The 64,558-nt window shown below is 40.4% G+C and overlaps 2 protein-coding genes across 2 annotated transcripts; one reads left to right on the top strand and one right to left on the bottom strand.

Annotated features, from left to right (window-relative positions):
- Positions 1-5,394: 5,394 nt before the first annotated feature.
- LOC114080110 (melanoma inhibitory activity protein 2-like) lies at positions 5,395-35,930 on the top strand. The gene is given in 5 exon segments (XM_071604925.1): positions 5,395-5,434; positions 33,608-33,663; positions 33,665-35,081; positions 35,202-35,836; positions 35,838-35,930. Coding segments are annotated over 5 exon segments (2,241 nt in total).
- A 19,595-nt stretch (positions 35,931-55,525) lies between these two features.
- Positions 55,526-56,464, bottom strand: LOC114080052 (vomeronasal type-1 receptor 4-like). Its single transcript, XM_027921583.2, has one exon. The coding sequence runs from the start codon at positions 56,462-56,464 to the stop codon at positions 55,526-55,528; it is 939 nt and encodes a 312-aa protein (XP_027777384.2).
- Between the last annotated feature and the right edge of the window lie 8,094 nt (positions 56,465-64,558).

The following is a 64,558-nucleotide window of genomic DNA, read 5'->3' as shown; positions in this document are numbered from 1 at the left end:
ATATGGAATGATTCTTATTCTGGATTTCTGAAGCCTAAAGTTTTGGGGCACAGGGATCAAAACCATCTGTCCATTCTGACATCCACATGGACACACAGGTCCTGAAGTTTTCACATGTCCAGCACACCCAGTCTGGGGATGAGGCAGTGAGATATCACAGGAAACAGTATCTGGGACATTGTCATTAGAGTGGGACAAGGTTAGAGTTGGCTTTATCATGCAGTCCTGAGGAGGATGTTTTTAAGAAGAGAACTCTCCAGGATACTGGCCATCTATGTTCAGGGTGGAGTGAGCATGGTGTGGTTAATGGAGCCCTTAGATAGCCCATCCCTCACGTCCCTGTGAAGGCTTTATAACTCAGTCTCAGGGCTGTTCTCTGTGTAGGTTCAGGATCTGGGGACTCCTCTGGCACAGCTTTTCCATGGATCTCCAAAACCCTTGATGTGTTGGGAGTTAGGTTTCCCTTTCTGGATTCTCATTTCCCTCTGTACTAAATAAACATGTTTCTATCCTGTGGTTGATGATGTCTTATAATCCAAAGCTCTCTATCAGGATAAATAAGCATAAACAAAACAGCACATCCATCCTCCCAGGGGATATCCACATACATGGAAAGCCCAGAGAGATTTGTCTCAGACCAAGGTCCACTGCCCAGTCCTTACTGTGTTCACTTTTGGTGAATCTTTCCAAGAGCAACCTCTGAAGGAAATGCTTTAATTCCTCAAGTGCTGTGGTAGGACTGATGCATTTAATTGCTTCAGTCCACATTTGATGAAGAGTGAAGTGAGGAGGCTACTGTGAACCAGAGTGAGGCCAGCATGCAGTATTTACCTCCTGCATTTCTAGGCAGGTCCAACAGGCACCGGTTACAACACTTACACGTCTCCCATAGAAGGATCTGTCTTATTCCTACATTTCTGAATTGCCTTTTACAGAATAATGAAAGAGAAGAAAACTGAAATTTATGCAAAAACAGGCAACCTAACTTATCTGATGTAATCATGGTTTGTGTTGCTTGTGCTGACAACGGAGAGCTAGGTGGGAGGAATCTTGGGAAAGTAGAACAAGGGGCTCAGAGTGGGAAAACACACAGAAATGGGGCAGCACATTCAGGATACTATCCCCAGCTGGCCAGGCTGGTGATATGAACAGGGTTCAAAGGAGCTGTCTGTAGGGAAAAAGACACACTCATACATTGCTGGTGGGACTGCAGATTGGTGCAGCCAATATGAAAAACAGTTTGGAGATTTCTTGGAAAACTGAGAATGGAACCACCATTTGACTCAGCTATTCCTCTTCTCAGTCTATACCCAAAGAACTTAAAAACAGCACACTACAGAAACACAGCCATGTTAATGCTTATAGCAGCACAATTCACAATAGCTAAACTGTGGAGCCAACCTAAATGTCCTTCAATAGATTAATGGATCTAAAAAATGTGGCATACATACACAATGGAATGTTACTCAGCAATAAAAGAGAACAAAATCATGGCATTTGCATCTAAATGAATGACATTGGAGAAGATAATGCTAAGTGAAGTTAGCCAATACCTAAAAAAAACAAATGATATTTTTTTCTGATATAAGGTGGCTGACTCACAATGGGGTAGGGAGAGGGAGCGTTGAAGGAATAGACAAACTCTGTATAGAGCAGAGGGTAGGACGGGTAGGGAGGGTGCAGGGGTTAGCAATGATGATTGAATGTGATGGACATCATTATCCAAAACACATATATGAAGACATGAATTTGTGTGAATGTACTTTATATACAAACAAAGATATAAATAGTTGTGTTCTATATGTGTAATAAGAATTGTGATGCATTCTGCTGTCATGTATTTAAAAAATAAAAGCCAAAAGAACAGCATATTAAAAAAATGGGGAAGAAACCATGCAGCATATGAACGTAAGTTTCTAAGTCAGGACAGCTCAGTGACCCAAGGTTCAGAGGCAGCACTGGAAGGAGTAAGAGAACGAGCACCAGATTCTCTTTATTATTATAGGAGACACAGAAAAGGAGGTTTGATGGAATGTTCTCTCCAAATTGGGCAGAAGAATCAGGTTTCAGGGGGTGCCCATCCCCATTAGGTAACTCCCAGGTAGGGATTGAAGCAAGCTTTGTTGCCAAGAAGAGTAAAGGCCCCTTGCCATGCCCAGCTTTTGCTTGTGTGCCAGACCAACATCCCCATTGCTCAAGGGCAGGGGAGCAATCTCAGCCCAGGGGCCACGGGCAGCTCCCCACACCAAACACCACCAGAGACTAAAATGAGCCATAGAAAATTTAAAGAGCTAAAGAGTGGAAACTGATCCAAAGGTGCTCACCAGAACAAGGGTCCTTTGGGTGGCTCTGCACTCAGGGGATGTGGGAGAAACTGTGCTATGAGTGTGTTGGATCCACTAGGTGTCAGGATGGAAATCATAGTAATAAGGATCTCACCTAAATCCTAGAAGGAAAGCAGGCTCACCAAAATCCTCGGAGCTCAGAGGTTAACAACACATGATAATCACTGTCTTTTATGTGCCTCATATATGCAGAGTTAGGTTTTCTAAAACCCTTTATGATTGGGAAATAATCTCACATACATAGTTTCTACATAACATTAGGCCGATCATGTAGTCCCATCCTACTATCTCATAAGAATGAAGGCAAGATAACCATAGCACCCTTCATCCTCTCAAACTTCCCTTCATTCATGGTATTTTATATAAGCAACAGATAAATTTCACTACTACAATCTTAAGCATCTGAAATCTCATTTCACCCTCACTGGAGTGATCAAACATCTCTCCTTGTTAGTGAGAAGTTCGTATTTTTTATAGTGGGATCCCTCAGGGGCTGCTGTAAGGTCTTGGGCCCTCACATCTCTTACTAAATGATCTGATGGATAAGGGATATTTCTCCCCCTGAATCCCTTTTCCAGATGTGAGAACTTGTCACACTGACTTTTCTTACTGACTCTGCCTGTCAGACTAAACTACAAAACAGAGGGAGCACATTTTGCATAAGCCACCCTCACTTCTGACACCAACTGCAAGTTCAAGGATTCCCAAATTACACTCAAGTTCATCACTTCCCTAGTAGGGCTCAGGGAAAGTTGAAGGGTATTGTGCTCCCACTTATGACTTATTACAGGAGAAGGTCACAGGTTGAAATCAGCTGAGGGAAAGAGCAGGCGGGCAGCATCCAGAAAAGGGCCCAAGATGAAGCCTCATTGTCTTCCCTGGAGAGTCACAGACTCATTGTTCTCCTGGCACTGACACAGATAGTACTTGTCAATGACTTGCAAGAAGGAACAGGTCACTCAGGCCTGGTACCTGGGGATTCCAGGTTCTGGTCAGGTATTCTGCCTGGATGGCCATCAGGATCCATCCCTCCCAACAGTTCAGGCTGGAGGGTCTGTAGATGGAAGCCAATGTTGTGTCTGTGTCCTTCTGGTGTTTGAAATCAAAATGAAGTGTCACAAAGCTACTGCCATGGAACAAAATGTCAGAACATTCAAGCCTCCACTTTTAAGAGATGGACCATACCAAGGTCCTGGAGATCACCTGGGATAGGGGTGACAAAGGAGGCCTCAGGGGCACAGATGCCTCTAGGGTCTTTGGAGCTAAAACTATTATTCCCAGGGGGGACAGATTTCTTTGCCCCTGATTTCCCTGGTAAACCTCCCCATCCCCCATATAATATCCTCCAAGAATGCCACATTGGACATAGGATTTCTGTAAATCTAAATCCTCTGGGTAAATTTGAGAAAGCTAGATTTTTTTTCTCTTGGCTTATAAGAAAGTCTAATTTTATAAGAGAAAAATTTTATTTGAGACAGAAGAGATTGAGATATAGAAAACCTTTTAGATATTGTGATAGCTTCCTGGAATAACTGTAGCATTTCAAAGCTATCAAAGTGATGTGGTGAAAAGAACATCATCAAAGAGTGACTCTACATCCAGAAAGTAGCTGAGATCAAGGGGAATAAATAGATTTCCCCCAAAGCATACCTTATATATAATTAGAGAATGGAGAGGAATGAAGGGAGGCCCAGGGAAGAGCAGGTAGGTGGGGCTGCCTGCAGGTTGGGATCCCCTGCACTGGGCAGTGGAGACTCATGTAGTATCCTTCTTTATGCAGGGGTGGAGTCCATCATCCCTGGTGCATTCCTGAACCCACGCATCTAGTGACCCCTAAACACTGTGTTCCTATACATGTACACATACACATGATAAAGTTTAGGCATAAATAAGAGATAGTAATGGACTAATGATGGGCACTTCTAGTAGAGTTCAACAATTATAGTGACAGGTACTAATGAAAGTCAGGTAAACATGCTCTGGTCTCTGGTATTTTCCATTTCATCTGAGGTTGACCACAGGTACCTGAACCTGTAATAGGGCACTGCAGATTTTTTTGTGCTGTCCTGACCTAGTTTGGAGGCCCCAGCTAATAACAATTTAGTTTTCCTTCTAGAGCTGCCCCCCAAGTCCTCATCAGCAGGCTCAAGAGAGACTTCTGCCATTTGAGCTTCATCCACCCCATCTCCTCAGCTCCAAGGCTGCCCTGAAGGTAACCGCTGTGCAGCTATAGCACAGGGAGAGTCAGCACCCAGGAGAGGCTGGGGTCAGAAATGGCCCTGCTGCACCCTGAAAACCACACCCATGGAGAATTTATACTTCTTACTCTCTCTGGTAAAATGTGAATGAACCCATTTCTCAAACTTGACCTGTTTCAGAGTTGATCTGTGAACACTCCAGCTCATGGGCATTTGTCAACAACCACCAGCAGCAATTGTTCAACAGCGGAGCATTCAGGGAGGGACAGTATAAGTCTGTGAAGGAAGAGAGTGGGCAGAGGGCACAAGGACATGCGACTATAGACTTAAGACAGTGGAGCAGAAGGCCTTGGGGGTGGGTGCAAAAAGGCTGGGAAGAGCAGGAGGTGAAGAGTTAAAAGACAGCATTCAAAGTTTTGCTTAGGGAGTCAATGCCAAGCTCAAGGTGACAAAGGGACATTGTGAGCAGGTAAGTCAAGGATATTAACGTGTTGGGTTTTAAGAGGATGAGAACTTTAAGATGTCACAGGAAGAAAGTGTGTAATGGCACCTGATTCATGGTTAAAGAGCAAGGGGGTCAATGGTCAGCGGAAGGCATGGGATGGAAGCTTGCTCTGGGAAAGGAGGCTGCAGGTGGAGGGGGCAGAGCTGGATGATCAGGATCAAGGCAGATGCACAGTGTGGTACAGGAGGAGCCTGGGGAGAAGATAGAGAGAGGAGGAAAAGCAGGTACAGGAAAGGGAAGAGAGCCAAGGGTGGAGGTCAGATGTCTTCAGTGGACTAAAGTACTCAGCAGAGAACAGCAGGCCCTATAGGCCGGTGGGTAGTGGTCAGGGGTACACATTCAGGTCATGGAGGAGCTGAAAGTGTGCTGTCCAATATCTGAAACAAGTAAGTTCTCCTGTGTGTTTCATGGTAGATGATGTGACACCTTAATGTGCTTGGTAAAATGGTTACTAGGTTGAACAAATTCTCTCATAGTTGCCCATATTTCCCACTTTGACAAGTACAGTTATAATCTACTTATTGACAAAAAATAACTAAAATCTACTACCATCATGCCAGGTGCAGTGGTGTCCAGCTGTAATCCCAGCAACTTGGGATGCTGAGGCAGAGGGATTTCAAGTTGGGGGCCAGCCTCAACAACTTAGCATGGCCCTAAACAACTTAGTAAGAACCTGTAACAAAAGTTTTTAAAAAGGAGTGTGGATGTGGCTCAGTGGTTGAGTCCCACAGTTTAATCACCAGTAACCCCACTCCTCAGAAAAAGAGACAAAGCTAAACTATACTATCATCAATGATAACCTATTGGACCTTAGATCTTCTGAACTAGTCATCTTATACATGTGCCCTTTGGCATGATTTTACATACAGGTCTGGACAGGTGAACTTTCATAGAAATCACATGTTCTGGGAGCCCAATTTTATCTCTAAGCATTTGTTAGTTGTAAGTCCCGTCTTCCCCAATGGGCAAGGCCACCTGTCAGCACCAAAACTGCAAATAACAAGAATCTATAGCAAACAAAATGAATCCTCTGATTCACAGCTGGCAAAGAGATTCACACAGAATCTGAATTGAAGGCTACACTGTTAGAAGAGAGCTTATCAGAAAACCCTTGAGGTGGCAGAGCAGAGGGTGGATTCTTTGTCTCATAAATTCAAGGAATGAGATCCACACACATGGAGGTGGGAGCAAAGCAAAAGGGTTTATTAGAGAAACAGAAAGCAAGCATAGCTCCCAAAGGGGAAGGATCCTAAGGAGGGGCCCAGCAGACTGGCTGATGTCCTGGGGCTTATACAGACCCACTTAAGGCAGCTGGCCTCCAACCCCATCCTGGGTAAGGCACACAGTGTCCACAGTTCCTCATGGTCCAATCTGGTTACTGGGCCTTTTTTGTGGGGATGGGTACAAGGCAGTGGATGTCTCACTATCAGGTAGTTCTCTGTGTTTTTCCTCTGTTTTCACAGGAGTTGGCCTGGCCTTGCTGGGGCCTGGCTTGTGTCTGTACTTTCTCAACCCCACTGCACACAGACCTGACCTCCAAAGAGCTCAATGAAAATGTGAGTCTTCACCCACATCACACATACACCAATTGTGAGTGGACTTCCACAGTAAATAATTAAGAAAACATAAACAGTTTTAGAAAAGTCAAATTCAGTGTTCTAAGAAAATATTGCATACAAAACACACTAGCAATGTACAAAATAACAAATTCAATTTTATTAAAATTAAGGATCATTCAAAAGACACACTTACATACAAGGAGAGACACCCAGATAAAAAGAGTCAGACAAAGGCACATAGTAAGAGATAAAAATGATAGGAAACTAGATGTATGCAAATAATAATACCTGGATCCAGAGATCAGATCTTCCTTTTACTACAGAAGTTGGTTGGTTGATCTCTCTCTCTCTCTCTCTCTCTCTCTCTCTCTCTCTCTCTCTCTCTCTCTCTCAGTGTGTGTTGTTGTATTCTCTCTGTATAACAGATGGGGTGGACCTGAGTTGTCCATTTAAGGTCTTTCAACCCCACCTGGGACAGTGCCTTGCTCTGTGCTTGAACAGGGAAGGTCTAAATTCTATGTTATATGCAAGTGCTCTAGAATGACTGAGATACAAATGGAGAATGGGGAAAATAGGATCAGGTAATGAAAAGGAAAAAGAGATACAGTGGCCCTTTGAATTGCAGGTGAGAAAAGAAAGTATATTGTAATGCCTGGGGAGGGTGTGAACTGGCTGCCTGCCTGTCAGCAGCTGGGAGAATAACTTGTCAACCAGCAATGACAGCACAGGTCCCTAGTGGACACACAGGGTTCCCATAGCCCAGCCTGACCTCTACAAAATGAGAGCAGGCTGCGGCAGCAGCCCATACACATGGCTGATGACTCAGGGGTTGGTGGGGATGTGTGGATGTTGCTGTGCCAAGGTTTTTTTAAAAAGTTGAAATTAATTTCTGTGTCCACTCAAGCTGTGTCCTGCAGTTTCAAGGCCTCGGTGTTCTCCAGTTCCTGGAGAATCATCACATCCCACATCTGTGACTGTGCTGTTGTTGTCTGTGGGGAGACAGAGTCCTGGGGCTGCTACCCACAGTCTTCCCAGGATCCTCTCCCACTGAGGACGTTAGACCTCAGGTCTAACCTTGAATGTGTGGTTCCAGGACATTGATAGGACTGAGGGAGTCAGGAGAGGGGGAGGGAGGAGCCTGGACAGGAGTCAGCTCAGAAGGGAAGGGGTGTTATCCTGGGTGAGGCAGTCACAGGTGAGGACACAGCGTTAAATCAACATTCTCAGAACATATTGAAATGATTTGTTTGCTGTATAAAACACTAAATCACTATGAATGTATGTAACAAGTAGAATCAGAATGGATTCCTGGTGTAAACTTTAGAGGTATAAGTTGATGTCTGATTAAAAGAAAGAGAAACCCTTAGAGTCAGGTGTCATGGCAGAAAAAAAATTAAAGAAAACAAGACCACTCAACGTTCTCTTGTTATGCACAGGAACACCTGGCACCCCTCTGAGTTCTGGCCCCTTGGTGGCCATCCTCCCCACCAACAGGTCCAGGGAGTGGCTTCTCCCACATGCTGCAGGCCACATGGTGTCCCCAGCTCCAGGGCTGTTGCATAATTTAGAAGGTCATGGGGAGCAGCCACTGCTGCTCCCCCCTGACTCTCCCTACCACAGGCCCTTCACAGTAGCATCCAGACACTTGATTCCATGTGACAAGGAAGGTGAAGAGTGCCTGTACACACATAGGAAGAGGAGAACCAGCAGGATGTCCATCTTTTCAGAAAACAGGCTGAAGAAGATGCCACTTGGATAGCACTGTTCTATCCCCTGCAGCGTCTGGGAAAGGTGTAGGTGGCCTACAACCAGCATCCAGAGCTTGGCCATGAGCTGGCAGATGTCTCTGGACCTGAAGACCACAGTGCTCACACAGCCTCAGAGCCACATGGGCACTGTACCACTCACAGCTGGCATGGAACCAGAGTTCCTTGGAGAGGAAGTCCAAGCCACCAGGAAGTGGAGAGAGGCTGGAGTGAAGGTGGAGGGCTGCTCTTCAGGGAGTGCAGAGGCACAGGGATATAGAATATGCCATTCCTGACTTCTTGATGCTCATTTGATACCAGGATTAATACAAAGTGCAGAGGAAGCGTTATTTAGAAGGTTGCCCACAACCTTGGATGCTGAGCCGAGGACCTCTCGATTCTGGCAGATGTTACCTGAGAGCCAGGGCTGCAGGGGAAGCAGATGGGCATGTAGCTGTGCTGGGCGGACCTGGTGATGCAGGTTCACAGAAGAGGGGGACCTTTCTATGGCCTTGTGCCATCTGCAGCACAGGCTCCCGCCTCCTTGACATAAAGCTGGGTGTCCAGGGAGGACCATGCTGCACCTCACACGTGTCCCCTCAGTGTCTAGCTTTATTCTACTGGTAAATTAGCTCACCTATTTACACAAACGCTTGCAAGTTCATATATGTGTATGCTTTCATGGGCTCAGAAGTGGAAAAAGTTCTTCAGGTCAGTGAAAACAAAACTTAAAGTTGCTTTATATAAAGAAAAATTTTTTGAGAACATAATTCTCACCCTTATTCACAGAAAAGATTGGTTGATATAAGAAGTTTCTAAAATGAAGATCAAATATCTTGGGTTCATCAAGTTGTATAGGAAAATAGGAAACAGAAAGCTGCTGTTGAGAAATTACACAGAAGAATGTTATTTTAAAAGTTAAAAACTTCACAAACATTCTCCATAATAACTCATTTCCTTGGTTCATTGCAAGTTAAAAGACTTGCAATGGCTGCATTCCATATTTCACCCTGGGTGAAAAAGACATATGAATTTATCTCTGCTTTGGAAATATAAAAATGGGAAAGGAAACTAATTGAATCTTGAGCAATCAAGTATCTGTTACTTCAGGAGAAATGTGCTGATGGTCTGGTGCCCACAGCCAGCCGTGTCTCTCAACGAAAAGGAGCCCTGAGGCAGCAGCAAATGAAAGAGTCCCTTGACTTTCTAACTCTAAAGTGCACTGGGGTCCTCAGCTGCTGACTGTGGGACCCACATGGTCGTGGTGGAGGGAAACAGAGTTGGTGGTCATCGCTCTAGACAGAGCATCCTGTAGACAGCCATCCTAGTTCCTGTTGGGCAAATGGAATGGATGAGTCCCCAGTCCTTCCAGGTCATTTGAATCAAGTGCTGTTCTCCTGGAAAGTTGGCCTGGAGCAAATGCAGTGGAGAAATGAGTGTGGACCTGTGGGAGGATAATTCTCCTTAGCATCGCCAGTAAGTTCATAACTCCCAGAAAAGTTTTGTCCCAAATTGTCTTTGTTGGATTCCTGTGAAAACAGAGCTTGAGAAGACAGATTTAGCATTAGCTATTGGAATAAAGGAGAGAGCCGTTTACTGCATGGTGAATTGTTTATTCTCTGGTGCAAGAAACAAGGCAGGTTTGTTAGCAGTTCTCCTTAAAATATTTGTCTCCCTACATGCAGGGATCATCAAATGTGATGCAAACTCCTTTCCTGTGCAGCTTCCACCTGGGCCACTCCACACACCCAGACTGAAGTTGGAAGGAGAAGGGAAACTGGTGGGAGCACAGTGCTCCTGCTGCCTGCAGTGCCACAAGGAAGGAAGTGCCTGGTTCTCATCTAGGAAGCACACGTCTTCTGCTGGGATCTGTTCAAGGGTTGCAGTGTAATCTCACACTTTCACATTATGTGAAAACACCCACAGCTGTCTTTCAAAACAGGAGGATACATGGGCATGTCTTACCTAGGCTTCGAAAAATAGCACTTACAACTCTCTAAATCAGAATATATTCATCTATTTTCCCTAGGTTGTAGTCTTAGGAGATTCGATTTCTCTATAAACAGTGCAGTCGCTGGTGCAGGCAGGGTTGTGAGAAGTGTCACAGCAGGTTCCACAGCTGGAGACCTGCAAAGGGGAGGGGAAGATACATGAGGCTTCCTGGGTGACAGGATCCTGGAGGGACTTTGTTAAAAAACAATTATTATAAGGACATTTATTTATTTTCACTCCATTGCCCTATTATCTCTGTCCCTGCCTGTCACCCATGTGATATCTTCTGAGAAGGCCACATGAGTCACTGAGGTTTTTCTGTTGAAAACGGACTCTTTGGTGAATGTTTGAAGGAGCTTGAGTTTTAAGGCTTCGCTTATTTAAGGCAAAGTCTAATTTTATGGAAAAGGTGAGTTGGGTACAGAGGAGATTCTGATATGGCAAACCCCTCAGTATTGTGGTAAGTTCTAGGGAAATGTCAACCTTTAGAGGTTGGGGAAGTGGGGTGGTAAATGCTGGGTTTCCAAGGTGTGAAACTAGCCCCAACAGCAGTGGGTTTACCTGTGGAATGAACAGACTCTTTCCAACAAGGACCTTTCATGTGATGAGAACAGAGATGAAATAAAGGGAGGCCCAGAGATGAGGAGAGAGGTGGAGCTGGCCCTGCACATCCTGGGGAATGCTCGCTCTGGAACCTGCCTGGAGGTTGGCTGAGAGGATCAGGCCTCACCTTCCTCCAGTGGCTGCCTCAGCACTCCCTCACCTGTGAGCCCTGGCACTCAAGGGCATTTACTAAAAACACCCAGGGCCACTGTTAACAGTGAAGTGTTGAGGGAGGGACAGAGCACAGCTGTGTGATGGACAAGAGTAAGCACAGGGCACAGGGAAATGGACGACAGACGTGAGATGGTGGAGCAGTGAGCCTGGAGGGCCAGGTCTAAAGATGATGGAGGGGAGAGAGGGGGAAAGGCAGAAGCATGTCACGGGTTGCTCCAAGGTTAAGGCCAATGCCAGGCTATGACTACAAAGGGAAGAGTGGGCCAGGAAGGCCCAGGCATAAACCCATTGAGTTCGGGTGGGTGGATGGCAAGGTGACAGTAACAAGGGTTTGATGGCAATACAAGTCATTGGCAATGGGGGCCAATGGTCAGTGGGAAGCATGTGATGGAGAACTGCTGTGGGCAAAGATCATGAGAGGAGGAGCCCACTGTCTTGGTGGACAGTGACTGAGGCGGATTCAGAGTGTAAGCAAAGTAGGTGGAGCCTGGGGAGGGGACAGACATGGGGAGGGAGGAAGGATGTGCACAGGAAGGGAGGGAGCCTGAGGGAGGGGACCCTGGTTGTGAGTGCACTGAAGCACCCAGGAGCAAGGGGCAGGGCTGCAGGGAGGTGGGTGGTGGTCAGGGGCAGCATGCACTTCACAGAGGAGTGGAGGGTCCTGGAGGTTGAGCACTGTGGATTTGAGGGTGTTGGGCAAAGGGCACAAGGAACGGGCTGGCCCTAGAGTAGATACAGAGAAGGGGAAGAAAGACACAGGTGACAGAGTTTGCAGAAGCCACTGAAGTCAAGGAGGATTGTGGTCAGACTGTGGTCCTTGGAACAGGGAAAAAAGGTTTGCGTTTTTTCTTGGGTTTTGTTGTTGCTGTTGTTTCTTTGTTTGTTTGTTTTTCAAAAAGGTACAGAATGTGGGTCCAGGGAATATATATTAGAAAGGCAGGGAGGAAGTGAAGGACAATGAAGGCTTATGGATTTCTAAAGGTCACAGCAATGGAGGGATGGAGGATGTAGTCAGACGTGTAAGGGAGTGAATCTCAAGGGTCTCCTTTCCTCCCAGAGCCTGACTCTGCAGCACACACTGTTCATTGTGCTTTAGCTTGGCACCTGTTGCATACATTGTGCTCCATCAGACACCCAGGGCGGAGGAGAAGCTTCCAATAGCTCAGGCATCTGGACAGATACCAGAAGATGCTTTCAGGATACTCCAGGCCTGACTCCTGGCTGCAAAAGGCTATTTTAAAAATGGTGCCCTACCTGGGTCTCCGCTCCCTTCCTGGGCTCAATGTAGAGCTGTCAGGATGACCCATGTAAGCCATCTTCTGTCTTCTCAGGCTAGACCTGCACTTCCTCAGATGCATGCACTCAGGCTCACGGGGGATCGTATGACCTTGGAGCTAGTGGATACACCAAACCGGTCAACACACTGCTCAAGGAAGCCCCATAGTACTGATTCCCTCAATGGATTTCTGAGCAGTGATCCCACAACCCATTGCTGTCCCTCCTGTCTACAGAACACCTTCCCTGGAGTTCACAGAAAAAAGAACCCAGGTGCTGGAGGACATTGGCCTGCACATGATACCACTGCTTCCCACAGGGTCCTCTGACCCTAGCCCTCTGGCACTCAGCTAAGTGCACCCACCCAGTCTTGCCACAGATCCACTATGCTGCCTCTGCTACATGTGGACACTATGTCTGGTGTCCACTTCCAGGGTTTAGCATGTCCTCCCAGGGCTACTAGGCACCTGACCAAATTTCCCAAGGGCCAGATCCAGAAAATTATGGAGGGTCCCTCAATGCCAGAGCCCATGGAATTATTTCAACCAGTCATTGCACACAGTGCCTGGGAGCCCTGGCAATCCCACCTCTTTACCCTACTCAAGCCATCCCCACTGGCCATTACTTGGTGTCCAACAGTAACTCCTGTGTGGCCCACCTGACCTCTGCTCTCCTTTGCAGCTATATTTGGGGAAGATTTCTGCAGTTCTTCTGTCCACGTGTCAGTGTGTTTGTCTTTCCTTCAAAATAATCTTAAAATCAAGGAAAACCTATGCATCGCCCACCCCCAGGTCTTGTCAACCCTGTGGACATTAACTGCCTTAGAATTTTTCCTACCTCTGTACTTTGGGAACTTGAGCTCATGGTCTACACCCCCCACTATGTCCTTTGTTCCCAGGGCCATTGCACTCACAGGATCTGAGACCCAAACTATCTCATCCTCTTAATTTCTGTGCATAGTTTGCCCCTTGTGGCCTTAAAGTCCCCAGTGCACTTGAGATGCACCACACCCTGTATCCCATGTGCCCTTTCCCCACTGCCATTTCTCTATTACTTTATGGTGCACAGCCAAAAGCCCCCTGCACCCCATCTAACCCCCAGGATGTTCATGTGCTCACTCATTATCTATTGCACACTCTCAGCCTACCCCAGCACGTCAACTGTCACACCACACCCCCACACCAACAGCAAACACAATAGCCTACTCAAATGCCACATGTGTGCAATGCTGTCCTGGTCGGCTGTGGGGGGCTGGGAAGGAATGTAAAGGGAAAACGTGACCACCCTCTTCCTGGCTTTCTTGGGCCAGGGTATAAGCACAGTTATATATATATATATATATATATATATATATATATATATATATATATATATATATATATGGTACTCCCACACATTGAGAAGAATGTGGAGTGACTATGTGACAGAGAATGGAACAGGACAGTTAGTTTGGTGTCTGCATTATTGGTTTTGCTGGTACCAATCAGTGACCTTACCATTTCTGGTGTTTTTTTGTTTGCTTGTTTCAAATTCACATTTTCGGTGACATAGTAGGAATCAAGTATTTCATTGAAAGCTGTGTATTGTTTGCAGAGTTATTGCTAATTGTTGTGTTCCCTATTCTGTAAGGTGCTGGAACCTGTAGGAACACTACAAGTTCACAGGGTAAAAACTCTGCTGCTTAAGTAACTCAGCCAAAAGAAAGCACCTTGTTTTACACACTAAGTACTGAAACTCTTCAGCTATACCTTAACATAAACACCAGAAGAGGCAAAAGCCCAGACTAATTATGAGGCCCCAAGCAGAAATGACTAAAGTTGGGCCACAGGCCCCACCTACACACATCCATAGCTATAGCAAAAACAGAGAGAAGTAACACAAACTCTCTGGATACCAAATATGAGAGGGTCTCAATAGAGATCACACTTTTCACTAAAATATCTTCTAAGATACAATGTAAGTCTTATCAAATACGTGGCCATGGGACTGATGTTCTTATCACACACTGCAGTAGGAGTTCTGGGAAATTTATCTCTGCTTTATTACTATTTAGTCTGTAAGGCGTGGCTGCCTGTTTCCTCCTCTTGAGGCTGCACATGTGGCTGGGACGGCTCCTGGGGATCAGCCAGGAGGTGGTGCTGTGGGCTGTGACGGAGGAGGCGGACCACCTCAGAATAGGTCCAGGACTCTTCTGCCCTCATGGACAGCTTGTGCCTTCCCTTACAGACTATGGGATGGGTGTACACGTGAACTTGCTCCACCCATCTGACCTTTATTCTGATTGGCTCCTGTGTAGTATATAAGCTGTGTGTACTTCCTTGTTAAACGAGATTCTGCTTTGACTGTTCTCCCTGGCTCCTCTGATTGTCCTCCCAGGAGGGAGGGCTGGGTGTGGGCTGCCAGTTGACCTTTACCCTTCTTGGCTCATCTTGGTCAGGGAGTGCTTTTCCCGCTTTTCCCGCTGGTCAGGAGGAGACGGGGGCTAAAAACCCATACATTAGTCCTTTTCTGCAATGAATGCACATTAAGGTCCACTGATTTGATTCTCAGGCACCTGATGATAGCCAGCTCCTTGGTCATTCTCTCTAAAGGAATTCCCCAGACAGTGACAACTCTTGTGCTGAAACATTACTTCAATGACTATGTGTGCAAACTTCTATTGTACATGCAGCGAGTGGGCAAGAGTGTGTCCATTTTCATCACCTGCCTCTTGAGCATCTTCCAGAACATCAACACCAGCCACATGAACCATGAACCCCTGTTGGAAGGATCTCAAAGGAAAAGTTCCAAAGTTCATTGGCTTCTCCATTTCCTTCTGCTGGATCCTGTACATGGTGATGAATTCCATTTTTCCTCTCTATATATTTAGCAAATGGAATAGCAAAAACCTGACAAAGAAAACAAATTATGGATACTCTTCTTCTGAAGGTGGTGACAAAATCACAGACTCATTATATGCAACATTCTTTGTATTTCCTGAGGTTGTCTTTTCTGTGCTCATGATCTGGTTCAGTGGCTCCATGGTTCTCCTTCTGTACAGGCACAAGCAGAGGGTTCAGCACATTCACAGCATTAAAATTTCCCCCAGATCCTGCCCTGAGTCCAGAGCCACCCAGAGAATCCTTGTCCTGGTGGGAACGTTTGTGAGTTTCTACACCCTCTCCTCCCTATTAAATGTTTGTGTTGCTCTTCATTTTAATGCCTGCTGGTGGTTGGTGAACACCAATTCACTCAGCTCCATGTGTTTTACCACTGTCAGCCCCTTTCTTCTCATGAGCCTTGACTCCATTCTATCCAGGCTCTACTTATGAGGCATAAACCAATTTTAAATTTGATCTCAAGTATATGAATTGTTTGTTTTTTCACAATGTGCAGTTATTTAGTCTTATTATTGCTCAAAACACCAATTAAGACACTTATGAAGAGTCACTTGTCTTTTGTTGTAAACCCCAAAGGACATTGGGATTCTCAGCTCTCTGAATGTGGTGTCAACATGGCTATGGTGCTGGGGAATACAGATGATTGTCCTCATGATGATGCACAGCATCCTGTACATAGTCATTGGAATTTTATAGCTGAAGACAAATCAAATTAATGAGTTCTAGGTCCTTGGAAGTCAGCTTAATCACAATGACTGAACAAGCAGTACACTCCTACAAATATTTTCAAGAAAAAAGAAAACACAGTGGAGAAATGAGTGGTGGATGTCATGGTATAACAATTCTCTATATATTTATCTTATATATTCCTATCTCCTGGAGAGCTTTTATTAAAGGGCCAAACCAGATTCATAAGGTACCTGGGATGTAAGTGGGATTAATAGATATATATTTTTTAAATGTACAATTAGTGTGATTAGAGAATGAAGATGAAATAAACAGAGACCCAGACAAAAGTAGGTAGATGGTGATGGCCCTGCAGGTTGAAATTTGGTTCACTGTACAGTAGAGCATTGTAATGTAGCCATCCTGCCTTTTGCAGGGTAATACAGTCCAAGATCTCGATGATTTTCTGAATCTATGCATACTACTGAGGCCTGCAGTAATGTGGAGGCCCCAATTAAAAGCAAAGTTACCAAGAGCAGCCAATTAAGTCCATATGGGAATGCACAGGAGAGACTCCTGTCCTTTTCACCAGGCTCAATCCTATTTCCAACTCTTCAGCTCCAAGGCTGCCCTGAAAGCAACCACTGTGTCACTACAGTATGCTGAAAATCATCACTTTTATAGAGGCTGGCAAAAACAGATATGACTCTGAAAAACACACACAAAAAATCTACAGATTTCACTCATTAATTTGTCTGATAAACTCACTTCTCATAATTTTTCTCCATTTGACCTGCCTCAGAATTTGATCACTGTACACACACTCCAAATCTTGGGGCACATGTCAACAATAACCAGCAGCAATATTTAACAGAGAAGCATTTAGAAGAGTTAGAGTGTCTGGCTGTGTGACAGCTGAGAGTGACAGAGGACACAGGGAAATGGGATGGCAGAGTTAAGATGGTGGATCAGAGAGCCTGGAGGGTGGGTTTACAAAGTGCTGGGGAAGAGCAGAAGGTGGAGAGTGAGAAGACAGAAGGATACCACATGTTTCTCAGGGGCTCAAGTCAGTGCTGGGCTTAAGCTACAAAGACAGCGTGTGTGTGAGGAAGTTAAGGATATTAGGTACTGGAGGGGAGGAGGATGACAAGGTGTTACATTAACAGAGGGTAAAATGACAAAGCATGGTTCAAAGGCAAAAGGGGATCAAGTTTCCATGGAAATGTGATAAAAAATGCTGTGGGTAAAGATCATTAGAGGAGGATGCAGGTCTTGGTGAGCAATGGACTAAGGCCCATACAGAGTGTAAATAAAGGAAGTGGAGCTTGGGGGACATGATAGACATGGGGAGGGAGAAAAGACCTGCACGGGAAAGGTAGGGAGCCTGAAGGAGGAGGGGATCTTGGCATAAGTGGGCAAAAGCACCCAGGAGCAAAGGGCAGGGGCTTTCAGTTCATGAGCAGTGGGTCAAGCTCATGCCTGCAGTTCATGGAGGAGCTGAGGATGCCTGAAATTTGATCTCTGTGGCTTTTCACATCACACCTGTGCATTCACAGCAAACACCCGAGCCTGTTTAAATGCTGCATGTGGACATGCTGCCCTGGCTGTGTGTGGGAGGTTGAAAGGAATGTAAAGAGGCACCACAGGCACGGCCACCTCTTCATGGCTTTCACAGGCATGTGATGAACACAAATTCACACACACACACACACACACACACACAAGGTCCTTAGGCACACATGAAGATGAATGTGTGATTATGTGACAGAGAGTGGAACATGACAGTTGTGTTGGAGTCTGCATCGTGAGTGTGTTTAAGGTGAAAGTGAGAGTCTGGGAATGACTGTGTGTATGTATGTATATGATTCAGTATGCCTGAGTACGGGGGTGCACACTGTGTGTGGTCATATACACCTGAGATGAAATGTACACATGATGTTGATACCGGGCAAAGCAGATGATTCATGGTAGTGTCAATACTTAAATATTTGCCCAGTGGGAAGCAATTGAGGGAAAGAAGCTCACTAAATAGTGCCTTGCAAAACATAGAGGATGTAATCATCCCTTCACATGTGTAGAAATACAAACAATATGAAAAAGCAAGGGTACAAGCTTCCTTATTAGCCCACAACACTGAAAAACCTGATTCTGTTTTACATCACATTGGAGGAAATATCATAAAAAGAATTTAGAACATTCATACTTTAAAAAGTAAGGAAAGAATTAAGAAATAAAAAACCAAAAATGAAAGATCATTTCAATAAAGATATAGAGATTCTGAAAAACAACCAAATGAAAGATTCAATATATTAAAATTTTATTTAAAGCATCACCAATATGACATCAAAAAGAGAAAATTTTTCTTGTCCTAGAGATAAACTATATAAATTCTGCCTATCCAGTAACACGGGAGATCTCTCCATCTTCTGAGGTTTTCTTCAATTTCTTTCTTTGGTGTTCTATAGTTTTAATTGTAGAGGTCTTTCACCTCTTTTGTTAGATTGATTCCCAGTTATTTTATTTTAATTTTTTGGAGACAATATTGTGAATGGGGTAGTTTTCAAAATTTCTCTTTCAGTGGTTTCATTACTGATGAATCGGAATGTGTTTTATTTATGGATGTTGATTTTATATTCTACTACTTTGCTGAATGCATTTATTAGTTCTAAAAGTTTTCTGGTGGAACTTTTTGGATCTTCTAGATATAGAATCATGTCATCAGCAAATAGTGATAATTTGAGTTCTTCTTTACCTATTTGTATCCCTTTAATTTCTTTTTTCAGTCTAATTGCTTTGGCTAGAATTTCACAGATGATGTTGAATAGAAGTGGTATAACAGGACATCTTGTCTTGTTCCAGAGAAAATGGTTTCAATTTTTCTCCATTTAGAATTATGCTGGCCTCGGGTTTAGCATATATAGCTTTTACAATGTTTAATATGATCCTACTATCCCTAGTTATGAAGGTGTGCTGTATTTTGTCAAATGCTTTTTCTGCATCTATTGAGATGACCATATGCTAGGCAGAATTAATATTTTCAATATAGCCATAGTACCAAAAGCATTATACAGATTTAATGCAATTCCTATTAAAATTCCAGTGGCATTCTTTATAGAAAATAGAAAAAAGCAATTATGAAATTTATTTGGAAAAATAAGAGACCCAGAAAAGGCAAAGCAATCCTTAGCAAAAAAGGAGAAGCAGAAGGCATCACAATACCAGACCTTAAATTATACTACAGAGCTATAGTAACAAAAATGGCATAGTATTGGCACCAAAATAGAGTTGTAGACCAATGGTAGAGAATAGAGGACACAGAGACCAACCGACATAAATGTGGCTATCTCATACTAGACAAGGGTGCCAAAAACATTCACTGGAGAAAAGATAGCCTATTCAACAAATTGTGCTGGCAAAACTGGAAATCCATATGTATCAAAAATGAAATTAAACCTCTATCTCTCACCTTGCATAAAAATCAACTCAAAGTGGATCAATGTCTTAGGCACTAGAATAGAGACCCTGTACCTAATAGAAGAAAAAGTAGGCCCGTGTCAGCCTAGGATCTGACCTCCTTAACAAGAGTTCCAATGCATAAGAAGTAAAATCAAGAATCAATAAATGGGATGGATTCAAATTAAAAAGCTTCTTCTCAGCAAAGGAAACGATTAATAGTGTGAGGAAAGAGCCTACAGATCAGGAGAAAATCTTTACCACATGCACCTCCCATAAAGCATTAATCACTAGGATATATAAAGAACTCAAAAAACTTAACACCAAAAACAAAAGAAAATAATAACAATAACAAAAAAACAATAAGTGGGCTAAGGAACTGAACAGACACTTCACAGAAGAATAAATACAATTTATCAACAAATATATGAAAAAGTGTTCAATATCTCCAGAAATTGGAGAAATGTAAATCAAAACTACACTAATATTTCATCTCACTCCTGTCTAAATGGGAATCATCAAGAACATAGGCAACAATGGGCTGGGATTGTGGCTCAGAGGTAGAGAGCTTGCCTAGCATGTGTGGGACCCTGGGTTCGATCCCCAGCACCACATAAAACTAAATGAATGGAATAAAGACATTGTGGCCAACTGCAACTAAAAAAATAAATATTAAAAAAAAGAATATAGGCAACAATAAATGCTGGCAATGATGTGGGCAAAAATGTACATTAATACATTGCTGGTAGGATTGCAAATTGGTAGAACCACTATGGAAAGCAGTATGGAGATTCCTCAGAAAACCTGGAAAGGATCCACCATTTGAACCAGCTATCCCACTCCTTGGTTTATACCCAAAGGACTTCAAAGCTGCATACTACAGTGATGCAGCCACGTCAATGTTTATCACAGCTCAATTTACAATAGCTAAACTATGGAACCAACTTAGTTGTCTTTCAATAGATGAATAGATAAAGAATATGTGATATATATATATATATTTCCACCCACCAATGGAATGTTACTCAGCTTTAAAAAGAAAGGAATTATGGCATTTGCCAGTAAATGGATGGAGTTGGAGAATACAATGCTAAGCAAAATAAGCCAATCCCCCCACAATAAAGGCCAAATGTTTTCTCTAATACATGGATGTTAATTCACAATGCAGGTGGGCACTAGAGAAGAACACAGTCATCTTAGATTAGGTAGAGCAATGTGAAGGATGGGGAGGGGAGGGGATGTGGGGACAGGAAGGATGGTATAATGAAATATACATTATTACTTTATGTGATTGTAGGACCAATGTAATTCTACAACTGTACACTCAGACAAAAGAAATTATATCTTATCTGTGTATGATATATCAAAGTGTATAAATGCATTTTACTGTCATGCATAACTAATTAAACGAATTTGAAAATTAAATGTAGAAATAAATAAGTAAATAAATGAAACAAAAATAATTTCTATTTTAATGAAAACTAAAAAAGAAGATAAACTATATGATCTAGAAAATAAATGTGAAACTAAAGTAAATATGGTGAAAACCATGACCAGTATATTCAAAAATTATGAGATAATATCAAGAGACCAATCTGAGAACCATTGGCATAGACATAGACACCAAGATACAGACTCTAACACACAATGAGGGTGTGGATGAGAAGTGTAGAAGGTCAGTGTATTAGGCAAAGGGAAAAAAAAGGATGGAAAGAGGGAAAGAAATAGAAAGGACAGTAGAATAAATCTGAGATAAGTTTCCTATGTTCATATATGAATATACAGTAGGTGAATCTCCACTCATGTACAACCACAGAATGAGATTCTAATTAGAATGATTTATACACCATGTATGTATAATATGTAAAAAATACATTCTACTATCACATAAATCTAAAAAAGAGCACATTTTAAAATCTAAAATTTGCATAACATCATTAAAGAAATAGTATAAAGAAAGTTTCCAAATCTTAGGAATGAGAGAAATCCACATACAAGGGGCATTTTAAAACCCAATTGGATAGTATCCACAAAAGGTACTCTCCACAACACATTATAATTAAAATTCCCAACATATTTGTCTCCTACATGCAGGGATCTTGTGATGTGATGCAAACTCCTTTTTAGCAGTGTCCACCTGGACCACTCCACACACCCAGACTGCAGTTGGTGGGAGAAAGGGAAGATGGTGGGAGCAGGGTGCTCCTGCTGCCTGCGGTGCCACAGGAAGAAAGTGCCTGGGTTCTCACCTAGGAAGTGCACATCTTCTGCTGGGATCTGTTCAACCCTTGCAGCATCATCTCACACTTTCACATTTTGTGAATATACCTACAGCTTTCTTTCAAAACAGGTGGATAGATGGGCATGTCCTACCTACAACCTTTCTAAAAGGTGAAAAAGTAGCACTCACCACTCTCCAAATCAGAGTAAATCTGTGTATTGAGGCTAAGGGTTTTATTCTTAGGAGAACCAATTCATCTACAAACAGCGAGGTTGCTGGTGCAGGGAGGGATGTTAGTAAGATCAGAGCAGGTCCCACAGGTGGAGAACTGCAAAGGGGAGGGGAAGATCCATGAGGCTTTCTAGGTGACAGAATCATGGAGAGACATTGAGGACAGTGATTAGTATAAGAGGATATTTGCTTATTTGCCCTATATTGTCCTAGTATCTCTGTCCCTCTTTGTCACCTACATGATATCTTCTGAAAAGGCCACCAATCACTGAGTTTTTCCTGTGATGATGGACTCTTTGGGAAACATTTGAAGGAGATTAAGTTTTAATTTGCTATTTTTTATAATTCTGAAGCAGTGTATTTCTACAATTTTAGTTTAGATAAGACCAATTTGGTAAAATGCTTTCCTAAGCTTTACATTTTAAAAGACTACATACCAGAAGAACATAAATACATCTAATGTACAAAGAAACCAGTAATGATTAGTGTCACAGTTACAGAGATTTCCTTATCTATAGTCCAGGTGTCACTTTCAATTAAAATTCAGGATGCACAATTTATGATAACAATAATTACAAGTCTATTTAGTATACCAATACTGGTAAAAATTAAAGGATAGCTTTAAATCTCTTATACATTTAGAAAAAGTGTTAATTATCAGTATAGAACTAGTTCTTATACAAACAATCATAATTAGTTTCAGATATATACTTATCTCTAGTCACATATATTAGGTTATTCATGAAAACCAAGCCTGGTCATTTTGTCATCTTTTTCTCTGCCAAAGAAAAATCCTAAAGCAATGGACATTACACACTCAACATTTAACACCTCTCAAGTCTGGTGCAAATGGGTACTCATCAGTGGGAAGTTTCTTATGAGACAGAACAGGCATATTGTAGGGTGTCTGGCAAGGCTGACTGTATTCATGTTTTAAAAATTTGTCCAGAAGGGAATGGATCCCCATTAATGCCTCTCTCCTAAGGGAAGTAATTATTTTTCCTGAGGCAAGTTATGTCCTCCTTAAAGAAAACCTTGGTAAGACCACATGGTTCAAAGGGCCTCACTCAGGTTTAGTAGACCTCCAGCAGAGCAGGCCTTGTTCCCTTCTCCTGGGAAGTGCTTCTAATGGAGCACATTTAACTTACATGATGAATCCTACCCAGGAGGGAGTGGAAAGTCTGGCATATACAAAAACTGCCTTAATCTTTCCCCCTCAGGGTGCACTCAAGGGATTGGGGCACAGGCTATTGTGGAGCCTGCTCTGTCTCTTACATTATCATAATGCCACCCACTTTAAGCAAGTTCTCCCACTGTCACTTGTGCTCAGAGCATGGTTTGTGGACCTTCTTCTTACAGGAGCTATTGCTATTCAATGGAGGAGGCCTTCTCCATCCTGAGTATTAGGCTTCCTTAAAGATCCCTTGCATTGACTGCCAGCAAAGACTAGGTTGACTTTTGTTTCTGTCCCCCTAGGCATATACCATAAAGGCATTACCTACTAGTTGTAAGGATTTATATTTGTTCACTCTGTCCATTGAAATTTCTTGTTTGTTTGTCTAATATCCAGAGTACTATGTCCAGTGAAGGCCACATGGACCATATGGAGACTGTTCAGAACTCCTCTCTGCAGAATTAGAGGGCTAAGACACAGGCACCTGCACTCATGTGAACTCCAGAAGGCACCTGGATTTTAGCTCTGTGGGCAATAGGCAGGGCTGCACTCATAAGAGTCCCCTGACAGATGGATTATCCTGTTAGATCTTAAAAGTGGAGATCATTTTTGTCTTCATATTATAATCCAACAGGGTGGAAACCCATTGCCATGTCCCTTGTGACTGTCAGCTCTCACCCCCTGAAAAACATAAGAGGGTTAATCACCAGGCAATCAGGACAGTGGGCCTCAATTAAGGTTTTTCAAACATAAAGTCTTCTCCATGGGATGGAACATTCCAGTCAACTCCTTTGTCCCTGTGTGGTGGGGAAATGAAAGTGGGGTGGACCCAAATGGAAGTTATAGAAAAATTCAGACTCAAGTGCTTAAGGGCAGAGCCAGTTAGAAAGTCACAGGCCAATAATAGCCCTGGTACCCTCCCAACACCTGTTCAGCAGAGAGTCTAACAATTGGCTAAACACTTTTTAATACCTCTTCAATATGGACTCTGATGAAAGCCTTTATCCAGAAGCCACAAATCCCCAGACTAGTTCACCCAAGTGGACAAAATCTCACCAGGTTCCCCTGACATCATGGGAGTTCCATATTTCTCCTCTCACTCAAACAAATCTTACTCCTTTTATTTAGACACTCTGCAACCATCTGTGGATTTCACTCTTTGAACTCATGAGACAGGGACCAGAAAGAACTCAGCAAGGCCTACAGCTCCCTCAGAACCCATCCACCAGCAGAAGTGCTTTATGAGCCCTGTTCTCAAACTGGGGTTTTATTTCCTTGGGAACAAAGGGGCTGGTAGACAGGGCAGAGGCCAGGTGCTCTTTGTCCATGTCTCTACAGCTCAGGCAGCTTTCCTGGGGCTTTCCCCCAGCTCAGGACTGGTGTCACTGACCCACAGCAGGATGAACTGGGACTTCCTTGGGCCCAGCTGAGAAACAATGCTGCTACCTTTGGGATGTCCAGTTGAAGTCCACATCCTTGGTTTCCCCAAAACAAAGATTGAGCAAGACACACAGAAATAACAGGGACAGTACAGATTTATTGAAGGTACAGATAGCACTGTTAGATAGAGCAGAGCAGGTTGAGCAAGAGAGTGACATGCTCAATGCCTCAGTGTCTAGAAATTCGGTATCCTGAGCTGTGAGGCATTCAATTTCCTATACAAACCTGATTAAAGACCTTACCTCATTTGCTCTCATTGGTTACCTTATGATACCTAATAAGAATATCCCCCCAATTGGTTACTTTAGAAAACTTAATTAGTATACTGCCCATTTTACCTCCATTGGTCTTCTTAAAATTTGAACCTGTGGGAGTAGTTGTCATGGTGACAATCTTCAGTGGTGGGATTCATCATCGAGGTAATGGGATTTATTATAATAGGGACAGGACTCATCCCTTGTCTTGTCCTCAGTGGCTTTTTTATCTCCTTGGCTTCGTGGTGTCCCTGAACCCCTAACACTAGGACTGCCAGTCCTGCGTTGAAAGGATTTAAATATTTTTTAAAACCTTTTCTTCTTGTGTCTTGCTTTCTCTGCACAGCAGACGCAGTGACGTTTGGCACCCTCAACTTAGTTTCCAACTGTTCAGACTTCATATTATGTGACTGCAACCTGTACATACAGTGTCTCTTTCACTTTACCTCTGACCAACCAACTCAAAATGCAAGGTCACATAGTAATTCAGAAAACCACTCAAAGGCCAGATTGTTACAGTCATACATCTTCTTTTTCTTAGGCTTTTACCTATAGGTGTCCCTTTCAGCCAAGATCTTTCCCAAGAGACCAGCAACAGGATCAAGGCAGTATTGCCCATGTCTTAGAAGAGGCAGTAACAGATACAAATAAAAAACGTAGAGACAAACAGCCACAGAGGATCCCAAACCATGGCCAGCAGCTGGGAGCATTTAAAACAGACCAGAAGGGGGAAAATCCACCAAGTTCCAAACTACCACATAACAATGACTTCTCCACCAGTGGTGCCAGAGATGTTCCCACAGAGAGAGCAGATGTTCCCACAGGATTGAGTCCAGGATGTCCACTTTCAGGACACCTATTCAACAGAAAGCTTAAGAATAAAATTAAAGGGATAAAAATAGGAAAAAAATAAAATTACTTGTTTCCACATTTTATAATCCTATGTTGAGAGGGTACATACAAAATACCACCACAAGATTGGTAGCGGTGATAAATTCAGTAAAGTAGCAGGATGTGAAATCAACATATAAATCGGTCACTTTCCTATATGGAAACAATGAATCTACTGAAAATGAAATTAGAAAAGTGGTCCCATTCACAATACCATCAAAATTAGTATACCTAGGGCTAAGCCTAACCAAGGATGTGTAATACCTCTAAAATTAAAACTAGAAGACATTTGAAGAAAAAAATTGAAGTAGAATGTAGACATGGAAAGACCACCCATATTTTGGATAGAAAGAATTAATATTATAGAATGGGCCATATAATGAAAACCATTTTTTAAAATTTAATGCATATCCATGAAAATTTCAATGAAAATCTTCACATAATGACATAGTGACATAAAATATTTCTCATAGGAAATGAGATAGAAATCCACATAGAAAAAATCATAAATGGCCACAATAGATAAGGCCAAAAGAGTCACTCCATGACACATCATAATCAACAATGAAAATTAAGACAGAATATTAAAATTAAATATTAATATAAAATATTAAATTAAGATATCAATATCAAGGAAAGACTATAATGAGATATTCTAAGTTCAAAAGATCTTTTTGAGTAAGATTGGTATATCAAAAAAAAAACACAAAAAAATGTGTTCAAAATGAGTTGGGAAATAAAAACATTGCGTGATAAAGCTAAACTGAAAGAAATTATGACCACCAAGCTAGAAATATGAAGTATATGCAAGATATGCTGCCCACAGAGATATCCAGCCCACAGAGCTATCCAGAACAAATCCCAGAGGTCACAAGTGGATGAGGCCCACTATAAGAGTAATCAACTAAATGAAAACCAAAACAAAATTAAATACGGCAAATAAACAAAAATATCAGGAAACTATACACTTATATTCACACTAACTCTGAAAATAAATGGTCTCTAATCCCAAATTAAAAGACATAGATTAGCAGAATAAATCAAAAGGCAAGACCAAACTTGATGCTCTTTGCAAAAGACTGACCACAGAGGCAAAGATGCCCACAGGCTGAAGTTTGTAAAAGGAAATTTACATATCACACAAATGGAATCTGAAAACAATCAGGAGGAGCTAGATATTCTCACATGAAAACAAAGGAGATTTCAAGCAAAAATTATCCACAGAAAGACAGATCATTCTGGTAAAGGGAACGATTCAACCAGAATAAATAACAGTAGTAAATGCACATGCTCCAAATGTCAGGACATGTTAAATAAAATAATTCTTGACATTAAATTCCAGATAGACTGCAATAAAATAATACCTAGTGTTGTTAACAAATTTTTATCACCAATAGATAGGTCACCCAATGATAAAATCAACAAAATTTACCAACGTAAATAGTACTATAAACTCAATGGACCTAATACACATTTAGAATACACCTCACCATGTCACCTCTTCCTCTCACATTCTTCCCCTAACATCATCCAGCATCATGTGACATAGCCCAGGAGACTCACAGGAAATGAGCTACTGTTGGTGCCATACTTGTGATCTTCCAAAACTACAAGACAAACTCTCTTCAGTGAACTGAGTTTCTGGGGATTTGTCATAGACGTGGGAAACAGGCTTATGCATGTTATTTCCTATCCCTGTGTGAGATTCAGAGACTCTTCCCTCTGGAAGATTCCCAGTTCCACATCCAGCCTTCAGGCTCCCCTGACTTCAGTCTCCTGGGGTCATCTCTCTACCTGGGATGGGCTACATTCTTCTGTATTTGAAACCTGCAGCTTTATTGAACAAGCACCCCAACCCCTTCTCTCCTTGAAGCTTGTACATGGACACACAGCACCCAGGAGGGTTCACAGGTCCACAAGCACAACCTGAGGATGAGGCAGGGAGCCCTCTAAGGCCTCTGTCTGTGGCCTGTTTGTTGTAGTGGGACAAATCTACAGTGCCTTCTATCATGGGCTCCTGGGCAAGGTGCACTTAAATACATGTGTAACCCAGAATACAGGCAACCAGCATTCATGGTGGAGAGCTATTTACTTGGGATGTTTTTAGATCTCCTGTAGTGGTCTCTTGATGTAGCTTGAGGGTCTGGGCACTTTTTTTAGGTGTAGATGGACACAACACAATGCCTTTTATTTTTATGTGGTGCTGAGGATCAAACCTGGGTCCGGCCCATCCTAGGGAAGCTCTCTATCACTGAGCCACAATTCCAGCCCAGGATCTGGACACTTTGGAGCATATCTTCTTTCACTGATGTCCAAAATTCTTACTATTCTTTGATTTCCATCTTGTTTCTCTCTACAGTAACAAAACCTGGATTCTTCCCCAAAATTTGACACAATCCCTGTCACTGAAGGCTCTCAATTAGCCTAAACATCCAGGAGAGAACAGGATGTAGCAAAAACAGCACATGCCTTCACCCTTGAGACATGAGCACACACAGGAAACTCAATCAATGTTGAACAATGTCAAGACCCATTTCATCACTCTGTTTATGCTGGAAACTGTATCTGTGAGTGAACAGTTTAGTAAAATAGTGATTCAACAAATGCAGTAAATGAGGACAAAGTTTATTTTATTTGCTTCAAGCAACATTTAATAAAGATTGATGTGACTAGGCATTCAGACAAGGATGTTAATACCTGTCATCCCAGGTATTCAGGATTCTGGGACAGGAGGATTGCAAGTTTGAAGCCAGCCAGAGCAACTTAGTGAGACCCTGCTGAAAACACAGTGTTTTATACAGAAGGCTGGGATGTAAATAAGTGGTAGAAAACTTGTTTCATATACACTAGGCCTCAAGCTCAATCTCCAGCACAGCAAAAATAAACAAATAAATAAAAATAAAAGCCAAAACCAAAGTGGCATTACAGGATTCTGTGCACAAGGATGAGGTCAACTCACCCTACTCACCTCCACCATTCCCAGGGCAATCCCACATGCAACCAGCTGAAATACCATTGCCTCTCCCTAGAAAGCTGTGTGAAATGAGCAATTAAGTAGTTGATAATTGTGCATAAACATACAACTGACACACTTCTGATAATATTTGGGCAGTTTGTATTCCAGAGCCTGGATAGAGAGGAATCCAGGTAATGTAAAGAAATGTCTCATATTCAGAGAAAGAAAGAAAGAGAAATTAGCAGAGAAATCTTCACCAACCACACATAAGATTATACAAAGCAGGAAATGAGATCTAAAAGGGCTTGTTGCAGAGCTCATGAAGCCCAAGGTGGTTCTGGGGCACAGCCAGCACCATGCTCCACCCTCCACACAGCAGGGATTCCCAGGGCCTTCCAGACATTTTATTTTCTTAAACAATGAAGAGGTTAAAGATGTCTGAGACACATTAGGAGAGGCTACCAGCAGGATGTTAATATTCTCAGGAAATAGGCTGAAAAGTTTCTCGCATGGATGAGGCTGTTACAATCTTTACACCATCTGAAAGTGGGGTAGGTAACCAATAAAACATGACCCAATTACCTGGTAGATAATGTGTGCCCACACACATCACTGGACCAAATGATTGTAAAGCTAAAAGAACCATAGGACCACTTGTGGAGGGTGCCCTTTATGGCTGGGCATGAAGATGGAGTCCCAGCATTCAGGAAGTGGAGAGAACCTGGAATGAAGGTGTGCATGTCTTTCAAGGAGTATGCAAGGCACACAAGCTACAAAAGGAGGTATTTTTTTATAATCTGGATGGTCACTTGATTGAACAGAAAAGACTGAACACCTGTGCAGAGGAGGAGTTATCCAGAGCATTGCAAAAAACCTTGGATGTGCCAACAAGCACATCTCATTTCTGACAGATGAGGCCAGTGCTGCAGGGGAAGCAGATGTAGGTGCAGCTGTGTTGAGGAGACCAGTGATGGGAGTTAACAGATGAGGACCCTTCCACAGCCTTGTGGCATCTGCAGCACACTCTATCTGCCTCCTTGACACAGAGCAGAGTGTCTAGGAAGACCAAACCGCACCTCACACTTGTTCCCTCAGGTATGGTTTTATTCTAGGAGTAAATATCTCACTTATACATATGTATGTATGCCATGTATGTATGCACATGCTCAAACTAATCTTCATGGATACATAAGCAAAGCAAATCTTCAGTTCAGTGAAAACAAACTTCTTCAAAAAAGCTTGATATGTATAAATTCTTAGAGAACAGAGCTTTAACCCTTATTGAGGATAAGTGTAGCATACAGAGAAGAGTTGCTAAAATACATATGAAGTATTTTATTTATCTGGTTGTATTCAAAAATGGAAAGCTACTTTGGAGAATTATGTAGAAGCTTGGTGTTTTCCACGCCAAAATGACCTTAGAGATATTCTTAATCACAATTCATTGCCTACATTTAATTGTGAGTTAGAATGTTTACAATAGCTGCATTTCACAATTGTTTCCCTGGGGAGAGAAGAGCAGTGTATTTGTTTCTTCTTGGAAAGCATGAAGAATTTGGAAGAAAACTCACTTGATCATTGAGTATTTGTTACCTTTGAGAAATGTGCTGATTATTTGGCACCCAGAGCCAACACTGGCCACATCAATAAAAATGGTGCACTGAGGTAGCAGTCTCATTAGAGATGTAGTTCTTGACATTTAATAAATCAGACCTTATCCTGTTGCCTCTGATCAGGAGATTCTAACTCTGTCATAGCACAGTTTAAGAACACATGCCAATTGCTATTTAGTATTTTTAAAGTTCCATAGAAATTAGTTCATTATACCAAGAAGAGTCCTCACATGTAACATTTTCCTCTCAACTGAATGCGAAATATGTAAATCAATGGATGTGTAACTGATGTGATTCTGCAATCTGTATACGGGGTAAAAATGGGAGTTCATAACCCACTTGAATCAAAGTGTGAAATATGATATATCAAGAACTATGTAATGTTTTGAACAACCAACAATAAAAATTAAAAAAAAAAAAAGAAAAGGAAAGGGAGAAAGAATAAAGGACAGAAAAAGAGAAAGGACTGGGGGGAGGGGAGAAAGGAATGATTCATTAAAAGGGCAAATGAATTTCCAGTTTTCCCACCACCATTTGTTGAAGATGCTATCCTTCCTCCATTGCATGCTTTTAGCCACTTTATCAAATATAAGATAGTTGTAGTTTTGTGGATTGGTTTCTGTGTCCTCTATTCTGTACCATTGGTCCACCCGCCTGTTTTGGTACCAGTACCATGCTGTTTTTGTTACTATTGCTCTGTAGTATAGTTTGAAGTCTGGTATCGCTATACCACCTGATTCACACTTCCTGCTTAGCATTGTTTTTGCTATTCTGGGTCTTTTATTTTTCCATATGAATTTCATGATTGCTTTCTCTATTTCTACAAGAAATGCCATTGGGATTTTGATTGGCATTGCATTAAACCTATAGAGAACTTTTGGTAATATCGCCATTTTGATGATGTTAGTTCTGCCTATCCATGAACAGGGTATATTTTTCCATCTTGTAAGATCTTCTTCTATTTCTCTCTTTAGGGTTCTGTAGTTTTCATTGTATAAGTCTTTCACCTCTTTTGTTAGGTTGATTCCCAAGTATTTTATTTTTTTTGAAGGTATTGTGAATGGAGTGGTTGTCCTCATTTCCATTTCAGAGGATTTGTCTCTGATATACAGGAATGCCTTTGATTTATGCGTGTTGATTTTATATCCTGCCACTTTGCTGAATTCATTTATTAGCTCTAATAGTTTCTTTGTAGACCCTTTTGGGTCTGCTAGGTATAGAATCATGTCTCCTGCAAATAATGATAATTTAAGTTCTTCTTTTCCTATTTTTATGCCTTTAATTTCTTTCGTCTGTCTAATTGCTCTGGCCAGTGTTTTGAGAACTATGTTGAACAGAAGTGGAGGGAGAGGGCATCCCTGTCTTGTTGCAGATTTTAGAGGGAATGCCTTCAAGTTTTCTCCATTCAGAATGATGCTAGCCTGAGGCTTAGCATAGATTGCTTTAACAATATTGAGGTATGTTCCTTTCTCTCGCCATGCACAAGAGTTAATTCAAAATGGATCAAGGAGCTGGATATCAAATCAGGGACATGCCGTCTGATAGAAGAAAAAGTTGGCTACGATCTACATACGGTGGGGTCGGGCTCCAAATTCCTCAATGGGACACCCATAGCACAAAAGTTAATAACTAGAATCAACAAATGGGACTTACTCAAACTAAAAAGATTTTTCTCAGCAAAAGAAACAATAAGAGAGGTAAATAGGGAGCCTACGTCCTGGGAACAAATCTTTACTCCTCACACTTCAGATAGAGCCCTAATATCCAGAGTATACAAAGAACTCAAAAAATTAGACAATAAGAGAACAAACAACCCAATCAACAAATGGGCCAAGGACCTGAACAAACACTTCTCAGAGGAGGACATACAGTCAATCAACAAGTACATGAAAAAATGCTCACCATCTCTAGCAGTCAGAGAAATGCAAATCAAAACCACCCTAAGATACCATCTCACTCCAGTAAGATTGGCAGCCATTATGAAGTCAAACAACAACAAGTGCTGGCGAGGATGTGGGGAAAAGGGTACACTTGTACATTGCTGGTGGGACTGCAAATTGGTGCAGCCAATTTGGAAAGCAGTATGGAGATTTCTTGGAAAGCTGGGAATGGAACCACCATTTGACCCAGCTATTCCCCTTCTCGGTCTATTCCCTAAAGACCTAAAAAGAGCATGCTACAGGGATACTGCTACATCGATGTTCATAGCAGCACAGTTCACAATAGCAAGACTGTGAAACCAACCTAGATGCCCTTCAATAGATGAATGGATAAAAAAAAATGTGGCATTTATACACAATGGAGTATTACTCTGCATTAAAAAAATGACAAAATCATAGAATTTGCAGGGAAATGGATGGCATTAGAGCAGATTATGCTAAGTGAAGCTAGCCAATCCCTAAAAAACAAATGCCAAATGTCTTCTTTGATATAAGGAGAGTAACTGAGAACAGAGTAGGGACGAAGAGCATGAGAAGAAGATTAACATTAAACAGGGATGAGAGGTGGGAGGGAAAGGGAGAGAGAAGGGAAATTGCATGGAAATGGAAGGAGACCCTCAGGGTTATACAAAAGTACATACAAGAGGAAGTGAGGGGAAAGGGAAAAATAATACAAGGGGGAGAAATGAATGACAGTAGAGGGGGTAGAGAGAGAAGCTGGGAGGGGAGGGGAGATAGTAGAGGATAGGAAAGGCAGCAGAACACAACAGACACTAGTATGGCAATATGTAAATCAATGGATGTGTAACTGATGTGATTCTGCAATCTGTATATGGGGTAAAAATGGGAGTTCATAAGCCACTTGAATCAAAGTGTGAAATATGATATAGCAAGAAATTTGTAATGTTTTGAACAAGCAACAATAAAAAATTAAAATAAAATAAAATAAAATTTACAAAAGACCCCGGAAAAAATAAATAAATAAATAAATATATAAATAAATAAAAGGGCAAATGATACAAATATAAGTATATGATTTATTAGCTCTTTAAAAATTTTACAAAGGTTTAGAATTTTCATTACATCAAACTGGGTGATATTATGACTGTATAGAACACACATAATAAGTTCTGCCCTCACCTGGCCTAAACCAAATCAACAGGTAGGTGACCTGGAGAGGACTCCTCTCTGGCTCCACTGGGACAGGCTTGAACCTGTGCTACTTCAGGATGCACAGCCTAGGGGGAGGGGCCCAGACTTCCCTGACAGGCAGTGTGAGTGTGCTAGGCCCCTGGGAGCCCATGACTGGGGCTCCCATGCCCATGCCCACAGCGCCCCCCACCCTCACTGGTTCACAATGGTCTGCTCCGTTGCCTGGTGCAGGTTTATATTCCTGACCAAAGGCCTGAGTGTCCATAGCCTCTCTTGGCTGGGCAAGGTGTGGTTGTGGAGGAAATAGCCAAAGTAGCCTTAGCGTGATGGAGGGGCAACAGGTGCCCCTCAGCCATACTTGGGGGTGGTCCTGGAAGAAGTAAGCAGGGTTGTGGTTTGCCTTGTCTGAAGACATGGAAACACACCCTATTCCTTGTGGCTGTCCATGGGAGTTGGGGATACGTACAGCTATTGGATTTTTTGTGGTTGTCTTGTATTTGTGGAGAAGTTTTCAGTCTGTGAGAAGCAGGCTTTACTTGAGAAGAGAAAAAAAGCTTGCTCTAAAACTTTCTGAAATAATTGAGAAAAAATGTGGACTGCTTGAAATAGTCAGTCTTGTCCAAAAAGAATATGAATGCTAAGAGTCATCTTTAAAGAATGACATTTTGGAGAAGGAGGAAATATATGCAAACCTGGATAGGTCCGTATCTAAATTTGAGGAAGAAATACTCTTTCTAGAAGAAGAGCTAAAAGAAGAGAAAACTAAACATTCTCAACAGGATGAATTGATAGAGTATATATCAAAAAGGATGAAGTCCCCAGAAGAGGAATCAAAATCCCTCAGTTCACATATACCTGAAGCTACAACAACCTTAACAATATTTCACCTGAATGCAGAAGGACTGAAGGTACCAATAAAAGAAGTTTCAAATGAAAATTCCCAACTTCTGGAAAGTCAGAAACAGCTTTTACACGAAGGGGAAGTATGGGAAGAAGAAGTGAATGGCCTTAATCATCAGAAAACAACACTTGAAGACTCCAAAGAACATGAAGAACAAGTTCTAAGAGAGAAAGAAAATCACATTAAGTCTCTGTCTGAACACTTGCTGAAAGATTGGGCTCCTGTGCTTGAAGAAGACCTAACAGACGATGGTAACTTGGAGTTGGAAATGAAAAGTGAATCAGAAATCGGTGCTCACTTAGAGGATCAGCCAAAAGGAGATTTGAAGAAACAGCTTTATGCTGATAAGTTAAATTCCACTTTTAAAATCTTAGAAGGAGAAAGAAATCAAGTTTTTACTTTAGTATCTGAAGTTTTTGAAACAAAGGAAGACCTTACAGAAGAGATTAAAAATCTGAAGACAGAACAAGCATCTTTGCAGTCAAACAATACACAGTTTGAAAGTGAGAATCAGCATCTTGATCAGAAACTTAAACTCATCATTGAAATATATGAAGCCATTGTAATGAAACTCCAGAGGAAAGTAAGAGAAGAGGAAAATGACCGGGTAGTGCAAGAGGAGAAACTTTTCAAAATGGAGGAAAACATCAGCCATGCAAGTGAACAGCTTAAGACCTATAGAAAGCAAGTCAAAGACCTTGAAGAAGAATTAGATAGAACCACTTATTATTATCAGAGGCAGATTACACACTATGAGGAAAAAGCACAAGATAATGAGTGGGCAGCTCAGAGTGCTGAAAGATACCTCAATGATTTAGGGAAACAAGAGGCTCACGACAGTCAAAAATTCACCAAAAATGAGTTTAAATTTAAAAAAGATCCTTCTGCACTTCATGTTTCAAATACAGCCATTGGCAGACAGCATTTCCCAAATGGTCCCTCACCATTGGGTCGACCTTCATCTGAAATGAGAGCTCCACTTCTGGGAAAGGAGGGTCCACTCAGACTCTCACCTTTGCTTCCAGGGGTAGGAGGAAGAGGCTCAAGAGGCCCAGAGAATCCTCTGGGCCCTCAAATTATCAATGAAAGAAGAGAATCCGGCTATGATGGGATAACTGATCATCAGAGAGTGCCTTATAACATTAGGCCCCTGTCATCTCCATGGGAACAGAACCCTAAGATGATGATGGCTCCACCAGGCCAACCATATTGTGATCTACGTCTTCCTCTACCAAGGCAAGATGGATGTTATTCTAATTATGGTGGACCCTCAGGACCAGCAGAACTCAGAAGTTCTACTCTGCCGCCTTTGGATCAAATGGATGGGCCTATGTTTTCTGAAATGGAATCCAGTAGAAATGATTCCAAAATTGATCTTGATAATTCCAATGTGCCCGAGTCATCTCTCCCTGCTGAAAACCAAGAAACTGCCTCTGGCTTTGCTTTCTCACCTTTCCCTCCAATCAGAGGTCCATTGTTTCCAGTGGATCCAAGGAATCAGTTCATGAGAAGAGGAGCTTTTTGCCCTCCACCTCCTCCAGGAAACATGTATGGAGCATCTCGAGAATATTTTCCATGGGGCCCACCACCCCCTCCATTCCCAATGGAGCCATGGTGTTTTCCTCATTATCTCCCCCCAGGAGCAGAATTTCGCCCCCCTCCCTCCTGTGCATTCTGAAAGTAGAAGTGAGTTTCCTTCAGGGTTGAGTCCACCTTCAAATGAGCCTGCTACCCAACATACAGAACCACAATAAGAAACTTGACAATATTTTTTTAATCTGACTTCAAAAGTAATCTATCTCTCATTTTTACTTTAAATATAACTGGTTTTACTCAATCATTTAAAAGTATAATCATTTAAGCTTCCAATTGAAGCTTAATGGAATTATAATTGTTAGAATTGTATTTTGTAAATAAAGATTATTTAAAATTGAAAAAAAATAAAAATAAAATATAGAATATTTAAAATACTGTCAAAAAAATAAAGTAGCTTCAAGACCATTTGAGCTTTTACATTGAAGCATTACTTAAACATTTTGGTAAGAAATTTTATTTATATCCTTACAGAGTTTGCAGTATATGTTCACTGACTGCTTCAGGGATGGATAGATAGATTGATATTAAATTCAGCAGGAAAAATCTCAAATTTTAAAAAATATGGAAATAATTATGGCATTTTTCTGCAGAACAGTGTCAGGAGTCATCTATGGGTTGCATGTGGGTCACCACACATGGAAGTCTAGTGGATAGAGATATCTGGTATCTAAAAATGAACAGTGGACATTTCCTCTGGTCAGTTGCCCAGGGGACAATGTGACCATATTCCACTCTGCTGTGACCCACACAGCACCTGAGATGGTGTGACCTGCCATGATGTCAATCAACATGCTGATGGCAAGACATCACAAAACAAGACTCTGCCCTTGAATCTTTATCGCTGCCTTTGATGTACCCCCTTAGATATACCAGCAGAGCCTTTTCTTTTTCTAGTTCCAGAGCCCATGTGGACTATATCTATAAAGGGCTTTGCCTTTTGTAAATATATTTCTGAGTATCTGTATTTTGTTATTCACTAACTATTTGAGTCTTTAAGTTGTAGGATGGATTAGAATCCTCTGGGCAGGAAGAAGAACCACCAATGACACACTGGCCATCAACCTCTGATAGAAGAGTGTGATGAAATCACACATCACAATATGTATTATAGAGTATACGCATAATGTATATGTATTATATGTTTGTTATTCTTCAGTGACTTGTGTTTGTGTTTTCATCTGGGCATCTGACTCTGTATATTTCAACCTGTGAAGACAGTTTTCCCACAATGACCTTTCCCTAGCTCAGTTTTTTTGGTAATTTGTACTTATTCTTTTTAATTAAAGAAACATGCAGAAATCTTGAGTGCACAGTTCAGTAGAATTCCACAAATGCAACACACTTCAGTGTACAACACAGAGATCAAAAAGCAGAATGTTGTCAAATTCCCAGAAGACCCCTTGTGCCTCTGCGAAGTCAACAGCCCCCAAGCAGGCATCTCCTGGTTTATTTGTAGGAGTGACATTGTTGAGGTACAGCTTTCTGTCTGTTCTAACATATGTGAGTTGAAATGACTTTTACCTGTTTTGTACTATAACCCATGGATTTGGACAGATAAATTATTTTATATTTTTCCCAGTACATCTGATTTTTGTTATGTTGTTCACACTTGTTGACATTGCAGTATGGGATTTTATAGTGTGACCCTCAGTCTATTGAGTCATTTGGCTAATAATGGAGATATCCGAGTGGCCTTTCCTCTTATTACTATGAGTACTATGTAAATTCTAAAATTTGTGTTTTAAGATAAAAATAGAAATTGTATTTGGGTTCTACTTGTAGAGTGGGATTGTCGGCATGTAGTATGAATCTCCTTAGTAGAATCTATGACTTTTCAAAAATGTCTGTACCAATTACAGAATGCACTGCCACTGCACAAGATTCCTAGTTTATCTGCATCCTCATCAGAACTCTGTAGTTCCTGCCTTTTCTACTTTGCTTCTATTGGGGTGTGATACCAGGAATGGTCTTAACCAAGACACTAGAGTATTATCCAAATTACCCATTGAATAATGTCTATTCTCATAGGGTTTGTTGGATTGTGTTCCCCATTTTTTTCTTTTGGGCTCTCTGTAAATGTCGCTCCCACTGGACTCTCTCACTGTCACCCAATCCAGGAGTGTAGGTACAGTGCTTCATGAAAACAAGGTCTTATTTAATATGACATAATTTGTCATTTCAAATATATATATCCTTAATGTGCTCATTCTTGTCAATAGACACTCATACTTAAGACCACAGATGTTCTTTTTATTATAAGGGTTCCATTATTTTTTAAAACTTACATCAGAAATCCATTCAGAATTGATTCATTGCATAGGTAGTGATTAAATTTTGGTCTTTTTCACTATCAACACCCAATATCACTTTATTCTTGAAAAACTGAATCATGCTTTCTGCCCAGTGCTCCCACTTTTCATTGCTTTTCCTAGGATATCATCACCTAATTTTAATGCTGACTTGTCTTTGAAAAGTCTTGGCAATCTCCTATAACATCATGCATGCATCTTGATGTCCTTGGCTCTCCCAAAAGTGCATAAGATGAATGTTTTCTTTGGTGTAAATATATATATATATATATATATATATATATATATATATATATATATATATATATGATTTTGAGTTGACTGTCATGTTGCACAGGCTGGGCTCCAGCTCCTAGAACCACTTGGTACTTCTGCTTCAGCCTCTTGGGAAGCCACCTAACACTGTGTCTGATTACAAAAATTCTTAATCATTCTGTTCATAACAATGACTATTACCATAATTTACTTTTTCCCACAATAATTGAGACAGAAATTTATAAATTTACTGATACTATGGAGTTTCAGAGAAAAAAAGAATATATAAATAGAATACAAATTTAGTGGATTAATGACTCAAAATAATAATTTTTGAAAATCAAAGTATCTAGGAAGAAACTTTTAAAAGATTTTCAAACTTCTGTTGAAATGTCACATGATGTGTCTATCATATAACTTCGCCTAAGCAGAAAATGTAATCATGATATAAAAGCATTTTTTTCACCCAATTTTAGTAAATTCCAAACCAACACGAAGTGACATCTTTCTTCTCAAAACATTTGCCTTATTTGGCTCTTGCAATACCTTTCTTCTGGTTTCCCATTGAATTACCCAGCTCAGATTAACCTAACAAAACATCAATCTTCAGCGGCTTAAAAAATAAATTTACCTTACAGTGCTGGAGAGCTGAAGTCAGGTTATTGTTTGGAGAAGGCTCTCCTCCTGGTTTGCAGGTTGCTACTTTCTCACTCTTTCTTCATTTGGGAGAGAGAAAACTTTGCAGCTCGGTTATTTGAGCCCAGCCAGACTGTGGCATGTCTCCTCTATTTATAAAGGCACCCTCCTTTTGGACTATGGCCTTGTTCTTCTTGTGTCAACTACCTTGTATTATTTACTCACAGGCTCCATCCCCAAATAGTCTTATTGGAAATTGGGGATTCAACATGTATTAGGGTTGTTGCACAATCTAGTCCATACATTTCCCAAAACATAGCTTCTGTTGGCTCAGTGTGCATTTTTTCCCATTGCATCTTTTTAAAAAATTACTTGTTCTAATTAGTTATACATGACAGCAGCATGCATTTCAACTCATTGTACACAAATGGAGCACATATTTTCATTTCTCTGTGGTTCACAATGCAGAATCACAGCACCCGGGCAAAGATACGCATACTTAGGATAATAATGTCTGTATCATTCAACTGTCTTTTATACCCACATAGCCCCATCCCTTCTGACACTCCCCTCTGCCCAATCTAATGGTCCTTATTTCTTACACCATACAAATATCAGGGATAATATTTGGCCTTTGATTTATTTTTTTGGATTGGCTTATTTCACTTCACATGATATGCTCCACGTTCATCCATTTACCTGCAAATGCTATAAATCCATTCTTCTTTTAAGGCTGAATAATATTCCGTTGTGAACATACATTACAGTTTCTCTATTCATTCATCTATTGAAGAGCATCTAAGTTGGTTCCACACTTCAGCTATGTGAACTGGTATAAAAATTGATGTGACCACATCACTGTGGTATCCTGATTTTAAGACCTTTCAGTATAGACCAAAAAGTGGGATAAATGCATCAAATGTTGTTTCCATTCCAAGTTTTATGAAGAATCACTGTACTGCTTTCTACAGGGGTTGCACAAATTTTCAGTCCCACCAGCAGTGAATGAGTGCACTTTCCCTCCATATTTTTGCCTACAAATATTGTTGCTTGTATCCTTGACAACTGACATTCTTACTGGAGTGAGATGAGATATTACAGTATTATTGTTCCATAACTTAAAGGAAAATGTGCTAAATGACTGCATGAACTCCAGGGATGTGGTAATACACTGATGTTTAAATCACTTACTATAGTTTGATTTCTGGCAAAGTTCTCTCTTCTTTACTTCTATCTAGTCCTTTTCTGTAATGAGTGCTCATTAAGGTCCAAAGATCTGATTCTCAAGTACCTTTATAGCCAATTGTCTCAATCATTCTCACTAGTTGAATTCCCAGGACAAGGACAGCTTTTGGCCTGAAATATTTCTTCAGTGACTTTAGATGGAAAAGAATTTTGTACAATCAGTGAGTGTGCAAGAGTGTGTCCATTGGCATTACCTGCATCTTGAGCATCTTCCAGCATATCACAATCAGCCCATGAATTCCTGTTGGAAGGATCTCAAAGGATAAGTTCCAAAGAAGATTGGCTTTTTCATTTCCTTTTGCTGGATCCTCCACATGGTGATAAATTCCATTTTCCTCTTTATCCCCTTACCAAATGGAGAAGTGAAAGCCTCACAGAGAAAAGAGCTTATGGGTACTCTCCTTACATATATCATAGCAAAATCACAGAAGCATCTTTTTCAGAACTGTTTGTATTTCCTGTGCTCATAATCTGGTCTGGTGGCTCCATGGTTCTCATTCTGTACAGACACAAGCAGAGGGTCCAGACATTTACAGCTCCAAAGTTTCCTCTAGATTCTGCCCAAGACCAAAGCCACCCAGACCATTTTTGTCCTCATGTGCACGTTCTACAGCCTCTCCTCCTTATTAAATGATGAATTAACCTTTATTTCAATCCTCGCTGGTGGTTGGTGAATACCAATGTACTGATCTCCATGTGTTTTCCTCCTGTCAGCCCCTTTCTTCTTATGAGACCCAACTTCATTCTCTCCAGGTTCAGAATATGTAATTCCAAAATTAGATAATATAGGAATTTCTTTCTACAATGTCCAATTGTTTAGTCATATTCATTCTTAACACACCAATATAGAAGCCATAGAAGGGCCACTTTTCTTTCCTTTATAAACATGCATCATCATGGAAGTCCTCAGCTGCCTGAATGTGGGATCTGTATGGTTATGATGCAGAGAAATAAAGAATATTGTCCTCATATGATGAACAGCATCCTGTACATGGTCATCCAAATTCATGTTCCTGAGGCCAATTGAATGTATTAATTCTCCATCCTTCAATGTAACTTTAACCAACATGATGGGCATGTGGTGGACTACTGAAAATGATGGCCAGAATAGAGTGGAGAAATGAGTGATGGATATTGTTGGAGAACTGTTCTCCATATATCTATATCATATGCTTATTTGGTATGGACAGCTTTTGCTCTGGGATGAAACCAGACTTAATAGTAGTTGAGTTTCAAAATCATAATGTTTGTGGGATTAGAGAATGGAGGTGAATTAAAGGTAGGCCTAGAGAAGAGTAGGTTGATGGGGTGGACCTGCAGGTGGGGATCTGTTTCACTGGGTTGTAGAGAATATCACGCAGTATTCCTTCCTCATGCAGGGGATGCAGTTCTTGATGCCTGATGAATCTGGAAGCCATGCACACTACCAACATAAACTGTTTTCCTATATATGTATGTGTAGCTATGACAAGGCTCAGCTTGTAAGTTAAGGACAGTAAGATATTGACGATGGTAATTTTTAATAAATTAGAACTTTAATTGTATAAAAACATGTCACTAATCATCAAGTAATCATGGTGATTGGTTTAAATTCAGGTTTTTGTTTTTTTTTTTTTAGTAAACACCACTCTTTGAGGTTAAACTGTAGAAACCTTCCAAATATTCCAGCCAACTCCTTTGTCCTGGAGTGTCTAAAAATGGAAGTTGGTGCATACTAGAACAGAAATTACAGAAATGTTCCAACTCAAGATTTAAAAGACACAGACACTTGGAGTGTCACAGAGCAAGACAACATCTTTAACACTATTCCAATACCTGTTAAGCTTGAATTTTGTTCAATGCCCCTATCAGAAGTTATATAAGCCCTATAGAATAGTACATTTAAGCTGAAAAAGTTGCTATAATTTTCTCTACCCTTGCAGAAATTCTCTTTTCTTCTCATTTAAATAAATGTTACTTTATTCACTCTTGCTTTCTGTATTGTCTACGTATTTTATTCTTCAAATTTGTGATTTAAAAAATGCATAAATAAATTATCATATCAGAGAATATAGTTATATCTCAAACTCTAGTTTCATGATGGCAGACACTAATAAAAGTGAGGGGAAAGTGCTCTTGTCTCTGGGATTCTCCATTTAACCTGAAGTTGACCACAAATGTCTGAACTTGTGATGGAGCACTTCAAACTCTTTTATGCTGACTTGACCGAGTCAACTAGAAGCCCTGCAGTTCCCTGTCCAGAGCAGCCCATACAATCCACAGCAGAAAGGACAGTGGAGACTTCTGTCATTTTAACCAAGCTCAATACAGCCCCACTGCCTGGGCTCCAAGGCTGCCCTGAAGGCACAGTGAGAGTCAGCCCTCTAGTGGAGGAAGGAGGAATTGGAAATGGCCCTGATACACCTAAAAACACATTCATGGTGAATTTTGATTCTTGAACCTCTTTGGTAGCTTGATGATAAATTCATTGCTTATTATTTCTCCCCCTTCAACATGCCACAGAACCTGATCACTTGTTAACACTAAAACTCATGGGGCACAATTATATTCATAAAGATTGATTAAAAACATACATTTAAGAAAGTGTCTGAAAGTAGAAATGAGTTACAAGAAAGTTAGTGTAGGGAAATATATTTTGGTGCTTTTGGAGAAAATGTATGTGGTAGAGCTAAATTCCAAGATGAAAGTGAGGACAAAACTAAGGCTGTAAGCAAGTTGTAGAATGCTGCAGAAGGTTTGAAGAAAATGAATCTCACAAAGCTGGTGTGTGTGAGTGACCTGGCCATAACCAGCACAAAGTTATATGAGGGTTTTCCTAAGGTTTAACTTTAACATATTGACATGAAACAGTCTCAAATATTGATCTCCTCTTATCAATTAAGATAATCACGTGTTTCTTTTAGGTTTTATTATTTGGGAAAACTAATGTCTTCCAGGAATTAAGGTTTGTATCTATTTTAAAGTACTGGTAACTTAACAACTGTTATTTTATGTTCTTAAAATACAATTAACAAACTAAACATGTGACTAGATATATGTATACATCTGAAATTAAAAATGTTTGTATGAGCCTTTTCTAAATGTGTGTAAAAGTTTATAAAATGGAAGTTTATGTTAGTGTTACAGTCAAGGTAACCTGTTATCAATGTTATAAATAAAATTTTATATTTTACACTGGGATGGGAATTTGAATGCATTTTTGGAAGGTAACATGGAGAACCTAATTTGTTCAAACGTTGACTATATGAGACAGGAAAATAGTTTACCACAGTTTTCATTAAGTGAAGTTCAGAACTCTGTTAGTTTTTCTGTTTAATTTCATGTTTCAAATATGATAATGCCTTATTATATAATCTAATATTCAGAGAGACTCAGGAAACAATAGATGAGAACTTGTAGAATGATCTCTTTAAAAAGTGGAAAAGATCAGCTACAGAAATAAAAGGCTTCAAGATTTGACAAGAGGACAGCCTCACCTGAGTTAGGATTCTACCTCTCATCCTTCACCATGATTGGAAGGTTCAACGTGGGCTAGTACTAAAATTATTTCAATTATGCTCCAAAGATAAATTTTTGTTGTAAACATTATTCTGGTCTCAAAATTAGCTGGGGATGTGACACAAAATGAAACTAAAAGTTTGGGTAACTTGTAAAAGATTATAAGGTTTGTGAAACAGTACTGAGTTGACTAATGTGCAAGTCTTTCTAGAACCTAAGTAGATACCAAAGTTGCATTAGCGTGCACCTTGTATTTTCTTTGTCAAACTTTATGACTGTTGCCTGTTAGTGGTTTGCAGATACATTTCTTCAAACATAAATAACTGAATTAATTTAAGAAAATAAGCTATTATCTATAGGATGTAATGCTGATTTCCAGTCCTGATGCTGACACTAATTAAACAAAAGGGGTAATCATGAAATTAGAGGGAACAAAAGTAAAACACATTACTCTCACTTTAAGACTGGTGAAATACACATATTGAAAGGCAAAACAAGAAGAGCAAAATAAAGGAAGTCAAAGGGCTTGGGGCAAAAAGCCCATATTTTGTCCTTTGTCCTGTAATAGAAGCCAGGATTCAAGAAATGAGGAGAATTCACTAAGGGTCCTGCAATTCAAAAGAATTCACTGAGGGTCACTGGAATACTTGATATGAAGGATCCAGAGGACCCTAAAGAAATGGAAGCTAATTAATGCACATTCTGCAAAGAGAAGTCCCTGATGCCTCTAAGAGAAGTTTCTATAGCAAAACAAAACTATAGACCAGAATTGGTAATGAAATAAAAATTTCCCATGTTAAGCAGAAACCAAAAGACTCCATAACCAATAAGACAGCACTACAAAACATTCTTAATAAAATACTTCACACAAACACTGAAATTAGAAACCAAAAACAAGGTGAAAACCAAATCATTTAAACAATACATTTAAATAATACATGCATGAATGAGCAATGAGGAACAGAAGAAATCAGTAATCAAAATGGAATGTAAAGGACCTAAAATCTTCAATCCAAAGACATAGATTGAAACTGAGGCTGTAGCTCAGTGGAAGAGCACGTCAATCCTTAGCACCACATTAAAAAAAGAAAAGAAAGGCATTCTGTTCATCAAAAACTACAGAAATATTTAAAATGACATAGATTGGCTATTTGGATTTTAAAAACTCCAATGATATGTTGTTTCTAAAAGACCAACCTGACAATCACATCATCCACCCAGTGATGTTCAATGGATGGGAAATTTATACCAAGCAAACAGAAACAAAAAACAGTCAGGGAAAGCTATACTCATGTCAGACAAAATAGATTTCAAGCCAAAATTAATAAGAAAGGATAAAATAAGATGACTTCCTACTGGTTAAGAGAATAATCCAATAACAAGTTAATAATAATTGTAAATTCATATGCCCAAACAATGGTACATCTTCAGACAAAAAAAAAACTCTTCTCAGTATTAGGAATCAAATAAATCACAATTCAATAATACGTTGTAACTTCACTATACATTCTCATGACTAGATATATCATCAAAAAGTAAACTAAAATTTTTCACAAATGTAAAATACTTTTAATCAAGAACCTAACAGAGATCTAGATAATATTTCACTCATCCACAAATGAATTTACATTATTCTTAGTGTTAAATGCAACACACTCTAAAATAGATCATATTTAGAGCACAAAGAAAAACTTTTTTTTGCTTACAATTATTTCTATTGATTTTTTTAAAAATAAATGACAGGAGAATGCATTACAATTCTTATTACACTTATACAGCACAATTTTTCAGATCTCTGGTTGTATATAAAGTATGTTGCCACCAATTTGTGTCTTCATACCTGTACTTTGGATAATAATGATCACCACATTCCACCATCATTTCTAACCCTCTGTACCCTGCCTTTCCCTCCCACCTCTCTGCCTTATCTAGATTTCGTCTATTCCTCCCATGCTCCCCCTCACTACCCCACTATGAATCACCCCCCTTGTATCAGAGAGAACATTCAGCATTTGTTTTTTGGGGGCACTGGCCAACTTCACTTAGCATTAGCTTCACCACCTCCATCCATTTACCTGCAAATGCCATGATTTTATTCTCTTTTATTGCTGAGTAAAATTCCTTTGTGTATATATGCCAATTTTTTTATCCATTCATCCACTGAAGGGCATCTAGGTTGGCTACACAGTTATTGTGAATTGTGCTGCTATAAACATTGATGTGGCTGTGTCCCTGTAGTATGCCGATTTTAAGTCCTTTGGGTATAGACCGAGTAGAGGGATAGCTGGATCAAATGGAGATTCCATTCCCAGACTTCCAAGGAATCTCCATACTGCTTTGCATATTGCCTGCACCAATTTGCAGTCCCACCAGCAATGTATAAGTGTGCCTTTTCCCCCACATCCTCGCCAACATTTATTGTTTGTCTTCATAATAGCTGCCATTCTGACTGAAGTGAGATGGTAACTTAGAGAAATGCAAATAAAAACTACTCTAATTGCTAGAGATGATGAAAATTTTTTCATATATTTGTTGATTGACTATATATCATCTTCTGAGAAGTATCTTTTCAGGTCCTTAGCCCATTTGTTGATTGGGTTATTTGTTTTTGTTTTTGTTTTTGGTGTTGAGCTTTTTGAGTTCTTTATATGCCCTAGGGATTAGTGCTCTATCTGATGTGTGAGGGGTAAAAACTTTACTCCCAATATGTAGGCTTTCTGTTCACCTCACAGATTGTTTCTTTTGCTGAGAAAAAAACTTTTTAGTTTGATTCCATCCCATTTATTGATCCTTGATTTTAATTTTTGCACCACAGGAGTCTTATTAAGGAAGTTGGGGCCAAATCCACATGAAGATGATTAGGGCCTACTTTTTCTTTTATTAGATGCAGTCTCTGGTTTTAATTCCTAGGTCCTTGATCCACTTTCAGTTGAGTTTTGTGCATGGTGAGAGATAGGGGTTTAATTTCATTGTGTTGCATATTTTGTTCCAATTTACTCAGCACCATTTGTTGAAGATGCTATCTTTTCTCCAATGCATGTTTTTGGCACCTTTGTCTAATATAAGATAATTGTAACTTTGTGGATTAGTCTCTGTGTCCTCTATTCTGTACCATTGGTCTACCAGCCTGTTTTGGTGCCAATACCATGCTGGTTTTGTTACTATTGCTCTGAAATATAGTTTAAGGTCTGGTATAGTGATGCCACCTGCTTCACTCTTCCTGCTAAAGAATTGCTTTAGCTATTCTGGGTCTCCTATTTTTCCAGATGAATTTCATGATTGCTTTTTCTATTTCTATGAGGAATGTCATTGGGATTTTACTGGCATTGCATTAGATCTGTATAGTTCTTTCAGTAGTATGATCATTTTGATAATATGGTTTTTTGATAATATTAATTCTGCCTATCCAAGTGCAAGGTAGATCTTTCCATCTTCTAAGGTCTTCACAAAGCAAATCTTAATAATTGCAAAAAATAATTTCCTGGCATTCAATCGACTTATAATGGAATGATTTTAGAAAGCAATGTCAAGATCAAAAACAGAAATTAATAGAAGACCACAAGATTAAATAATGATCTTTTAAATGAATAATCATAAAAAATTTGGTAAGAAGTTAAAAAATTCTTGAAACAAATGAGAAAATAGATACAATATATCAAAATCTCTTGGACCAGTCAGTATGAAGGCATTTCTAAGAGGAATGCTATACAACTGAGTTGCTACAATAAAAAAATAGAAAGATATCAAATAATCAATCTAATGTTGTGCTGTAGGTCCCTAGAAAAGAATAACAAATGAATACCAAAATCAGTAGAAGACAAGAATTGTCAAAACCAAAGCCAAAATTAGTGAAGTTTAAAATAAAAAAGGACCATGAAGAATCACTGTGATAGTTTCTTAGTGTATGTAAATAAACCATAAAGCTCAGCCAAAGTAACCAAAAGAAAGAGAGAAAGAACTAGAGTTCACAAAATTAGAGCTCAAAAAGGATATATCACCACAGTTATGACCAAAATGCTGGGGATCATTAGAGATTATTTTGAAAATGTATACTCCAATAAGCTAGTATTTTTCAGACACTGAAAAATTCCTAAAGATATGCCCTAACCCAAATTGAACCACGGATATACAGAAAACAAACCTGCTAATATCAACCAATCACACTGAAACAGCATTAAAAGACTTCCACAACAAAAACCCCAAGGACCTTTGGATTCTCACCTGAGATCTACAACCTTTAAAGAGGAACTCATTCCAATCCTCCTGAAACCATTCTACTAAATAGAAAGTGAGAAAAACCTGCTCAGTTCATTCTATGAAGCCAGCATCATGCTGATGCCACAACCAGACAAAAACATATCAAAGACAGAAAACTTCAGACCAATACTTTTGAAGAGTGTAGACCCAAACATTTCAAATACAATATTGGCAAACATATTCAAAGACCCATTAAGACAGCATGCCATGATCAAGTGGGTTTCACTGCAGGGAGGCAAGTTTGGTTCAAACTACAAAATCAATAAATGTGACCCACCACATAAATAGACTTAAGGAGAGGGGTGGGAGGGAAAAGAAGGTGGCAGGGGATTAGCAATGATGGTGGAATGTGATAGACATCATTATCCAAAGTACATGTATGAAGACACAAATTGGTGTCAACATATTTTATATACTACCAGAGATATGAAAAATTGTGCTGTATATGTGTAATTGTAATGCATTCTGCTGTCATTTATGTTTTTAAAAATTAATTTAAAAATTTTTTAAAAAGAAAAAAAGAACCACATGATCATCTGAATAGATCTGGAAAAGTCATTTGACTATATCCACCAACCACTCATTACTAAAACACAGTAACTAGGGAGAGGAAAAGGGGACTAATATCAACATTATAAAGGCTTTATATGATGAACAAAGGGAAACATTACACTGAGTGTAGAAAAGCTGAAGTCATTTCTTATAAAAAGAGGAAGGAGTTCAGGATATCCACTTTCAGGACACCTATTTAAAATGGTACTTATGAAGAAAATCAAAGGATTAAAAATAGGAAAAAAATAAAATTACTTCTTTTAGTTTATATAATCCTATGTTGAGAAGGTACATACAAAATACCACCAAAAGATTCATAGAGCTAATGAATTCAGTAATGTAGCAGCATATAAAATCAACACATAAATCAGTCACTTTTCTATATGCAAACAATAATAAGAATTAATATTATATAACAGAATATAATCAAAACCATTTTAAAAATTTAATGCACACCCATTGAAATATCAATAACAATCTTAACACAATGACACAGTGTCATAAAACAGTTCTTATAAGATATGATACAGAAATCAACATACAGAAAATCATAGATGACATGTTAGACAAGGCCAAGAAGACTCTCTAAGGCACATCATAATCAACATTGAAAATTAAGACACAATATTAAAATCTGCAAGAAAAACAAAAGCATCAGAGCACATTTAGAGGCAAATCAATAAGATTTACCTTTGACTTCTCAACTCAGATACTAATATCAAAGAAAATCTAGCTCAACAAAAGTCAAGCTCAACAAAATTTTTTCAGCAAGATTTTTATATACAAAAAAAGCTGTGTTTGAAAATGAGTTGGGAAATAAAAACATTGCATGATAAAGCTAAACTAAAAGAAATTATGATCACCAAGCTAGAACTATGAAGAATACGCAAGATATGCTGCCCACAGAGATATCCAGCCCACAGAGATATCCAGCCCACAGAGATATCCAGAACAAATCCCAAAGGACCCAGGTGGATGAGGCCCACTATAAGAGTAACCAACTAAATGAAAACCAAAACCAAATTAAATGTGGCAAATAAATAAAAATATCAAGAAACTACAAACTTATATTCATACTAATTCTGAAAATAAATGGTCTCTATCTCCAATTAAAAGACATAGATTAGCAGAATAAATCAAAAGACAAGGTCCAACTGGATGCTGTTTGCAAGAGACTGACCACAGAGGCAAAGATGCCCACAGGCTGAAGTTTGTAAAAGGACATTTACATATCACACAAATGGAATCAGAAAACAATCAGGAGGAGCTAGCTATTCTCAGATGAAACCAAAGGAGATTTCAAGCAAAAAATAACCACAGAAGGATAGTGCATTCTGGTAAAGGAACAATTCAACCAGAAGAAATAACAGTAGTAAATACACATGCCCCAAATGTCAGGATACGTTAAATAAAATAATTCTTGACATTAAATCCCAGATATACTGCAATAAAATAATACCTAGTGATGTTAACACACTTTTATCACCAATAGATAGGTCACCCAAAGATAAAATCAACAAAGATATTACCAATGTAAATAGTACTATAAACCCAATGGGCCTAATATACATTAGAATACATCTCCCCATGTCACCTCTTCCTCTCACATTCTTTGTTGGGAGTCTCCCCGAGAACTCCCTGGGCCTTTCAAACATGGCGGTGGGCAACTTGCCAGTGGGCGGCTAGAACTCCCTGGGCCTTTCAGATAAGGAGCCCCTAATGCAACATGGCAGCAGGCAAGTTGCCAGTGGGCGGATAACAAGTTGTTTTGAAAAACTTCTAATTAGTCCTCCCGTCTTCCGTACTTCCATCTTCCGACAGTCCGTGCCCCCCATGAATCTTATGCAGGGCAGACATGCATGCACCGTAGGTGATGACCTGACCTTTACTATGATTGTCCCCGGGAGCTTCCTGGTTTAAGATAACTGACTCTCACATTCTATATAAGCTAGCAGCAGTTTGCAATAAAGTGCTTCATCTTTGACACTGAAGTCTGTGTGTGAGCATTTTAATCTCTGACGATGAACCTTGGCCTTTCATTCTTCCCCTAATATCATCCAGAATCATGTGACATAACCCAGGAGACTCACAGGAACTGAGCTGCTGTTGGTGCCATACTCATTATCTTCCAAAACCATGAGACAAACTCTTTTCTTCAGGGAACTGAGCTTCTAGGGATTTGTCATAGACGTAGGAAACAAGCTTATGCATGCTGTCTCCTATCTCTGTGTGAGAGGCAGAGACTCTTCCCTCTGGAAGATTCCCAGTTCCACATCCGGCCTTCAGGCTCTCCTGACTTCAGTCTCTTGAGATCATCTCTCCACCTGGTAGGGCCTAAATTCTTTTGGATCTTGAAACCTGAAGCTTTATGGCACAGGCACCAAAACCCCTTCTCTTTCTTATGACTTGTACATGGACACACAGCACCCAGGAGGGTTCACAGGTCCACAAGCACAACCTGAGGATGAGGCAGGGAGCTCTCCAAAGCCTTGTGTCTGTGGCCTGTTTGTTGTAGTGGGACAAGTCTACAGTGCCCTCTAACATGGGCTCAAGGGCAAAATGCACTTAAACACACGTTTAACCCAGAATGGGGGCAACCAGCACTCATGGTGGAGGCCACATGGCCCTGTTCCCATGAGAGTCATTTACTTGGGATGGTTTTATAACTCCTCTAGATGTCTCTTGATGTAGCTTGAGGATCTGGACACTTTGGGGCATATCTTCTTTCACAGATGTCCGAACTTCTTATTTTTTTTTTTGTTTCCATCTTGTTTCTCTGTACAGTAATCAAACCTGGATTCTGCCCCAAAATTTGACACAATCCCTGTCCTGCAGGTTCTCAACTAGCTTAAACATCCAGGAAAGAACAGGATGTAGCAAAAACAGCACATGCCCCCACCCTTGAGACATGAGAGCACACAGGAAACTCAATCAATGTTGAACAATGTCCAGGCCCATTTTGTCACTCTCTTTATGCTGGAAACTGTTTCCATGAGTGAATAGTTTAGTAGAACAGTGATTCAACAAATGCAGTCATTGGGACCAAGTTTATTTGCTTCAAGCAACATTTAGTAAGGATTGATGTGATTAGGCATCCAGACAAGGAGGCTAATACCAGTAATCCCAGATGCTCTGGAGTCTAGGCAGGAGGATTTCAAGTTTGAAGCTAGCAAGAGAAACTTAGTGAGATCATGCTGCAAACACAGTGTTTTATAAAGGAGGCTGGGATGTAACTAAGTGGTAGAAAACTTGCTTCATATGAACAATGTCTCATGCTCAATCTCCAGCACAGCAAAAACAAAGAAATAGATTTTTTAAAAAGCAATAACCAAAGTGACATTAAAGGATTCTGTGCACAAGAATGAGGTCAACCCATCCTACTCATCTCCACCATTCCCAGGCCAATCCACATGCAACCAGCTGAAATCCCCTTGCCTCTCCCTAGAAAGTTGTGTGAAGTGAGCAATTAAATATTTGACAATTGTGCATAAACATACAATCAACACACTTCTGAAAGGATTTGGAAGGGTTGTATTCCAGAGCCTGGATAGAGAGGAATCCAGGTAATGTAAAGACTTGGTGTGATAGTCCAAAAAAACACAGAAAATATCAGAGAAATCTTCAACAACCTCCATACGGGATTATACAAAGCAGGAAAGAAGATATAAAGGGCTTCTTGCAGAGCTCATGAAGCCCAAGGTGTCACTGGGGCAACATGCTCCACCCTCCACACAGCAGAGAATCCCAGTGCCTTCCAGACATTTTTTTTTCTTAACCAAAGAAGAAGTTAAAGATGTCTGCTGACACATTAGGAGAGGTTACCAGCAGGATGTTAATATTTTCAGAAAACAAGCTGGAAAGATTTCCACTTGAATGGAGCTGCTACAATCTCTATTATGTATTTTAGTTATGTAGTACAATTAGAGTGTGTACTACATAACTAAAATACATAATCCAGTAACCTGGTAGATTATGTGTGCCCATACATATCACTAGACCAAAAGGTTGTAATGCTAAAAGAACCACAGGGCCACATGTGGAGGGTACCCTTTAGAGCTGGGCATGAAGATGGAGTCCCAGCAGTCAGAAAGAGGAGAGAAGCTTGAATAAAGGTATCTTCTTCCAGAAGTATGCAAGACACACAAGCTGCAAAAGAAACTATTTTTGAATTCTTGATGGCCACTTCATTGAATACAAAGGAATGAACACCAGCACAGAGGAGGAGTTATCCAAAGCATTGCAAAAAGTTTTGGATGTAAGAACAAGCACATCTCATTTCTGACAGATGGTAGAGGCCAGTGCTGCAGGGGAAGCAGATGTGGGTGCAGCTGTGTTGGGGAGACCAGTGATGGGAGTTAACAGACGAGGACCCTTCCACAGCCTCGTGGCATCTGCTGCACACTCTACCTGCCTCCTTGACACAGAGGAGGGTTCTAAGAAGCCTAGACTACACCTCACACTTGTCCCCTCAGGTCTAGTTTTATTCTAGGAGAAAATAGCTCACTCATACGTATGTATGTATGCCATGTATGTATGTATGTACATGCTCAAATTAATCTCTATGGATACATAAGCAAAGGAAATCTTCAGTTGCATAAAAACAAACTTCTTCAGATGCTTAATATGTAGAAATTCTTTGAGAACAGAGCTCTAACACTTATTGGGGGATAAGTGCAGTATAAAAGAAGAACTGCTAAAATACATATCACATGTTTTATTTATCAGGTTGTATATGAAAATGGAAAGCTACTTTTGAGAGTTATGTAGAAGACTATTGTTTTCAATTCCAGAGAAGTTTCTCATAATAATTCATTGCCTACATTTAATTGTGAGTTAGGTTTATAATAGCTATATTTCACATTTGCCTCCCTGGGGAAAGAAGACCAGAATATTTGTTTCTTCTTGGAAAGTGTGAAGAATTTGGAAGAAAACTCACTTGATCAATAAGTATCTATTGATTCAGGAGAAATGTGCTAATTATACGGCACCCACAGCCACCACTGGCCACATTAATAAAAATGGTGCACTGAGGAAGCAGTCTCATTAGAAATGTAGTTCTTGATGTTTAACAAAGCAGACCTTATCCTGCTGCTTCTGATCAGAAGAGATTCTAACTCTGTTGTAGCACAGTTTAAGAACATATGCCAATTGCTATTTATTATTTTTAAAATTCTGTAGAAATTAGTTCATTACACCAAGAAGAGTCCTGATATGTAACATTTTAATCTCAATTGAATGTGAGAAATGTAAATTTCATAACAGCATTATTTACTCAGGTTTACTTCTAATAAGATTTTGGGTTTCTTCATGTTCAGGTAAATAAAAGTATTTTCTTCTAAAAAATATAAAAATAAAAGCAGGAGCACCTAATGGGTTGAAATTTATAGAAATATTTGGTGAACTCTGGCAATACATGCTAAAGACAATTAGATATAAACCTATGATCAAACGTGTGATTTATAAATATTTATACATAAACATATGTTCACATATATACATGTTGTGAAGAAACACATGTATCATAAAAAAAAGTCACACATCCCACATGTCAGTGCTGATCATGATGCTCTAATGTGTTGTACTGATCAGTTTCTTCTGTCTATCCAAATGCCTACACAAACACCTTATAAAGAAAGGAAATTTATTGAACTACATTTCTGGAGACTCAGGAGCATGGTGCCAGCATCTGCTCTGTCCTGGTGAGGGCCTCACAGCAGATGGAATCACAAAGGTAGAAACGCATATAGAAGAGACCAAAGAGAACAGGGAGCAAGAGACAGTTGAGACAGCTTCACTTGCTGTAGGACAACCCATGTTCTCATGGGAACTAATAAAATCCATCATTAATCCCCTCCAAGGTGACCCCCCCATGACCAACCACCTTGTATTGCACCCACTTCTCAAAGGTTTCACCACCCAGAACATCACACTGGGGCAAAAATTCCAACACATGGAACTTGGGTTGGAAACATAAATCACATCCAAACTACAGCATGTGTGCATCAAGGGAGAAATACTAGAATTGTTTGAAATCCCTTCAGTTAGATTCTGTCATCAACAACATGGAAAAATACAAATTTGAAGCACATGGAATTTTCATAGTCAAATATAAAAACAGATGATGTTGAATGATTTCATTTATGTAAAGTGCAAAATATTGAAAGTGATCTCTACATTTAGAAGTCACATACTGGTCACTCTTGGGAACACATGCAGGAAAGAGGAGTTATACAGACTAAGACATTGTTTTACCATGTACCAGCTTCTTGGACAAGTGTATTCAGTTTGTGAAATTTTATGAGAAATGCATACCAACCCATACATACAAATGTTTCAAAGACACTAATTCAATAATATTTAGTAAAATAAAATTTATTAGTACCTAGTGTTTTGAATGACCAAGGTGGACACTCAATAATGATTAAATTCTTATTAGCTTATGAAAAGAAAAATTGCATTGTGAAAATCACAGCACAGAAATCAATTCTATATAAGCTGTTTAATAAAGAGGACATCAATAGACCTTTGCTTCCCATCATGTCCAAGATTACATGAAATAAATGTCTCATTCCATTGCAAAAGACAAACATTTGATAGTGTTCACTTTGATATTTCCTTCAAAAGACACATCTGAGACATAACCATAATATGTAGATAAATGAAAAATACATGTCACTTGTTTTCACAAGTTAATCAAATAGAATAGCAGGAAAATAAAGAAAGCAGATTTTATGCTGAAGAATTTAGCTGTTATAATGGTTATATGGAATCTGAAATTTATATTTGTTACATCTACTTTCCCCAAAATATTGTTGGATAGACAATAAAGCCAAATCTAAATGGTATACATGTGCACATACTCAGGTACACATATGCACACACATGCACACACTACAATAAAAAAATGCATGATGTTGGTTGTCATTCTTCAAGATGTGACTGTATCACTCTTCTTTCAATTTGGGGGTACAAATGAAGAAACATGGAAGAATTGTGCAAAAGCATACAATTTACATATTCCTCCTGAAATCAGGGTTTTTCCTGTTCCTTATCCAAGAGAGACCGAGCCTGGATGCACTGGAGTCCCTTCTCATCAGCAGAAAGGGACTGAGAGCTGGGAAACACCCAGAAAGTATTGCAGCTATCTTTACCAGCAGCCAGTGGGGATTATAAATAATAGTCACACAAACCTGAAAGATGCAGGAAAGTGTGTAAAAAAACACAAAGGTGCTCACCAGGAGGAGGATGGTTTTGGTGGCTCTGGACTCAGGGGAGGACCTGAGGGAGCTGCTCTTATGAACATGCCGCATTCTCTGCTTGTGCCTGTGCAGGATGAGCACCATGAAGCTGCTGGCCCAGAGCATGAGCCCCACACACAGGGCATCAGGGAAGGTTACCAATGCTGCATACAGTGATTGTGAGGTTTTGTCAACATGAACAGCAGAACAGTATCCAAAATCTTTCATGCTTGTGATATTATAGTTGCTCCTTTTTCCAGTCATATGTGAAATAATCATAATATTTACAAGCAGGTACAGAATCCAGCTCAGGTATATGGAGAAACAAATGTATTTGGGAGCTATCACTTTAAGGTCTGAACAACTGGAATTCTCAGGACTAATCTTCATGGCCTGGAAGACACTCAGGAGGCAGGTGCTGCCAATGGACACACCCCTGCCCACCCTGTGAAGATAGAAAAGCAGCTTGCATCCAACATCACTGAGGAAAATTTTCACTCCAAAAGCTGCCACTGTCTGGGGAACTCCTCTACATAGGAGAGCTAACAAGTTGGCCACAATCAAGTGCTGAAGAATCAAGTCTGTGTGTCTTACCCTGCACCCACTGAAGTAAAGGACCAGGTAATGGAGGAGAAGAGAGGAATTGCCCAGAGCTCCAACCACAGTCTGTGACAAGAAGATGATTCCTACAGCCACATCACTGGCTGCCATCCTGCCAGTTCCCTGCTGTCCCAGCCAGAGTATCCTGCAGGGGAATAGGAGGCCTGGGCTGCATGTGTTCTTTCAACCAAAACCCAGCATTTCCCACTCTCCCGTGGTCCCACTGTAAAAATCGCATGCTTTCGTTTTACTGGAAGGTTTTAATGAGGTTTGGTGGAATTTTTTCAAGAATGAAAACAGCAGATAGAGTAGAATACTTAAGAATTCACTACGATTTCACCTCACTCCAGTCAGAATGACAATTACCAAGAATACAAGCAATAATAAGTGTTGGCAAGGATGTTGCAGGGAAAGTACAGTCATTTATTGCCATTGGGACTATGGAAAGCAGTATGGAGATTCCTCATAAAACTCAGGAAGGAAGCCATCACTTGACCCAGCTATCTCACTCCTTAGTTCATACCCCCCAAAATTAAAATCAGCATACTACAGTGAATAGTCACATCAATATTTATAGCAGCTCAATTCACAATAGCTGAACTATGGAACAAATCTATGTGCCCTTCAACAGATAAATGGAAAAATAAAATGTGGTATATATACTCCATGAAATATTACTCAGCCTTAAAGAAAAATGAAATTATGGCATTTGCAGGTAAATGGATGGAACTGGAGAAGTTCATGCTAAGTGAAATAAGCCAGTACCCCCAAACCAAAGGCCTATTGTTCTCTCTGTTAAGTAGATGCTGATCCATAGTCGGGGAGAGAGATAGGAAAGAAGGAAAAAACTTTGGCTTGTGCAGAGGGGAGTGAGGGGAGGGGTGGGGGCTGTGGGGTGGGAATGACAGTAGAATGGGACAGACATTATTATCCCCTATACATGTATGATCACACTACTGGAGTGGCTCTGCACCATGGACAGCCAGAGGAATAAGAAGGTGTGATCCGTTTGTGTACAATGTGTCAAAATGCATTCTACCATCACTATAACTAATTACAACAAATTTGAAAAAATACAAGGGAAACCACTAGAATAGAAGAAGGGAATCATGGAGAGGGAGGGGAAGAAAGGGCAGGTACTGAGAAATAATATTGATCAAATTATACTGTTTTATTGTGTGCACATATAACAAATTCCACTGTTGCATATTTATAATGACCAATAAAAAAAAAAAAAGACTTGAAGCAGGTGCTGAGATGACTTTGCATAATGACCAGGAGAACTTGTCACGCAGAAGCTAAACATCTGTCTAAATTCTTGCTCTGGTTATGGGAGTGGGGGGGACATGAGCCTGGCTGAGTGGCAAGAGTCAGTACTGGGAACCTGCAGGCCTCTTTAACAGTGGTGAGTGGGGTTCTTCAAACAATCCACTCCTGTGTTTAGCTTTTTTTCTCTGAATTCCTATTAACTTCTGATTCAATGTATTTTAAGCTTTTATTGTTTCATCAGGCACCTCTCCCATGGTGCATTATGTGCAGGGAGACAGTCCTGGCTCCATGTCAGGACAGTGACCACAGGGCTCACTTGACTGTGGGTGAGGAATACAAGGGCAACAACATCTGTCACAGGAATTGTTTCTCCTTGTTATGTCCTATGCTTTGTCACACATCGACACTAGGGTAGTAGTGGCATCAATGCTGATTTAAGAGGACACCCTCTGAAATGTCTTAAACAACACCTGAGCTCAGTAAAACTATTACCAAGGAATCAATATCAGTGACTGATATTAAAACAGGAGCCACAGAGACACACTAGCATGAATACAGCATGAAATTTTATGCATTCAAAATATTGAGAGAGCAGATTTTTAGCTATCATTCCTATATATTAATTCAATAGACCTTATTGTTTAGAGCAATTTTAGGCTGGTAGAAAAATTGAGATGAAGGTGAAGAGGTTTGCCATCTATCCTTACATACTCCTACCCTACTCCACAATGAAATTCCTAAACCAGGTGGTGCATTTGACACAAAGAGGAAGATATTTTCAAACAGGCAAAACAAGATATATGTATAATATGTGGTTGAAAACCACAATTATTATATTCAATTTTCTTTATAAGTTTCTTAACACTGTAAGAGGTAAATATCCTGAAAAATTCACAGACATCAGATGGTTTCAGAACTGGTACAATGATTGTCTCCAAAAGCTGCACCATTCCCAGAGTTAGAATTAAGGTTCTACTCAAGCTCACCATTCACATCCCTTTCTACAGGGTACTAGAGGATTCCTGTAAGCTCTTCCGACTACCAACAATAGGCTTGGAGATATTGTAAGTCCTGTTCTAGAAATCCAGAGAAGTTAGCATAAAATTCAGGAGACTGATTTCAAATGCATTTTTGAAAATTGGTGGAGTCTATTTCAGCACTCCCTATCAGTGAGAGTCACTTACCCTCCACTAAGAGCCCTCAGGTATGGCTGTAGGACCTAGGAACTCACTGCCCTTCCCTGCCTGAATCTACTCCTTAGGAATTTTTCTGCTCTGTGTGGCTCTGGCATTTAACCAGGTGCAACAGGGAATCCTGTTTTCAGATGTGATCATTTACCCAGACTCCTGAAATAGATCTTCCCTCACAGATGCTGCTCTTTAGTCTGACATTGGAATACTCACCAGGTTCTTTCTCTTTGGCAGGATGGTGATCTCAGTGCAGAGGCCTCTGTGACCGGAACATGTATTGAAAAGAGGTGGCCACTCCTGAGATATGGGTCTCTGACTCTATGACTTCACCTCCCCTGGGACCTGCAATTATCACTGTGCCTATAGCAGCAATAAGTGTGCAGGCTTGGAGAGCTGAGGACACTGCTAAAAACCTTCTCCCAAGATGACACTTAGCAAAAACACTTATAAGTTTTTTGTTGTCATCTATTATGAGGATCCTGGAGTGTTGGGAGGTGCTTTTGCTTATCCATGATCCCTGGAGTCACACAGTCACATGCAGGGGAAGAGTAAATACTGTGGTCTGACATGTGAGGGACTGGCAGCTCACTGCATTCCCTATTTTTCGAATTTTGTTGCTTCCTTTTCCTCATTTACCTACTTGGAACCCCTATTTTACCTGTTAGTGGAGAAACGGAATGAGACTAAACACCTGGGAAGAATTTTAAAAGACACGAGTAAAAGAATATGCTAACAATGCATTCTGAGCATTAATGCATTTGGAACGTCAATCCTCTGAAAAAAATACAATTCATCTTCACTCATTTGCATAACTCAATGACAGTTAATATCAAAAAATTTCAGGGAAAATATACTTTACCAATACTGATCCCATTAGTGACAGGAGAGATTTTACAAGAAATAGATAATTCTGTAAAGGGCCCCTCAGAATTGACAGTAGCAGCCCCAGATGGTTTGAGAGTCCAGATCACTCCTTCTGATGTCACTAGATTCACCCCTGCTGTGAACACTAACTACAGAGCATCACGTGGTGACCACAAAAGGCAGCCATTTCCAATATCTCCAATTCATCCAACCTTGAAGAAACACTGGTTACAGTGAAGAGTCCTAAAATCGCTATGAGCTTTCCCATTCAGGTCAAGATCTGTCAGGACAGTGGAGTGCCTGGGCAGGGACCCTACATGGGTGTGAGGAGAAGGGGACGCAGGAACAGGACATGGGGAGAAGGTAGTGCCGAGTTCCTGGGAAGCTGAGAAAAGAACAGGGAAGAGAAGGTGGAGAGGAAGAAAAAGGTGGTGACATGCAGAGGAGTCAGCACATGGCTGGACTTGAGCATGCAGGGGCAAAGTGTTAGTGGGTACTAAGGAAACAGGGCCCATTGGTTGTGGAGACCTGGGATGATGTTTTCATAGGATGAAGGGCTCCTTGAGGTTGGCATGAAAAAAAGTGATGATGGTCAGCAGCTTGCAAAATTCATAAAAGTTTTAAATCTTGAGTTGTTAATAGACAGGGTTGAGAGGGAGATGTAAATATGAGTGGGTTTGATGTCCTGGATTTAAGTAGAGGCTATAACAGAGTGGCTGGAAAGGAGAAAGGGTCAGGGAGAGGTAGTGGGTCTTGGAGAGAGACAAGTTAGACACAGAGCCATGAGGGAGTTGAGAGGGCAGTGTGTTGAGAAAGCTAAGGAAGCCAAGAGACCCCCAAATAGCAACAGAAGCATCAGAGAGACCAACTTACAAGATGGGCTCTCTAGAGTTCAAGACTAAGTATGAGGGGACATTGTTCCATCCAAGTGGTGTAGACGGAGGTCATGCAAAGACACCAGTAAAACCAACAAATGTGTCTTGCCTTACACCACACACACTTTACAGTCAGAGCTGCGCACCCTGGAGAAAACTGGAGGAGGATGGGGTTGGCAGTGATGTGCTTTGGTTTTAACTGTGAGTTGAGGATACCTCAAGATCTCTGACCTTATTTCCTGCTCCAGTGACAAATCTTAAAATATCTGTGTTTAAAGATGACTCTTAGAGCATTAACACTGCCACCCAACTCTGTGGTCAGCCATTGCGTCACTGCTTCCTTTCTGGGTTGTAGCGGGATCAGAGGTCACTCTCTGGCCCTGCCCTGCCATCTTCCTCCTTTGCCTCTGTTTCAATCTTTTACTAATAACTCCCAGGATATTTCCATTTAACACATTTGGGTTTGGAAATCTGTTGTCTTGAGACAGTTTGAAGGCCCTGGCTAGAGGAAGGTCAACTGTCCTCGCAATCAGCTCATTGTATCCTTATGCAATCAACTCTGGGCTCCCTCATACTTTGCTACTCAGCAGTGGGCCAAATTCCTTGAAGCCCAGGTCCAGATGGGGAGAGGCCCTGAATGCCAGGGCCCATGGAGTTGTTCAAATCAGTCAAAGCACAGAGCAGCTGGAGCCCTGGAAAACTCACCCTGATTGCCCTCCTCAAGCCATCCCCACCTTGATGTCATCAGGCCTCTAGGAACAATTCCTCTGTGGTAACCCTGGCACCTGCTCTCCATTGCAGTGTGAGTAGAGAGGATCTGCAGATCGTCTAGGCAGATGTCAGTGTGTGGTCTCTTCCCTTTATCTGAGTCAAATAAAACATAGGCACCTCCTCCCCTGTCCTTTAATCCCTGGTGAACATTATTTCTCCAGCACTTTTTCCTATCTCTGTCCATCAGTGACTTCAGTCCATAGTCAATCCCGTTTTGTCCTCTGTTCCGGTGACCATTGCCCTCCTTCTTACAACAGACTCAAATGTCTCATTCACTCAATTTTTTTAAATATATATTTTTAATTCGTTGTGCTTAATTGTATTCGACAGCAGAATGCATTTCAACTAATCATACAGAAATGGAACCAACATTTAAATTCTCTGGCTGTATATGGTGTAGAGACGCACCATCCGTGTGATCACCCATGTACCTAGGGTAATCATGTCCATCTCATTCCACCATCTTTATACCCTAAGTACCTAGGGTAATGATTTCCATCTCATTCCATCATCTTTATACCCTATTAACTCCTCCCCACCCTCCCCTTTGCCTAGTCCAAAGATCCTCCATTCTTCCCACGTGTCCCTACCCCAATCATAGATCAGTATCCACTAACTGGAGAAAACATTCAGACTTTAGATTTGGGGGTTTGGATTACTTAGCATAATATTTTCCAACTCCATCCATTGACAGGGAATAGGCTGAAATGTTGGGGCTAGGAGTAGATATAGGGAAAGAGAAAAGACACAGGTGATGGTGTATGCAGAAGAAGGTGTGGTGAGTGGTTCTTGTAATGCTGGGGGACACTATTGTTGAACATGAAAAAGACAAACTCCAAAATAGTATGGCCTGGGAAGAAGGTGTATAGAGGAAAGCAGCACTCTCATAACATTGATCCTTTCTCAATGCATTCTTCCCAGTGACACAACAATCCCTAGAAAGAAAGCCAAAGCATTCCTCCTTCTCCAAATATATTCTTTCCCAGTCATATTACAAGGGGACCCTGAAAAGAAAGAGATAATAGAAGAATGCTGATCTCAGACCCCACACACACTCTTTTCTGTGTAAAACTTTTCAATTCTCAAAAAACTTGTTTTCCAAAAGCCAAACTGACCACTGACCATAGACACCACCCATCTCACCCAATAAGACAAACCCCAAATACCTAAGTGCCCCAAATTGACACCTTATTAATTAAGTCACCCCTCAGTGTAACCTATGTAAGCACAGATTTTCCCTTGGGCTTCAGGATCATTTCCTCAAGAAAAAATGGTGCATCAGAGGGATTACTCCCTTCCTGAATAAAACTCCGTTTTTTTATAAAACAATGAGCTGATCCATGAAGTGTGTGTCCACCCTGGTCCTTTTGTGCTAACAATGATAGACTAGAAGGACTGTATGGAAGTGAGGGATGAGAGGGGTTTGGTGGATATAAAGGCAACAGAATTGGAGAGATGGACATGTAGCATGATGCACTGATGGACAATGACCCTCACAGCTCTGAGTTTTTTTTCCAACTCTGAGCATGGCTCTGGTGCTCATGCTGCTCTCTGCATTTGTAGGGGACAGGATAGCATGACATAAGCAGGTCCAATTGCACCCAAATGAGGACCAAGCACAGGGGAGGAGAAGCAACAAATAGCAGATTGTCTGTCCAAGTACCAGATGATGGTTTAGGCCACTGGAATGTTCTGAGCCATGCTATGGTTGAAAGTGGACATTTTTAAGTGATGCCATACTAGGTCAAATTGCCTCTATAGGCCATGCTGCAGGACTTTCTGGATGAGAAGTTCTGGTCCCTAATGATATCTGATGAGCATTTTTTCTTATATTCTTTTGCCATCAAGTTAACTCCTTTGGGCAAATTTTTCCTTAGGACATTGGCCAATTATCATCTGGTTTGTTTTTATTCTTGTTGACTTTTAAGAGGTCTTTGTAATAAGTTTTGCATAAAAGCCCTTTATCAGATATATATTCTGAAAACATTTCTCCCAGCCTCTAGCTTTTTTCTTTTATGAACATGCTTTTGTGTTTGTACCTAAAAAAGTCATTGCCAAGCCCAAAGTCGCCTGAATTTTCTTCTATGAGATCTTCTAGATTTTTGCAAGAATTTCATTTACATTAAAGTTTATGGATGCATTTGGAGTTAACATTTATGCGTGGTGTAAGTAATAATGGTCCAAGTGTCCACCAGGAAGAGAATGGAATAAGGTTTTGCATATGCATTCATACACTGGAATAACACTCAGCAATATGAAGAAATTAATGCTCATACATGAACTGAACTGATGAATCAAAAACATTTCACTGGGTATAGTAGCTGTGACAGACTTGAGTCATGACCCCAAAGAGGTGCACATCCTAATACCCAGAACCTGTGAACATATTACTGAACACAAAAAGGACTTCAAAGGGCCCATTATCCCTCAGATATCTAATTTTGACACTATAGGCTGCCCATCCATCAATGACCCCACACATGTTCCATCTATGACAGAGAATCTTCAAGGTGCAATTTCAGAGGCTCTCGGGTTGTTGACACAAATTCCCTATCAGCCCCCACACCCTCTTCTTTGATGTTCAAGATACAATCACTGGCCCATACGCTCAGGCCCTCATCTTGAGGTGGGAAGGTAAAATGGGGAGAGGAAATGGACCCTTAGTAAACGGAGACCTATGAAAATAAGTCATGTTGAGCTTGCTTCTTCAGGTGATGACAAACAACATTCAACATATGATTATCAAAGATCAGACATCAACTTCAATATCATCCACCTGAGAGAGCTATAGAATGTGTCAGGATGTTAGGAACAGCTAGACTGACAAAAACCTGCAAACCTTCATGTATAAGGTGGAGACCACACGATCTGATTGTCAGGAGACTCAATCTTCAAGGTAGCTTGTTAACCCTTATCAAATCAGTAAAATCTAACAATGGCTCCTATACTTAGGATCCCAGTCCATCTTAAATCATATGTAGAGAGCTCAAAGCTGGGTACCTCATTCATCTCTTTAGACAAGGGTTTCTCAGAATTTACTGAGTGTAAATTCTGTAGATGTCCTTCAATACATCTCTCTTTGCCTTGTTTTCCTGTAATGTCCTTCAATTTTGTCAAAAAGGTTGAGAGACTAGATAACTTCCACTTGATATCCCCATCTGAAGAATTCTCTGTACCCCTCTGGTAACAATCATGGATCCTCATACCTCCCTCCCAGCAGAGCTGGTGCCAAGGAC

This window comes from Marmota flaviventris, chromosome 18 (assembly GCF_047511675.1).
Source record: "Marmota flaviventris isolate mMarFla1 chromosome 18, mMarFla1.hap1, whole genome shotgun sequence".
NCBI classification, from domain to species: domain Eukaryota; kingdom Metazoa; phylum Chordata; class Mammalia; order Rodentia; family Sciuridae; genus Marmota; species Marmota flaviventris.
Note: the sequence above shows the minus strand (reverse complement) of the source record. Positions and strands in the feature narration are given on the sequence as shown.

Coding starts and splice junctions, on each gene's coding strand:
- LOC114080052 (XM_027921583.2), bottom strand. CDS start 56,464: ATGGCAGCCAGTGATGTGGCTGTAGGAATCATCTTCTTGTCACAGACT.